Source organism: Pelmatolapia mariae, linkage group LG16_19 (assembly GCF_036321145.2).
Source record: "Pelmatolapia mariae isolate MD_Pm_ZW linkage group LG16_19, Pm_UMD_F_2, whole genome shotgun sequence".
Taxonomy (NCBI): domain Eukaryota; kingdom Metazoa; phylum Chordata; class Actinopteri; order Cichliformes; family Cichlidae; genus Pelmatolapia; species Pelmatolapia mariae.
This window is the reverse complement of record NC_086241.1, coordinates 23,819,229-23,890,429: the sequence shown is the minus strand read 5'-3', so window position 1 is coordinate 23,890,429 and position 71,201 is coordinate 23,819,229. Positions and strand designations below refer to the sequence as shown.

Below are 71,201 nucleotides of genomic sequence, written 5' to 3'. Positions count from 1 at the left end.
ATCCATCCACGCTGACGTCTGCCCTGATTAGACTCTAAAATAATAGCTTCTGAAAAGCTTTAGCCGCTTGAATGTAAACATATGTTGTTTTAATGGCACTTGCTGAAATGACTGATGCTGCCATTATTCTTTTGAGGACAGTTTCTGACTTGTGATATGCAATGTCATAACTGGTTTGCTGTGGTTGTAGCAAAGTACAATTTCCAACAACAGGACTGTCATTTGTGATCGATGTTTTCAGTTCTATTTCCTTTTTGGCGATGTTAAGTGAAAGCATAGCGGACGCACTAAGAGGCGATTTTTTTTGCTTTTCTCAAAAGCAAACCACTGTACTGGTCAGTCATATTGATTAAAGATGCAAGTTGAAAAACATATCAAATGCCGCTACAACATCATAAAAACCTCTCAGTAGGCATCTTAAGACTGTCTGTTACTCACTGGAGCTTTTTCCCTGAAAAACTGCCTAACTAATGGAAAACTCTGGGCACAAATTCCAGACATCATTATGTTACAGACGATAACTTCACAACATGTCGCACAATAATCAAAACAAGGGCCAATTTAATCTCCATATACTGGATGATTCCAATCTTCCCTTTCATAGTAGACAGTCTAAACTCAATATACTCAATCCATGCAGCTCTGCAAACCCCTAATAAGGCAAGTTTAAACCCCGAGCTTGCAACTGGCATGAAGTCACCAGAGAGCAATTACGCTTTAGCTTGAAAGTTAGCGAAGGACCAGAGGAATGTCTTTTTCCCCCTGTAATGCCAGGACTTTGGAGACTAATCTAATTGAGAGTCTTTTTTGTGTGTGATTATTTATGATTAGAAAGTGTTAGTGGAAAATCTGGAGGAGATATCTGGAAATGGGGAGTGTTTGATGCAGATCAGTGTCGTGCTGCTCTTCCTGATTAATTATGTCCGGAACATCTAATGGCTGCCTCCGCTACGGACGGGTTGCTTTTCACAAGACAAAAGCCCCCAAACTTTTTAAGGATTCTTTGAACTCAAAATGGGTTTTTTTCTTTTTCTTTTCTTTTCTGTTTTTTTTTTCTTTTTTATTTTTTTAGCCAGAGCTGAGTGAAAGTAATTCCTGGATGGAAATTTGGAGCTCTTCATGTCTGGTTCAGACAAACTGATTTATGTCAACAAAAGAAAGAAAGAAAGAATGAAAGAAAGAAAGAATGTATTTCTTTGGCAGCTGCCCTGTTTTCTATTAGCGATCCACTGAATATTATCAGTGCATTCTTTTGTTTCACATATGCTCTTGGTGTTCAGTGTATCTGTGGCCCTCCATGTGACTCAGTGTCCTGTCTCCTTACCAGTGCCCCCTGAAGCCCTCATTTCCTGTTGGAAGTTGGCTGAATTGGATAAAGGACATGGCTAGGGGCCTCTTGGGGCCTGGATTAGGGCCTGCAAGAGCACACAGAGCCAGTCTGGACATATCTCCATCCATCAAAAATCAAACCGTCTCAATGACCTATTCAATCCCAGCAGTAGAGAGGAATAATTCCCCAGCAGCTGAAGCAGATGCTTTTCATTTTCCTTCAAGGAACATGAGAGGTGCCGTTGAACCAAAGGTACGGTTAAGGTAATGTTTTCAGCCATAAGAACATTTTCACCTAAAGCAGCGGAACAATGGCTCTCCTCCATCGTGTTTTAGGAAGTGCGGGTTAGAATCTCGGGGTAGGACTATGCCCAAGAGCTGACACAGAGACGACTGTGTGTGTGTTGGGAGAGGGCTCATTAAAAGGACCCATGTGTGTTTAACAGATACAGAGGGCTCTCTTTCTTCCAATAACAACTCATTAATGAAGGTTTGTGTGTGTAAGGGAATTAGGGTGGCTGTAGTCATGAATCATGAGACACATCAGTCTTTTATTATTGATCAGATCTCAAACACAGGCAAACATAGCAGCAGTATGAGAAGCAGCTGTCCATACATATAGTGCATATACATATATATATATATATATATATATATATATATATATATATATATATATATATATATATGTATACATATATATATATATATATATATATATGGTACAGAGAGTAGTTTGGGGGAATATTTTAAGCAAGTTAGTTACAGTGTAAGTGAGTGTTTATACCAACAGATCGGTAAAATAAAGCACACAGTGGTCATAATAGAGATTTAATATCACCATCATTATAGTTCAATAGCAACATAATGAATCCAAGAAACACTGTTATTAATATCATCCTGTCCTGAGTGATGGTCAACTTATTTACTATATTAACAACAGGATAAAGCAACACATAACAGTAAGAGGAAAAAATGTTTCATAATATACAAACCCAAATAAGCACAATTTCCCTAAATTATATTGGCGGCTAATTATTACTTTATAAATAAACAGGACAAGTAAAAAGTGCACATGTTCTGATTTCACTTTAAATAAAAGAGAACATTTTTAAATACCACCCATATTAACTTATAATACTTTTCTTTTAAAAAATGAAAAACCGAAAAAACATTTCAATGCAACTGCTTGTTTACAAACCAAACACTGAAGTCTCATGCCACGCACGTTCCCGTATTTCAGCCCTACCGCAGCATTCTGGGCGTGGGACGGGGGAGTGTCAGATAAACTGAGCGGTGGAGAACAAAAATAAGAGCGGAGCGAGAGGAAGAGGAGCTGAGAGTAATCAGTTATCACTGCTGTGATTTATGGCCCGTTTTCCCATTAAGCGTGTTAGCTGTACAATGACAACAGCCCAGTTTATTGCAAAATACCTGCCTGCTTACAATAAAGAAGTGTTCCATTTTTTCCACTTCAAAGAATTTGGTCTGCTGCAGGGAAGGAAATGCAATTATAGAACAATAATAACATCGAAATGTAAAAAAGGGGGACGAATGTGGGTTGTTGTGAGGGGGGGAAGGGGTGGTTAATGGGCACGCGGCTTGGTATTCCTGTCTGTGGGATTCGGTGCCCAGTCGATTACAGAGCTGTCCAACTCATCTTGGAGCTTTCTGTGTGTTATTGCCTATCAAAAAGTGCTCACAGTCTCTCTTTTTTTATGAAGTTCTTTAGAAAGCCTTGGACTGAAAGAAAAAGTGGTTTAACGGCTTGCTAAGTCGAGGCACGGACCCGCAAGATTCCACTACTTCTCTGAGAATGCAAATGGGAAACACATGTGCTTTGATGGCATCAATTCTTTTTTTTATTATTAGTTTGTTTTGAATTAGTCTTGTGATTGCTGGATCCTGGGAGGCTTTCACTATCCATTAAAATGTTGATTTGACAGAATAGACCACATTTTGGAGAGGTGCCTTCGAAAACTTTTAAAGGGTAGCATTGTTAATGATCATACTGAACTAATGCGAACATTGAAGGAGGCATAATTATGTAAATTTAGTGTAACTTAAAAAAATGTCGCAACCTTAGTACCTATTTCTGATGTTAATATATGCCAGGGTTTCTGAACAAAACTGAGTTAAATGCTATAATTTAGTAAAACTGACTAAATTATATAATTTTTCTTTGTGACTCAAATGCTTAGAGATCTTACAGGTGGAATTTATATAAATCAACCGGAGTTGGACACCTTTTGGTCAGCCGGGCAGATTATGGGAATGCTTGAGCTAATGTGCACTAAAGCAGGTAGCCATTCAAAGTGGCAGCATGGTCACAACCAATAAGCCAATGGTGATTGGGCCTCTTCAGGCTGGATTTATTTTAATTCACTAATCCTGTAATGGCGAAGCTGTGTATCCCTGACTGTGGGGCTCCTTAAAGGATTGACAGAGCCGAGCAATGGCCAGCCTTTCTCACTGCTTCAACAGAAAACTCACAGAGCCACTAAATGGTATTTGACTCCTTAAGCTCCTAAAGGACTAAGGTTAGGGCTGACGGGGGTGCAGGGATTGAGGAAGGATGCGGGGCTATTTCTCGGTGTGTTGATGGTAGTGGTGGTGTCGAGGCCAGGAGGAGGGAGTGGTGTGGCAGGGACCGAACAGACGAAACATTCACCCAAAAAGTGCATCGCCTGGACTAATGGGGAAATTATTTATGAACTATTTGCAGTGCACCTGAAAATACCTCCAGTGAAATTATGTTTGGCAACCTGAACTGCTTTGAAGTCAATGGAGTGGCAATAAAAATTAGGCCTTCATTAGAGAGCTGGGCCTTTCAAACTGAATTGGCCCAGTCTCGGCGGGTCAGGGGCATTTAGACAGTGCCTTGCTTCCTTTAGCTCTGGCAGCCACAGACACATGGAAGCAATTTGGCCGATTCTCTGCTGTTTTTATGATTTTCCCCTTTAATTTTTTTTCTCACCGCACTGCGCTCCTTTTATGTTGCATTTAGGAAATTAACACTAACCGATAAATTACTTTGTAAATAAAAAAAAAAGAAAAGGTAGAGCTTAAGAATGTTGAAATCACGGGTAGCCCAAGGGCCGCTATTCTCCCAGCAACAAAGAAATCCTTGATAACTGTTTAGATATATCATCTAACAGCCAGCCTTTATTTTATCAAGTGTATATAATTTTTCAGTTGAAATAAATGCAAGGCATTCATCTCCCTTGTGTGCAGTGCTTGTGCTGCGTGGCCACTTGGAAAATAGCGCACTTAAGAAAAAAACAAATGACTCGAAGGAATTCGAGGGTCATTTTCAAACTGCTTTATGCTTTGGTCAAGTACAGATCTCATTCACAAAAATGAAGGCAGTCGGTTGAAGTGAAATTGTGTAATCTTCAGAAAACCAGACGCACTAAAGTCCAGAGGACTGTAATCTTCAGAGATGTGAGCTAATTACTTAATCGCTTACATTTGTAAATCTTATTATTGTAAAAGAAATTGCTGTAGTGATTAAATTACTGATATTTATCTCCTAATAGCGCTGATTAGGAGGTGATGCTAATCTGTCATTCTGAGAGGCCGATATTAACGGCATCAATCTAACAAAACAATAAACACTTAATATGAAAGAGAGGTTTTGTGCACTAGGGGGACCAGATGGCCCGGCTGCTTTAGTCTGGAATGTGCAATTCACTGGCTTGCTTAGCTACACCGCTAATGATGGGAACCACAAACTGTTGACTTATTTAATTGAGTTGTTTTGCCCCATTAACCTGTTGTCTGACACAGCGGACACATGATTTGGGAATAAGAAGGCTTTTTCTTTAATGCTAAGCAAAAATTCTCTTAGACTTCTTTTCCTCTGTGCAAGTTTTTGAGTTTATTTTTATTTTTTTTCATTTTGACTCAGAGATCTAATTTGTTATGTTGAAAAAACCTTGGCGGTTTATCATAACATAATTGATGTGCAATAGAAACACATATTTCATAACTGAAATGCTATTGCAATGACCCGAACAGATGAACGGCATTAATGCTTTTCCTAAACACACCACTTTCTCTTTTTTTTTGTTATCCCTGCCCTGATTTTGCCTTATTTTGCGCACCATTTCTAAACGCTTTGAAAAATCCCACACTGTGGTAGTGTGTGAAGTAATTCTCCAGTGCTTGCTCTAATGCTACAGAAGTAGCCATAAATTATGCATCAGGAATATGTATATGTATTGACTTTAATAAGTGCTATTTCCTACATCCCAGCTTTTGTACCTGCTGAAGAATCACTGGGGTGCTTCCTAACACTAGACACGCATGCTTGTTCTCTCACTCACGCGCTCCTCTACCGGCTTTCGGCAGGGGAAAAATGAAACAAAAAAGCGCATAATTAAAACAATAACAGAGACTCCTCTTGTTTGGGGGTTCTGCTGCAGGTTTCACAGTTGCACTTGACAACGTTGGAAGAATTTGCTGGAACTGTCGGGGAGCGTTAGAGTAAATAAGTAAACTCTGTTTTGTTATATTGCGACTCCTAATAAAGTCAGCACTGACAGGAGTTCTCTTGCTCTGTCTTTACCTCTGTTTTCCTCAGGTTTTTTTTTATTCCTGCGCATCCCTGACTTGATGTTCCATCGAGTGTTAGTGCTGAATACCTGATGACACAGAAAAACAACAACGCAACTCATTTAACAAAGCACTGGCCACGCCGCGCACACTCAGACGCATTCAGAAACGGATGTTGCTCTGCTCTACTCGTCCACATTCCCAGTTTTCCGGCCCCTTCGTCCCTCTGTCCTGACCCTGAATGAGGTTTAATGCGCTGCGCATGTCATTTGTCGACTTCTCCTTCCATTCCTCAACTAGTTGGCCTCTAGTGCTTAGAGCCTGTGAATGCTAACATGTCTTACCTTGCCCTGGGCGAGAAAGAAAGCGAGTATACCTGGTGTTTGGCCATTCTGCTCCGCTAGTCTCTCCGGAAACCTCAGACAATAACATTCATGGACTCTCCCGAACACACATACAAACACACGCGCGGCCTGACAGTGAAGCTAAGGTCTTCCTGGCACTTGTCAAAAATCGAAATAAATGCTTGTCCTTTCCGCGTGTGAGTCGGCCATGCGGTGCCCTTCACACTGAGAAGGAGGCTAAAATGGCTGTTGACACAAGTAGACAGCAAAGTCTCTGCTCCGACGCGGACGCTCATTCCCTGGTGCTGTTATAACACAATTCGCCGCACAATCAACATTCCAAATACAAGTGGTAAAAAGAAAAGGAGGGGTGGCGGGTCAATCAGCAGCCTTAACTGTGAAAACCACAAAGAAGATGTCATCAAACAAAAATGCTTAGGTACACATGCTGAAAGATGGGTGCTAAACAGAGGGGGCAGGGCCCTGTTAAAATGACATCGGGGACAACCACTCAACAGCTGCATGAGAGTGCTGTCTGTTATAAAAGATGGAAAATGGAGGGCAATATAAGGGAACACTGATAGAATAACAGCAACAAGGGGAAGGGAGTCATCACCAGTATAAGCATGTGCTGATTGAGCCTGGCTCTTTTTAACCAGCAGGCCTTTGGAGACCTGCTAGTTGGCAGCGGGGTCACAAGAGTACCCGTTAAGACACAGCGCTTCAAAAAGCTCCCCGTGCTTTATCGAGCAACTGCGTCTTATGTGGAATGCGTCACGCTGAGACTCACTTAGTCGTGGTGGGACCTGTTCTGATTGAGGTAACAGCTGGGATATGACATCAGCGGGCCAGAGTGTTGGCCATGTTTTCACTCACTGCAGCAATTCTGGTCTTAAAAGGTTCCATCAGTACCACTCTAGTGAGTTGCAGAGAGTTGCTTTTCATCTCTTTGGCTGTGCAATTCACCAGCTGGTCAGAGTGCCCCTCGGTGAGAGGGATGGAGACGCCAGAGTGCTGTACTCATAAGTGGCTCATTGTCTTTACACCGCAAAGAAGGGAACAAGTGAGATATATTAAAACACATGCACGCAAGGACATATATTAATAATATATATTCATATAATGTACTGTAACCATCAGGAGATACTTTTTTTCCATTTATGTGTGCTTTTATAACTCAAACCAAATGGCACCTATCTCTCTCACCCATGACAAAAAATGGCTTTCACGTGTGGGAGATGTTTTGGCAACACTCCCCAAACTTCAGTTTGACCTCTGCACAGGTACTTGTGAATGAATTTTCATGAGTGGTGCTGAGCTGCAGTGAGTTTTGGATTCAGCCTCCAGTCACAGTTTCCAACGGGGGCCTCTTAAAAATACTAAACTCAGCCTCCTCAAAGCACACACTGTGATTTAGCACTTGAATATTTGTAACATAAAAATCCCTTTTCGCCCTGCGTTCTGTCCAAGTATCTTTCCACTGTGTCACACCGAGGGACCAATTGAGACAGAAATCTATTTGCACTGCTCTGTGGTGTGTACAAGTCTACGTCGAACAAAAAGCACACATCGCCTGGAGTGAGTAAATCACCAGGGTGGAAGAAAAGAATGGTGAAAAAAAAATAACTGGCAAAATGCAGCTACAAAGCAGCTTATCACATTTAGCATGTGCTTATTAGGCCTCGTGCCTCTGCGCCGGCTGCTGAGAGATTGAGTTTAGCTATTTGAACTGGTTCAGACTGATGGTGAGTCTGGGGTATTCTGATGAAATGCAGTGACATAGTCAAACTCACCAGGAGGCCTGCTGTTTGGCTTTTCTCTCGGGTAAAAGGGAGACAAAAAATATACACCTCAGATAGACGCTCTAAGTTATATTTGTATAGCAAACTTAGTGTGTGACTTTAAGTTTACATGAACTGTTTAGCAGATAGGACTTTTACATTTGTGTGATCATGCCCCCTGTTAGCCCTTACTGTACATGAGCTTGTTCTGCACATGTACATAAAAGACCTACATTTGTAAAAACCTGGAAAAAAAACAGGCCTGCAGCACTTATTTGCTTCATATGTATAAAAAAATCACACACACGTTAATTCTGTGAATCTTTTCATGTTCGTTATACCACTGTGTATAGTGAGTGGCAAAAGTGGCAGCTCATAAACACCAAATGAGGAATAATGGAATTATGGTTCTGCTTTGAAAACTACTTATTCATGGTATGGGACAAAGTAATCAGTAACAGGCACAATTAGATCAGTATTTGATGAACATTCATTTACAAAACATTCCAGTTACCCCGAAGTGTACACACAGTGTCAACAATGTACGAGTAACGTACACGTGATTTTGCAGGTCTTTTTGAGATCAGCTTCTAAACGTAAAAAATATAAGGATTTTAGTTTAATTAAAAATAATTCCCTAAAAGCTATACAGATTTTGATAACTCTGGCACCCTAGGCAGTTTATATATCAAGTTTTATGCAGATTGATTAACATGTTGAGTTAAAAGTATAGACATACATCTACTACGATCATTATAGGAAAGAATTTAGTATAAAACATTCAGGTTAAATTAATTAATTCATTACATTTGGAAAAGGGGTGTTAAGAAATTACAAGTTTGACATTAAGTCAGGGAAACAGGCTTTTATGTTCATGTTATGTTTTATGATATATACGAAAATTCTAACGTTAACGTTAGTCCTTACTTGCCTTGTGTCATGCCGACACCTTATATTTTGCCTGAAGAAACAGACCTTTAAAGAACAATTATGTACTGACAACACATGCTGTTCCTAGTAAGAAAAAACCCCTGCAAACATTGACTTTGAATGTAAGTATGATTATCAGAAAATGGATCCAATGCAAAGAAATTTTGAGTTTTTACACTGTTAAAAAAATAGTTACAAAAACTTAAAGACAGTATATTTCAATACATTTTTAAGATTCATCCAGTTGTGACTGTTGTTGTTGACTTTAAAAAAATTCTGGCACCATGAATTTTTTGTTCACCCAATTATAATATTCCTGTGAGGTTAACCTTAAATTTAACTATTTAACCAGGGTTTGGACTAGCAGCGGGAGAACACTAGCTTGTTACTTTTCTGCCTGAGGTTTTTGTGTTAGCATATCATATCTACATTTTCAAACTATTGTTTGACTATAATTTTATCTAAGGAATGCTGAATACTTAAAATTAAGAGGACACAACTGCACGTTAGCTTAAATGTGTATTCCCATAATATAGCAGTTAGCTCTCACCTCACAAGCAGAAGATCCCTGGTATGCTAATGTGAGGAAATACAAAGACACCAGAAGTTTTTTGTTTACTTAGCCATAATTTCTGTGATTTTTTTAAACATAGTTCAATTCAATTTAATTTTTACCACACCAAATCATGAGAACGGTCACCTCCAGTCGTTTCAATAGGCATGCATGCCATTAAAGCTAGAATATAGGAATTGGGTGAACGAGAATATTTGAATTCTTGTAAAGTGAACAACGACAGTCAGGTTGAGAAACCTAAGAAAAACTGAGGGGGAGGCTAACATTACTGGCACTATTGTAATTTGATGCATTTTGTTTATATTTAAAAAGATATATAATTTTCAATTTCCAGTAATATTTTTAATTCTTGATAGCAAAGCACATTGACAGTGAAAATGCACAGGACCCACCATTTTCCCTAACACATCTCGTCCTTAGTATTATTATTTTAAGCATTTATATTCACAACCTATAGATTCTTTTGACTCCCAATGTTACTGTTGAATGTGCTGCACACCAATTCTGGCCCATCAGTTTCAAAAAGATGTGGCAGGTTCTCACAACATGCTACCTGTCCTCTTAAGTGTAAAGTGTAATCAGCAGCATTGTGACTGTCTGGCTATCCTAAGCTTCTCTTTGTTTCCTTGCCAAAGTAGGGCTCATAGAGCGGTTGCATGTTACAAGCCCATTCTCACATCATTGCCTTGTCATACAGAATAAAGTCCTTCAATCACAGTTACAGAGCTGTAGAAAGGTACGAGAGAGAGTGACAGAGAGAGCAAACCTGTCTGGGGGTAAGAAATAATTTCTGCTTTGTTTCTGGGCTTTTATATAGTTGCAACTATATTTGTTTGTGTTAACTAATGGTTTTATGTTAGTCACAATGTTTTTACAAGACACACACAAGCAGGCATATTAATTTCCACCATATTTAAACCTAGAAGCTGCATTTTGGACTGCTGAAAAAATCTCAAAATGCCCAGTTTCTTCTCCACTTTGATCTGTGGAAAGTTTTGCAAATTCTGTGTGCTGAGAGCACCCCTCAGCCTGCCCCCCATCCTCACTCCAACCAGCCTTCATCAGCCCCCTGGTTCATTAGTCAACCTTTAGCCACCGAACAACAATTAGGCCTGTCGTTTGCTTACTGGCTTGACTCTGCCGAATACGCAGTGAGGAATAGTCCCTGACTAATGATTGGCTAAAGAGACCTGACAGCATGTTAGAGCCACAGCTGTAATTGAATACAAGCTCTAACAAGCCTTTGAACAGGAGGGAGAAATATTTCATAAGCTTGATGCAATTTGGTGGGTGCTGTAATGAAAATAATGAATGTGATTCCCTCACATTTTAAACCTAAAATTTGTGTTTTTCAGGATTTTTTTTGAGGTTGGCATCATAAAAATGATTGAGACAGACAGTGTGTGTTTTTTCTTTTCTTTTTTTTTAAAGATTTTGATGCCGTTTCCCTTTCAATGGGGGAAAAAATATTTCCTTGGCATTTTGTAGCTGTTTACATACCAATTTGTTCTGTTTTCAGAATTTATAACAAGGCTGATGTTTTGCTCTTAAAAATAGCCACTGATACGTCAAACATGCGCTGGTTGAAAAGCAGCTTATTATTTCATGTACCGTTCACATCGCAGGCTCAGTCCTCCACATGTCATTAGCTGTCGCGAGGCATGTTTTTGGGCAACGCTGCCATTTTTGATGCCACTGAGAAATTGGGCTGCTTGCAGCATTTCCTGCCCAGCCAAAAGCTTAAGAGTTTTACAAGCATAGTATCTCAGCAGTTCCCAAAACACGCACTAATCAGAACACACTAAAAACAAATATTTTGATTATCTAGCTATGCCCACATGATAATTATCTAAATGATTTCTGAATAATTTATCCGTGTGGTTTGCAGGGCAGAGCAAATATGCTCTCTGCACAATTTGCGAAAGTTGGATTGCAGCAAGGGGAAAGTTTTCCGCACTGGCTGTGGCCAAAATTGGGACAAGAAAACGAAATTGGACATAAAAGGCTAACTTGATATCAGAGTCCGGTAATCAGGACATCCACATTAGACGAATGTCACCAAGTGAGCAATTGAAAGGCCCAAATGATGAATTGGACCAAATTGCGCAGAAAAAAAATCAATCAAATATTAAAAGAGGGCATACCACTTTTCTCCTCTGACATCAAGGGTACACAGCAAGTAATCACACGACCGAAATGTTCATCATTGCCTCCATTTAGTGTAAGAGTAATAAAAGACATGTCAGAGCTGGGAGAAGAATCCCAGCCTGGCCTCTCATTACCCACGGGGGACAGAGAGACTTTTGGGCCTAATAAGGACATGATTTAAGCAAATCAGGTCGTTATGATAATGGCTCTGCTGATAATAAGGCAGTTTTGCTCTTGTTTGTTTTCTTATTTTGCCAGCATATTTACGTACCCTACATCGCCACTGAGGGAAAAGGGTGTATCTGATTGGTTCTTTTCTTTGATTTTAATTCTCTGAGCAGTGCGCACTTGATGTGTGCTTTGAATTCACCAGGGATAAATCAAGACTGGGTCTGCATTTTTAAACAAGGTCCTCTTTTCAGTGTATTTTATAGGATTCTCACAGTCTTTGTGTGGGGGGAAGTCTAACCTGTGAGAATATAAGTTTTCTAAACTAGGTTAATGGGCGAAAGTTGAAGACGCTCTCTAAAAGTAAAAATGGTTTGGCATAGCAGGTGATGCGTTTGACATCTTTGTGTATTTAGTCCAATAAAGGAAAACTGACACTACGCTGCTGCAGTGCTGGTACTATGGAAGCTATCGACTACAAATCCCTCTTTGATTCCCTTTGTCTTCCGCAAAATGTTCGGTAATGGGATTATTGTGGGTATGTTTAAACTTAGGTTCAGTCGGCTGACTCATGTGGAGCAGATTTAATTATGCAAGTCAAGAATGTGGCAGGTTGCTATGTGGCATCTAGGTAGGCTAAGACCTTGTCAATCCCTTCAAGCATACACCAGGCTCAGCACAGTGTACTCTGGAGAGACTACAAGTGAATGCTGGGGTAGAGTTGGAGTTTATTAAAAGCTACAGTATATGAATAGCAATATCAGCAAAGCATCAGATGCAGAAAGTGTTTGTTGCAGAATCTGCAAATCAGCCAAAAACTAGAAGCAGAAGAAAGACAAAGAGTGGGCAGAATACTGACAACTTCAGTAGCACAGCTCGCTGCAGTGGATTTGCAAAATACATGCTGCAGCAAGTAGAGTATTGTATATGAAGCAGCAATTACAATATACACAATTTTAATTCTTTTAAGACCTTAAAGATGATGGTTCCATTCAAAGAAAAAGACTTTGAGTGAGGATGCCGTTCTTCCAGATGTTTGCAAAGAGTTTCTGGCCTGGGTGCAGTTTGCACTTTATCATTACGTTCTTTTCTTTTCATTCAGTGAACCTGAAAGTAATGCTCGTAGATAGTTCAACTATTTTTCTTTTCTCCCCACATGAACTAAAATCACATCCAAAGAAAAGAAAATGTTTGATTTTTCGAATTTTTTTTTATTGCGCAGATAACTGCAGAACTGTAATCTAACAGTTTCATTGTTAATTGTAATGTAAAGTAGTTAAGCAACTGGACCATAAAAGGATTTTGGCTGTAGTACAGATAATAAAGGTCAGCCAACTGATATATTACCACTTACTGGTTTATCTTAAGATGACGTCTTAAAAATAATAAAGGCAGTTTATTTGTCACATTAGGTAAAATCATCATCTCTGTTCAGCACACTGATCTATGAGTATATACAGGTGCCATTGAATCCTCCAGCAAGAATCTATGGACGAAGGGTGTTTCTACACATTATACTAATTCATATCAGAGCTGGCTTTTCTTCTGCCAGAAAAGCTGTTATGCTGTTTGACCAAAGACATTCAGTTTCTTGGCTAACGTAACTCAGTCAGCCCATTATTAAACATCAGAGCTACTTCTGATTTTTCACTTCTTGTCGTAATGTAGGCTGTACCAGCTGGGGATCAATGAATTACAGTTCATCTTTGTTCACATGCAGTACAATGACTGGTAATGGTGAACAGCTCAAGGTAAAATTAGTTTTATAAGCAGCATTAAATCACAACATTTTCCTAAGTAACTCCCGATGCATCTTTCAGTATATATAGAATACTATTATGAAATTTTGAAGGTAAGAAATATTACACACTACTCAACCCTAATTCATTCAAAATATCCCTTAATCACATCCCAGGAAGATGAACATTTACTATAATAGCCCGATGGCTTTTAATCTAGCATTAACTTTAGGTCACAGTCCGGATTTTTCATTTTTATATTCTTTGCTTAAAACAGCAAACAGTCTAAAATAACAAAACACTACTTTGTTCTTTCATTAATAGAAAGTTATTATTATTATTATGAACATATTTTGTGGTCTAGAGGGGGCTTTAGACTTCTAGTCTTTGCACAAAACATTCAGAGACATGGAAGAAGAAACAGAGAGAGACAAAGACAAAATAACATGGAGCCACTACAGCCAATTTGCCATATACAAAGGCAGATGGGAGAGAAAACAGAATTAATTTGACAGTGAATAAGTGACAGTCATTCTCATCCTTTAGTGCTGCACTTTCTTCTCTTCTCCTATAGCATCCCAAGTCACTCTGCTCACTAATTGCACAGTGGACATCTCTGAACACATTGGGGAATTTCACCCACGATCTGGCACAGATTAACAGTCCCACTATGCTTTGTTGCTGCTTTATTTGCATGATAATTAGTTGGTGGCAGTGAGTGCTCTAATTTATTTATTATTTCACAAATATAGGTACACAGGGAGCCGGCAAGAGTGAGCTAGAGAAAGCGCGAGAGAGGAAAATAGAACAATGTGCATTAATTAAAGCGATTAAAGGATTGACTGAACTTTGCCTTGATGTGTTTATTCAATTAATAAGCAAAGTGGCAGATGACTGTTTGACTTTTATAACAATTAACTGTATCGTTTTTGTTAATTTAGGCTCATTCATCTTACACTCGTCCTCTTTAGCCATCAGAGATCAATCTTAACCCATTTCCCAGAAGAAAATTTCCTGTCTTCACTTCCAAAACAGAGTGTTGCTAAAAATCTATGCATGAGTCTAACATTTTAGTCTTAAAAAAGCTAATTAGTTTAAAAAAAATTTTTTTGATTGATGCAGATCTTGTCTTCTAAAATGAGTTAGAAATGCAATGCTAACACTTTATATTAAAGTTCTCATTAGAAGCATTAGTTCCTGGGTAATAAAGCTGTATAAGATTATACATAAAGGTTTTTTTTAATAGTTTTTACTTATTTTATAGTAAATGCATAAAGCATGTGCTAATCTTAATAAAGAAACAATAAAGATCAGTGAAGGTTTAACAATGACTTAACAGGCATCTCATGAAACTATAGAGGGGCTTTATTAGCTAATAATTAGTGTTAATATAATAAAGTATTTCTATTTGTAATAGTATTTCCTCGTATCAACTGCCTTCATGAAGTCATCAAAGTAAAGAAAAGCAAAAGAAAAAAAAGACATTTCTGACATTATTTATAAAAGTCCAACGGCATGTTTCAAGTTACAAGTTAATAAATAAATGCAACATCATCCATATTAGAAGGGTAGTGGGGGCCTTTGTAAGCCATCACTAAATGTGCTAAAAGGTTTATGGGCACTCATTAAAGTCTGTCCCGGTTTCATTTGTTTTCTTCAACTTCTTGTTGTCTTGTCAAGGGGACACTGGCCAGTGCCATGTCCCTCCTCTTCTTCAACACCTTCTAAAGGCCTCTCTTAGGATTGGTCGGACATTGGGGAGATGGAGCAGTTTGAGTTGAGTGCTTGCTAAATCAAAAACCCCTCTTTATTCTGTGCCTCTGTATCCACCCTATTCCCACTGCATTGTCCAGAGGTACAAAGGGAACCATCTATTTCTCTGATAGAAGCCAATAGTCGGTAAGAGGTTTGATTTGAGTGTTGAGGATGCTATTTGCCTAGAGAAAGCCCGAGGATGAGGGCTGATCGCACTGGCAATAGAATCGGGCTGTCAGCTGGCATCTAGCGATAATTGCTTCCCATGGCAGGACCCCGTCGGCCGGGAGAAGAAGAGCACAGTGTGGGGAGTCAACGCGGGAATCCATTTCACCACAGCCCTGTCCTAATTGTTTTGCAAGCGTGAGGATACTTGTTGCCAGTCTGCGTGAGGGCCAAGCTCTGATTGACACCCACTGACCAGAGAGACCGGGGGATGTAGGGAGAGAGGAAGAGGGGTTTGGAAGGCCTTGAGTATCGCCACGATTGTCACTCAAAGATGCGAAGAAGAGAGGGGGTGACGGAGAGGTGAAGGCGAAAGTAGAGGGTTGAAGAGTGGGGCGGGGGCGAGGGAGGGCATTCATTACTGTATCATTGTTTTCTGATTGTTTCCTTTTTCATTATTTATCCTTTCATAATCCAGCCTTCTCCCAGGTGCACGATCATTTACACAAGTCAATAAAGCAGTAACCCTGAAAACAGGCCGCAGTGCCGAATGTAACGATTTTTTTCGTTTATAATCTACAGGGGCAAATGTATATTTCATCTGCTTTAAGCTGCAAGAGGGTTATTGATTAGTAATTGATAAAATCATCTCTTAGCGTACACACCACTGCTTGTCTGCTTCATCAAAGACTTCCTTAGCACTGGCTGTAATTACCATACCCTCTATAGCTCAATTTGAGCTTGCGGGTGACTTGATGTGGGAAAACGGTTCCTGTGTGAGACAGCTTATATCTATGTGGCGAATGCACCCACAGAACTTATCACTCACCTGTCCAAAGCTAATACCGCCCCATGTCAAGCACAAAATTGGATTTAAGGACAGGAAAGTTACGTAGGTCCGCCTGCTGTCAGCAGGTCCCAGTGCCCCTCTTGCGTGTCACTTCAGCGCTCGGTGAACATGCTAAATTCTAAAGAGGCTAAAGCACCATCACAGGCTATATGTAGCCACGGGCAAATCTCTAATGACACTTTCTATTCCCCATATACCCCACAACTTTGGGCAAAGAGGTCTGAATATATCTAAGCAGAAGCAGCATGTTGTATCAGGAACAGGAAGTCAGTGGAAATCCCGACCCTGTCACAGTGATGTCCTATTATCTGTCAGGCAGAAAGGGCAGTCTGAATAGGACATATGCGCCCTCAATGATAAACAACAACAAAAAAAGAGCTGACATTAATGCTTTTTTATTTTTTAAATACAGACCCTTCAAGTAAGAAGGTCATAGTGATAAACACAGCTTTATATTTTCAGCGGCATCACTATGGTGCGTTTAGTGGAAGTCGCGGTTCTGTTCATCGGACATGTAATTGGTGCTGTAACGGTGCTGTTTAGAGACTGGTCAGGGTCAAGGGTGAGAGATTACCCTGAAATATTTTTCCCGAGTAGGAATGGCTGCCTCAGTTGTCAGCCATAGCCGGCTCACTGCTTAGCCTTGAGGCATTCAAATTGACAGGTCTCATTATGTCTGAACTCCCAATATTCCCCTTCGTATTCCACGGCCTGTCAGTCTCCACCTGCCTGTCCATCTTGCCGCTGCATCACCTAAGCACCCACTCACTGACAACCACGATCTCCTCCCAAGGTTTTAGACTAGGAACAAGCAGGGGAGAGGTAGTGTGTGTGTGTGTCCAGGGGAGGAGTGTGTGTAAGAGTGTGTGTGTGTAGGCAGTGGCAGGATTTCTAGAAAGGGCCCAGCTTTCTGCTGACAATCTGACAGGGGTCCTGTTGTAAACAAACTGCAGCAACCAGCGTGATCTAACCTATAGCATTGTGCTGCAAATTAGAAGGGGACTCACACCACGCATGCAAGCACACATACAAGCCCCTACACAGGTGCATACACATATAAGCACACATACACACACACACGTGCACCCAAGCATGATGGCACCTTAGTAGAATCTTAAGTACCTTATGCAAGCTGTATGTTTGTTGGGGAGGCACAGGCAGAGTACTGATGAGTGGCTCATTATGGCAACACCCAGCTACACACTGGGTATCGCATAATCAAAGCCTGGGGGTACGTATTAATTATCCTTTTGAATAGTGATGAAATTTTAAAAAGCTTCTCCTTAAGGCTCACATCACGGATAGATGAAACAAAGCGCAGCACAGCTTGCGCGCTGAGGCTCACATGTGTTTTTACATCTGTTCAGGATATTTCAATTTGATGCTCAACAAGCTGAGACTGAGATTAAAGGATAATAATGTGTCATCCTCCACACAAGCAACTCTTCCAAAGCGAGTAATAGCACATCAGCAGCCAGCCAGGCAAGCAGGCAGCTCAGCTCAGCTTCTGGAGGAAAGCTAGCTAACAGCCATCACAGGCGAAGTCGATCCAGACACGCATGTGTCTCCTGCTTGTCTCCAGTCAAGGTTACTGAGGCGCTGTCTCCCTCTTTCCCCTCACACATACCAGTTGACTGGGAAAATAGAATACCCTATTAAAGCAGAAAGGGGCGGGGTGGGAGAGATGTATTGAGATTTGCTTGAAAGAAATATTTATGAGCTGATTTTTTTTTTAAACACAGTGTTGTCTTTAATGAACATGTTTAAAGACTTTTTTTTCCATCATCTATAATGTATATTGATGGGATTTATCAAGGAAAAGGGGCTAGTTACAGTTTGTACGTGCGAATCCCGGATAATGACGGTAAAGCGCATTCTGAACATGAGCTTTGCCGGAGAGGTGTGACTGCTCGACACGGCTGTTGACTCGTGATGTGGAGGTGCTGTGAGCATGGGCGATATTTTTCAGTTATGTTTGGTTTTGTTTAGCATTTTTTTGCAGATTCTCTTTGTGTCTGTGGCAACTATCAGATAGATACAACCACAGCAGAAAAGACATTTAAGTTATGGGGAAACAATATATAAAACAGAAAATTGCTTCACCACTACATCACCAACAATCCAAATTTGCTGCTAAGTTGTGTGAGAAGCAGCTGATTGATACACGCTGGACAAAGGAAACAGGGATTGGAAGGTATGTGGTTATTAAGTCCTTAAACTGTAACAGAGGAGAAGAAGGGCTGATAGGAAGGACCGTGATTCAGTTTAACCCTCGCTGTAATAATCTATCTTTATGTCTGGTAAATGAATTTGATATCATTTTGAGGGGATAGATTTTTAACACTGACAGCTAATATCACAGCATTTATATAACCAACATATTTGAGTGATTTAGTACTGCGCTCTCTGATGACATCATCATTTTTTTGTTTTTTTTTCTTCTCCACACATTACAAAGCTCCTTCACAGCCGCAGGAGATATTATTCAGCTGTCTTCATCATCTAAGGGCTTCTCTAAGTGTCCAGTTGATTACAGTCTTAATTCAATTCCCAACCAGGGGCCTAGCCCTACAGTACATGTACCCCAGGGGTATTACTGCAGTTTCCAGGGGCTCTATGTGAAGACTGCAGAGTAGCTCAAATATTTCCCTTTTTTCAAATTGAAATTAGGGATTAAAAAATTTATACATCAACATATGCACAGTATTACGGAAAAATAAGATGAGTAAACACTTTAGAAAGTTAGCCAAAAGCTAACTTAAATAGATACATTTATGAAAGTGTAAACAGTAATGGGCAAGCAGCTGAAATAATCCGTGAAAGGAGTAACAGACTAAATAGATGGATGGATAACTTGCTTAATTAAACAAACAAACAAACAAAAAAATTGACAAATTCTTAAAAGATTTGGCAAATGTAAACTTAATACATGGTTGAAATATGTGTGAATATTAATGGATAAACTCCTGAAACTGAAAGCTTCAGGGACTTTGCATGCAGCTTACATTAGAGCAACACAAACAGTGATTCAGTTATATGACAAACGCATGTATGACTAATCCTGTTAAATCAATTCAGTTAACGCATTTGGAACATGGCAGGTTAATTGCATTTGTCTGTCTATACTGTGACGACATTACCCACCTGTTTTGTGCTAAAAGTCTGCCTGCTTTTGTTAGCTTTTTAGAGAAAGTTGGGGTTTTTTTCCCCTAGAAGATGAAATATGGAACTGCTTTTGCAGATGAGGAGCATCTAAAGTCGAAGAGCCAGTTTTCATGACAACACGCATCAGACTTTCTTTGGTTCAGCAGTGCAGCGTTTGTCTGGATGTCTCCTTCTATGACCAGAGTGGATGATCTAATAGCCTGCTGCTGCAGATACACCCTCGGTGACGACAGCATGGGTGAGCAGGTGAGGTCAAAGCCAATTGTCACTAATAGGAGCGAGATCAGCCGAGGCACTAGCAACTGTGCAGAAACTCTAACCTTATTATTTACAAAGCTGTATCTCGAACCTTATCAGTCTCAAACGGAGGTTTGCCTTCAGCGCGCACGGCTCAGCAGATTATCACAGTCGAAAAAAAAAAAAAACAGAAGAAGAGAAGAGAAAACAAGCTATACTGTAGCTGTCAAAATTTTCATCCTGTCTGAGTTTCTCCTTTACAAGTGCCTCACTATATGTAAACACAAGCACACACCCACACAAAGACACACATCGAAATAAACAACTGCAAAAAAAGTGCACGCCTACTTGCGCACACGCACTCCATTTTTTTTTCCAGTCAAGGATGTTGGAAAACCTGTCAGCCTCTCACAAAGAAAAGCAAATTTATTTATTTATTTGAGTTCAGAGTAATTACCGGCATTACCGCCGTGCTTGGCTGTGACATCTCTTTATAAAATCAGGTGTCAGAGTGCGCCAAGTAGAGACGTGCCAGGGAGGAAATGTGACTCTTTTCCTCTTCTAATCTCTAATCAAATTAAATAGGTGAACACTTTTTCCTCCTCTCTCTCTCTATCTCCCACTCTCTCTCTCTCTCCCTCCTCCTCCCATCACATGAGATGGGAGCAGATAAGCTTTGCCTGTAACTGCCAAGTGTACATCTAGATACTATGAAAAATTCTACTTGTCAGCACTTCCATAATTTTTTGGTCCTGAGGAATTTTTCAATATGACTGCATGAGTACACATAGCAGCAGCTCAAGGAAAACACCAGAGCCAAGAATCCAATTGAAGGTATTTGTTTCCATTTCCGGCTATTTGGCAAAGATGAGACTAGATAAATATGTTATTCATTCCCGCCGAACACAGTGGCTTCTGAGGAAATATGTTACTCCTGCCTCTTTTCTTTGACTCTAAATAATTGAACAGAGAGAAAGGAAGGCCTCTGCAGGGTTCATATTGAGTTTTTTTTTTTTTGCTCACTTTCCCCACATCTGTTCCTACTAGCTCTCTTCCTTTAACGCATGCACACAGACAACCAAAGCTTCGCACACATACAGATCAGATGCCTTACACGGCTGTCTGAAACTCACTGCTTTGAGCTTTTGACAAAAATAAGCAGGATAAAGCCGAGTGCAGGTACAATATGGTCAGACTCCGCTGGGTTTGCAGATGCTTACGCTCCTCCTTTAGCATGAGCACACCACCAGGCGCCCCAGGGCCCTGACAGAAAAGATATGACACATTTGAAAAAAACTAGAAGAGGGGAATGAAAACAACTTCCCCCATGAAGAAGAAGAAGAAGAAGGCAAAAACCAAAAAAGCTTGTGTTTTACATCTCTCTCACAACGACAGCTTCAGGGACAGTTTATGTGCAAGAGACAAAGACACTTTGACACTGTCAGCTTCTGTCACTGAAGCTACCAACGGTTGCTGGCGAGGAGCTGCTGCAGCAAAGCAGCAGCTCCTCGCCTTGTGTTGATCAGCGGGCGTGTGTGAGAGGCTGGGAGATGGCTGGGTCTTTTGTGTGTGACTTGATGTCTAGAGGCCTTTATGATAATGAATGTTAGGTCTTCCCCCACTAAAACATATCAATAAATAAAACATAGGAACTCCTCCATTGTGGCTGATTCACACACGGAAGGAGGCACAGGCCTCTTTTTAGCTTACTGCCACTTTAAGGGAGTGTAGCTTAGCTGTGATACAAATACACCATCATAAACACTTAAGATGAACAATCCACCTGAGACTAAGAAAGCAGCCCTTTAAACCACGTTGAAGGAGAACTATACATAATTAAGAGAGGAAAGTGTAAAGATGTAATTGGTACGTTGTTGATAATCTTGATTACCATTATTAAGTAGTTTTTAAAGATACATGACTCTGAGCCATATTTAGAGGACCTAACTTATTAATCAGGCAGCTGTTTGCAGTAGCTCTTCAGAGAAATGCAGAAGAGATACAGTAATTACTGCGAGTGTCTATGAAGAGAAAATGTATTGTCGTTTTATGCTAAGTTAAAAACCTATAAAGGAAACCGAGCCGATATGGTCAGCATTTAAACAAAACATTTAAGAGAATCTAAAAATATGACCGGTGCAGACAGCAAGAATTAGCGCAGTCAAACCACTTTTTAAATCACTCGCTACATGAAACAAAAGTACGAAATGACAGTAACGCAATGGTGCAAACAAAGGGCCAGGCCAGTTCCCCTTTGTGTCTTTGGTTTTTGTGTTTTTCTGCTCTGACTGCAGAGGTCATGTTGCAGGTCTTACCCTCAGGTTTGAGGTTCCCTCACAAGTGCCGTCTGCCATCTAGGCCTAGCTCACCCCCAGCCATTCCCAGGCTCTTGTGGGTTCTTCAAACACTTCTTGGGGAAAAAAAACTCCACTCGAATGAAAAAAAATTAAACATTGATTAGCTAGCAAACATCAGTAGAAATTTATTTTCAGAGGCTGAACAGGTGTGAAAGGTTAAAAAAAGGGGGGGTGCGGAAAACAAGAGAGAAAGTGCTTGAAATTGATTGATTGAAATGGGATGCTTTTATTTTTAAAAAACAAACAACATATTAGAGAACAAATGACTGTCATAATTTGTATTTGAGTCTTACTGGTCAATCAACATTATAAATAGAAAATTAGATTGGTAGTGAAAATTTGTAACTCTGGTGTGTGTCAGATCAGAGAACAGATGGCTCTTTATAAAACTGAAGGGAAACAGCATTTGAAGTAATAGACTTAACTAATACCAGGAGTATCATAGAAAAGGAAGGCATGTTTTCTTTTGAGCGAGAACATACAAAATGTTTACAGTGTAAACGTGTTAGAGTGCCACATGTGAATGGATGAAGACACACAGTGCAGTTCATGTATCACACACTATATACCCCCACAAACCAGGGCCTCACTGTGTGGAACAGAACCTATGTGGTATCCAGCTTTTGTGATAATGCTTGTTATCATAGTCATACTGCCCTCCATTGGTTAAAGCTCATATTACAAAAACCATGCAGAGGGTAAAGTCGGTGGGGAAATTTCAACTTCAGAACAGTTCAGGGTTGTTATTTTATCATTTAAAATTGATCACAATCTTGAAAGAGTTCATCAGCAGTTTCTCAAGATCAGCTATGATTTTAGAGTCATTTTAGACTCTTTTTTGAAATGGAACTGAAGGCAAAGGAAGGAAGGCGGAAGCACATGATGGAGGCACTACTGGAGGTGCGCTCCATCCGAGATATTGTCATCTTATTTATCATTTTATACAATCACGGTTCAGTAATGCTGCAGTATAAGTTAGTTAGCATGAGACGCTGAAGATTTGGCTTCATAAATCATGCATAGCTGAATGCAGTTTTCACTAAAAACTTTACTTCCGAGTGTATTCAAGCACTTTTGCTGTTCTTTTCCATTTCACAATGTATTTTGCATAGTGAGGGGAAAAGGAGAACAGAGAAAAAGTGGTTGCGCATACATTGGATATTTTTAAATTTGTTACTTAAAAAAACCTTAAAAGACAAAGCAAATTTACTTACCAAAGCAAATTTTGAAATCATTTTAAATGCCCTACGCCCACAGAGTATTTGGAGAGATGTATTTTCCCCATTGCTCCCCATTAGTATCACAAATTCTTAGACTTATGTTGCACTCGCAGCCGAGGAGCTACTGCAGTGTCATGCAAGTGCTTCCCATAACACTGCACAGCAAGATGAGTGAATTCACAAAGTGATTCAGTGATTCTGCTGAATGGACGATTCTTGTTGGCTTTTAGGGGGATATATTTGGGTTCGATTTAGCGTGCTACAGATGTGACTGAGCAGTTTCATAAACTAGAGAACAAGAAGCTCAGTGTCTTAAAAGGTCCTGCACACCCATGGTGCTCTAACGCACTATCTGACTGGACCCGCCGTTGCTTTGTTGCCCCTGTTTAGCGTCTTTATCATTCCACTTGGTGCATGTGGTCATAGACTGATGACTTACCAGCTTTCCCAGCCCAACACTGTACACCTTCAGCCTGAGCAGAAGTGAAAACAGCGTTTAAAGTCTGTGTGACAAGTAACAGAAGGCGTGAAACCAAATTTACTTTACAAAACTGCAAAGAAAAATGATTTCATTCGTGCTTAACTAATTCTGTTTAAGTTTAAAAATGGCTCAAGTTTTCTTAAAGCTCCTCACATGTGAAAACAGGCTCATAGCATTTAGTAGTGGCGTTTATAGGAAATGTGGTGCTGATTTAATAGCACATCTGGCACGAGGCAGACGAAGGCAGCATTATATACCATACAGTAGTTTAATTTGTTAATAGCTCATATGGCAAACACTTAACTTTTAAATGATAACCTCACGTTTAAAAGGTGCTGGAGCTGTTTAATGTCTTTAACTCACCACATGCACGTGAAGTACATTACAACTAAACAATAGATTAAAATTTGGTTCGACACACACTGATGATGCCTCACTTTCTTGCTCTGGCATATTTATAGGTGACCTTATAATGCGACTACCGACTCACATAATGTGTGATCATGATATGCTGTTTATGACCCACATATTTAGTACCCAGCTGTTGCTTAAAAGGCACGCTTAATACTTATTGTAATTGTAATATTGTAACTATTAGTCCGTGTAGATCTCTGAATTTTCTTTTGAATTACAAGGAGAAATATGAAGAATGACTCTCATGGTGGTTGTAATAAAAAGTCAGATCATCATGAGATTTATTACCAGATTATTCTGCATCATATTCAGATCGCATACAGTATACACATGATTTAAGGCGATCAGCAAATACTGCTAAATCGTAATAAACAGTAGACTGCTACAAACCACATTATAACCCTGAACACAGCTCTTATGAAGCGACGATGAAATGAACGAGTGAACTGTTAACTTCAGCATGAGGTTTACTGGTGAAAAAGTTTGACTTTGTGTAGCTGTCAGAGGCCTGACTAGAATAATGAGTACCTAACGTCTGGGAGGCAGGCCGAAGGTAGCTGATTTAAGAAACTGGTCATGTTTAGGATATTGCCATGATTGAAACCAGATGGTACTGAGAAAACACACACTTTTCATTTTTCATTACGCACTCGATTGGGTGAAAGTCCTGAAGATATTATGTCGTCTCTTTTGAAGATGAGTCATAAAACCATGTCACACTGGCTGCGATGAGTTCCTCAGTGGATTCTGTAAGAACAGTTTCAGGACTGAGGTTTCTGCAAGTTATCTAAAGCTCTGTCAACAAACTAATAGACCCTGATGAAAAAGAATGCTCACTGAATCCGGCTAAAGCTCACTATCCTCATTCACTGACTTGCCAAAGAACTTACAGTTGAAAATATATCGGGGGGGAAAAAGGGGGCTAAAACCATCTACACCCATGCAATGTTTTATGCCTGTGCACATACAGCCACAGTCCCCGAGGGCCCGGAAGATGGTTTGGCAGGGGATCACGAAGAACAGGTCAACATAAAGAGCGAGGGAAGGCGAGGCAAGGCAGACGGAAGAGTCAAAAGAAAGCCGGCGAAGTCTTTGAATCCAGTGGAATTCCTCTCCTCCTCCGTGGCTCCTCTGGGAGGCGTCAGGAGCCTGTGGAGAGAGCGAGGTAAGACGGGGCCTGTCAGGAACAAAGCTCCAAATTCACATGATATGTTTAGCTAAAAGGGTGAAAGAGAAATGAATCAAAGCTTGGCGGGATCAAAGAAACGCAACAATAAAGTCAAGGCGGTTGCCATGGGACCAGCAGGAGATGCATATCATTTATAAGTTGTTCTTCGGCTCTGTCAGATGTGGAGGGAATTGATTGTTATTGTTTGGAGGATGAACTGCTGCTGGAGGGGGTTAAGAGCAAGGGTCATCATCACACAGCGAGAGGAATATATCTTCTCACTTGTTTTAAACAGCAGCCGCCTGTGATCAGTGTCAGAGGCCAGCGCAGAAGCACCTTCAACTTGTGATGAGACAGACACAAAGACAACTTTGTCAACCCCATAAATATCTTATCGCCACAAACCATTGATAGGCTAAACATTTGTTTTGCATCTTACTCTGTCAGAGGTTATAATCACTGTTAGTGTTTGAATTGGAAATCAAATAGACTTAAGCTGTTAACTGGAGACTTTCATTTTTATGCATGCATTACTGTCCTTTTCAAACAAAGAATGCTAATCCTTTAAAACTTTGTAAAGGAATATGGAGCCCCCCTACCCCCACGCCAGATTTGAGAGTTTTTAGGGGATAATTTACCTTAATTACAAAAACAAGATTCTCTAGCAACACCAACATATTGATGAGTGATTCAGTTTTGTATCCTAAACTTAAATTATTTAAAGTGTACAGTCGATGCGGTGCTTCCTATATGAGTTTTGACACTAACTATAAACCAAAGGACTCTGGTTTCAGTCTAGGAACCTTCATTGAATCTTGACAATCTGTAATAAAGACATAAGGGAAAAAAAATCCAGAAACTACAATATGATCTGTTAGTACAAAAAATGTATAATTTATTGAACTGAAATTATTTACGGCCTATTTAGTTGATCATCAAAATCAAAATATGTCAAAACCATGGCAGATTTTTTAAAAGAGAAACTAAACGGGCTGTATACCTCTAGAGATAAGAGAGGGAAATTCTGTTTGTTCTTGTTATTTGGTTGGGTCTAAAGCCTCGAAGACAAAGGCAACGTAAAATAACTCGGGTCTACCTGAGAACCCGAGAGCACAAAACAAAACTTATAAAAGAAAAACAAATCAAAGAGTTTCACTATTGCAAGGGATAAACAATGAAGGGTGAAAATGGATAGAGAAAAGTTAGACATAATAATGTTAAAAAAATCACCTAATAAATCTGTATTGCTGTATTGTTGGAGTCAAGTTGTTATTAAGTATAAATAATATGAATTTCACAACAAGCAGCTTATTTATGTACTTATGTTAATTCCTATATTATCCAAAATGAGCTTTTCCACACAAACCAGTTAGTGACATAAATATTCCGCTTATGCCTTAATTACACACAATTAATGGATTTTCCCAAAAGAAAATCCGATAATATGACTGACATGACAGTGAGACATGATGATTTTGTATATGCAGGTGCCTGTTAGTGTGCATTTGTGTGTGTGTGTGTGTGTGTGTGTGTGTGTGTGTGTGTGTGTGTGTGTGTGTGTGTGTGTGTGTGTGTGTGCATGCCCAAGCAATGATGAGACCCAGTCTCTTGTCTGCTCTCTCAGATTGCGCCCATGAGAGATCCAAAAATAACAACAAAGAGCCCTCGGTGGGTGGGATGAAAGCTCTGTCACCAACCATTTCAGCACATAGAGTCTCCTCCCCTACTGTATCACTGAGTGACACCTCACACATCACATGGAGACACGAGAGGGAGGCGGACGCTCTCATTTGACCGCAACAAATATTTCCATATGTTAATAAGATTGCTGTTGGATTTAGTGGGGGCCAAATGGGTTCTGATTCGGAAGTGAAAGGTTGCATGTTACTGTGTAATTGCTGATGTTGACATTTATCATGTGTGGTTAAAAACTGGCTTTGAGGAATCATTTAACACTGAGCTTTTTTGCAAAAATGTAATTTTAAGTTAGATGAGAAGTGACACTCATGTACCCTAAATATTAGGATAAAACCACAAGGTCATTGACTTACCTAAAGACTAGCTTGGCTTTTTCCAGAGTTCACAGCTACATGTTAAAAACACGTCTTATAAGACTAGATTAGTGAGTGAAAAGTGAGTCCCTCCCCATAGACTGTATAACAAAGATGGCTTCCTGCTCTGTAAACGTGAAGGTAATAGAGAAGTACCTTAAGCTTGCAACTCTTAAAATTGCTCCGTCAATCTGGAGTAATAATAGAATGGCAACAAAAAATGGTGGTTGCCAGGTGATTTCATGCAATTTTTTTTTCATTTTGTAAATGAAAAAGTAGTTGCAGCAACCAACTGGTTGCCTAAAGTTTTAGCATGAAACAACCTCAATGTCTGAGTCATCACTTTTGATCACAAGGCAGTTGCACAGGTCACCTGGTGGGAGGCAACCTGTCTCTAAACAACTGCACTCTGAGTTACAAGTTGCACAAATTACAAATTTACATCACTACAGGCATTTCTCAGTCAAAGTGGCGAAGCTTTGCAAATATTTGCTGTCTAACTATAAACAAACCACCAAGAGATTGCAATCAGTCTGAATCACCATAAGCTTATGAGTGCAACACTTCTATGACACATCTTTTTGTAGTAGGGAACTCGACTTACTGTGCTGCCAAACAGTTGTATTCTGACAAAATTTTAATTTAAAAGCAAAGTTGTCGAGCAGCTATGGGATTGTCTGTAACTATGTCACTATGTGTCGTCGAATTCCTGAATTGTTGTTTCAAATTTGAGGTTCTGGCTTGAATATAATGTTAAACAGAATTTCTATGTGTGTAGATATTTGCAACAGAATGCAACAGATTTGCAATTTTCTCGGATTCATCAGGTTTAATTAAATGAAAAAATGTTTAATGGTGTTTAATCACTATATCATCACAAGCAGACTGGTCCCTGCCGTCGAAGCAACTATTTTAAAAGGTAATGAGATCGCAAGGTCATTGCACATGGTCATGCCACATCCTCCAACCACTCCTAGCATGACAATAACTTAATAGTCAGCAGGAGCAGATGTCTTAAATAATGTATTTACTAGTTACTAGTTGTTTTTTTTGTATATATTCAAATTATGTTTTTTTAAAATTATGATCGCTATAAAAGTGTGCTTTAGGTTGTGCCTATATATATATATGACAAATCACTTTGAGCATGCCACTTCTTATACATAGATTTAGCATACCAAGATGGTGATAGCCAACACACTGTTTTCAAGGCTTTACAACAAGACTTCATTAACTACTGGGGGATTGTGGCTACATGCATCTTTAATTTGTATTTGCTTTGCTAGCTTAAAAATAACACTTCACAAACAAATGATTCTGTCTTCTTTATACAGTCTACAGGTTTCCCCTTGCTTCCAGGCTTTGTGCTAAGCTAAGCTAGTCTTTCTTGCCTTCAACTTAGTGCCCAGGCATGAGAGTGGTATTGATTTTCCATTACAACTCTCAGGAAGAAAAAATTAAATTAGCAAACATACCAAAGTTAAACTATTATTAAAGTTACCAAATTAAGAAAAGCAAAAAAAAAAAAAAAAGTCATGAAAGCACTAAAGAGAAAATTAGACATGAATCAATTCAAAATCTCTGCAGAATCACTGAAACACTGGAGTAAAGTGACTGTAAAAATCTACTGATCTGATACAATAAAAAACCCCCAAAGTAGTGTTTTACAGAGTCCCTGCTAGTCGTTAAATTCACAGTGAAAATCCCTCCATGTTCTACCACTGATGTCAGGCCAACAAAACTACAAACAGCAATGAAGGACTCCATTGTTATTTCTAACTGGTAGAAGCCCTGAGGTTATTTTTCCTCTGCCTTGAAACAAATCAATGAAGCACAACTCACTTTGAACAATTGCACATTTGCTGAAATCAGATGTGGGTTGAGGAGCCAACCATCATCGCACTTATTCTGTTTGTTGACAGAGGAGGACTTTGATAAACAAGCCTGTTCTTTGAAACAGGTGCCCGAGCATGAGTTCAGTTTTGAGAGGCAATTCAGAAAACTGACTGATTAGAGGATGTTTGTTTTTCTGCATGCAGCCATTCGGATTCTGCGTATCCTTCTCGAAGTCGCAGAAAGGCTTTCGGTATAAACAGTGATGCTATTTATTTTTCAGCTAAGATAACACAAAGGTTTGACATAGATATTTGCCAATTTTCAAATACCCAAGCAGTCAGAATGACTGTCTTCTCCCATCACTTTGATAAAAGCATCAACAAGCAGTAGAACTTGATAAAAATTCTTCCTCTTTCATGGAGGTTTCTTTTAGCCAACGTTGCCCCCATGTGGTTACAAACTGCATGACGTACAAGTTTACATTAGAAGTGAACATCCTAAATCTTATGAAAGTTTCCTGGCGTTATTCTTTAACCTGCTTTGATTGCATCATTCATGTAAAATGTAAAGTCTGCCTTCTCAACTGAAAGACTGAAAAACTAAAGTTATGGCTTAGCTGTGGTGTGTTTTTCCTGGCTGTTCTACTACAGTAAACACAACACGCAGCCCGGCCGGTTCACAAACTCAGCTTATCCTCACTATCAACATATGGAAGTGTTTTGAAATTGCTATCTACTAGCAGCAAATGGTCTTAAATCAGTCATTTTAATATCAAAGCACTTAACACTAGAATGATGATTACTTGCAGGTGGACAGCCATGCTGCTTGTCAGGACTGCATTTGAAGAAAATGACTGAGCTCTTATCCGACACGTACAGTACAGCCAGTGTTCAATAGGCAAGATCGAATTACAGAAGATTACTTTGGAGTTTCAGCAATTTTCCCAAATTACACTGGCCTTTGGTCTCTGGTAAACTTGATTGACTTGAATGGTTTTCATTAGAAAGCCTAGCAGAGTCTTAGCTGTTGATACCGGTACACAAAAGTTGAGGCATTTGAGGGTGAGCGGGTGCAGCTGGGACACTGGAAGCGAACGGGTATGCAAATCCTTTCATGGAAATGCTTCATCATGTTTTAAGGCAACACAGGCTAGCAGACTATGTGCTTTGATTTGTGAAACTCATCTGTGTTTCACAAGCCTGACATTCTCCTACTACACAGCCATTTGGTCTCACTTAGTTGTCTTTCAAAGGATCTCCTCGGGAAAGCAATATAAGTTCTGGAGTTATTAAATCAACACAGGCTTTCATAATCAATATGGAAGAAAAGTATTGTAAGTATATAGTGCATTTGGTGGGCATTCACAATAAAACCTCATGTGATTTACACTCCGTGTCATATTTGAACTCGAGTCCACCCTCCCTCTGTCTCTCCCCATCCAAAGAACTAAATCTGAGTAATGGAAATCAGTTAGATGTCACAAAGAGCCTGAGCCCAGACTGACAAGAAAATAGCCATGAATAACATGACCACCCTTATTACCCTCCTAGGAAAATACTTAGAGTGGGTTCCAAAATGAAGAGTAATGCGGAGACACTTTCTGTGTCACAAAGAATAAGAGCTATTTATCATGGCCAGAGATATTCCCACATATTCCCCCTCAGCTGTCTGGTTGCCTCAACTGCTGCCAAAAAACTGAAATTCAAGAGGTAAATCTGCAAGGAGTTAAGGGTTGGTGTTATAGCTTCTTTTGATTAAGACACTATACCAGCCAACCCGATGCATAAAAGTCGAATCAAGTTCCCAAACTTAGCAAAATCAGGTGTGATTCTCATAGTTAGCTGTCATTTAATGATGCCTATAAACCTGCATCTGCATCTGCATGTGCTGCTGGAAAGAACAACCAAACAGGGAAATCTGTAGTGTGTGTGCGTGAGAGTGTGTGGCCACATTTCTAGAAGGGTTCTTCAGGTTTTTGATGCCATCTTGAGGAGATTTACGGCTACAGCAGGAAACTAAACCACAGCGCTCATTTCAACTGCAAGATAAATATTTGGGTTACGTTTCCACGATATCCAGTGTCACTTAGCGTTTAAGATAGTCTATTTAGAGATTAATGTCAGAGGATGAAAGTGTAGTCATTATTTTTTTAGAGGGCAATTATAGTCTAAACCACCAAATGTTGTGTTTAACTTGTGAGAGCTTTGATGTATTTGTCTGTTCATTAGCGTGATTTAAATTCCAAGCAAAAGCGCTTTAGGAAAGAGAGGAACAGATTGAAGTTTGAATTCCACTTAGTCAGGGGGGTGTAGCAGTTTTTCGGGGTAAGAGAATGAGGGTCGTGTAATGGATCCATCGAGCAGGACCGTTAATAAATAAATAAAGAAAACATAACTGATGCTTTTCAGAGTCTTTGAGTGAATGCGAACATTAAGTCATGGCCGCTGGGGGAAATCCATCTGTTTACGAAAATTACATCCCACTTAGACATTATCGTTTCTTCTTTAATCATCTCCCAACCATTTTATCCAGACATCATCAGGATATGACACTTCAGAGGTCAGATGCACACGCTCCACCCGCAGCCATCATCCAGCTGACAACACCCCAAGTTTTTTTTTTGGTATGGCAGCTCCACACCGAACGCTCCAAGACAATGAAGACCATTCACGCGGATTTCAGTCCAAGCAAGATGATATGAGGTGGTGCTGATTTTTTTCCTTTCACAGCAACAAAAAAACACATAAGTAGGCAGCGCTACAGACTATTTTCCTCATTATAAAGAAAATAAGCTGCAGACTGGCGCAGGCTTCTAATGACATTTGACCTGAGTGGCTACTCCCTGCCAACATTTCAAACCAGTGGGTGCGCCACCAGAAGGCCAGTTAAAAAAGACTGCCCAAGCCTTGAAGCATGGATGAAACTGGCAAACACAAAAAATGGCTTGTTTTAGGATTAACTTGTACTGCCTGTCAGATCTGATGTCTGCTGGCTTGCTGGACCTTGTGATTGGGGTGTGGTTTTACAGAATAACTGCCACCAAAAAGACACTTATTTTTTAAGGGTTTGCAAAGGATACCTTTATTTTAGTAGTAATTTATAAGGGCTCTAATGCATTATACCAAAGAAGTAGCAGGCTCAAACTGGCAGCCACGGTTTCTCTACTCCACACAATAGCATAAAATATATTTTATAACACAACAAATCCTGTTGTATTCAACATACTCTGAATTAGCTCCACCCTAACCAGATTAAAAAAATTAAATACTTAAATACTTTTTTAAACCCATGTTTAAAGCTTGACATTTTCATGAACTGGACATTGTTTTTTTGTTTTTTTTAATGTGGTATCACCATTTCTACATGCCAGTGCTTCTTCAAGCAAACAAACACGAACAAAGCCCCCGTGTATTGTGGTAAAATGATTGAAAGCCACAATGATTTATTTGCAAAGTTTAAATGCATTTTAATGGTTATGAAAGCTTTAGGGTCACACAGACCTCCGTGTTTGCTCAACAATTCAGCGATCTTACAGGTGAGAATTTAAAACACATTCAGGATTATGTGTGTAAAGAGCACACATGAAACACTTTAAAACAAAGACGTCTTTTATTGGTTATCAGCTAACTGTTTTAAAGAACCACAAAAGAACAGTCCTGACTCTCAGTCCTGATGTTGGCAACGGTTACCTACAGCATACACCTAAATGTATACTGTGCATGTAGTGTTAAGCTTTGATGCACAGCATGGCATCCAGGAGGTTGTCTGTATGTTTGATATGCGCTGTGACGAAACCGTGGCTCTTCAAAAGCAGCCTATATTCAGTTGCGCTCCTCTGTTTCCCCTCGCTCATGCTAAGGGCCTGCAGCAGCCCACGACTGGGGCCCCTTCTGTCTTCATCCAGGAAGATCTCGCTTAGCAGGAGTCCACAGCCTAGTAACATGATACATTAGCAGACACAGAACATCAGATAACAGATTTGTACTCTCTTTTTGCTCTTTACATTATAATGTTTCCACAAAAAAAGTATTGCATAAGCAAGGCAGCACTCTGACTTGGCTTTAAGCTTTCGTCTTTTTCAACATTGAGCTCTTTGTAACAGCGGTTCAGAACAAAGACATTGTTAAACCCAAACTAACCAGCATCTATCGTTTTACCACAGCATGAGAATCAATCGGTCAAATCAGTTTCAAGCATCTGCAGAAAAAGTGCTTGTGAAGAATGAGAATATTATACTCAGCATAACCAATACGCTTTCTGTTTTAAGCGATGTTGGCATTCACTGTTCAGTAAAGATAAGAACTCAAATGAGTGAATATAGCTTTACAAACCTGCTGTGCATGCATCTGCGATTTTACTCAGCAGTATATGCACTTTCTCATCAGGCAGGTCATGAAGAATCCTCGCCAGGATATACAAGTCTGCTTTGGGTAATTCGTCTTTTAAAAAGTCTCCTGATCATAAAGAGAATGAAAAAAGCCCTCAAATTAATCACAGACTGAGTGGAATTTGTTGGCATATTTGTCACTCTGTCTAATATGATCCAACAATCATTCAGTGTCACAAAACAACTGACCTGCTACAAGTGATACCCTGTTGTCTGGGTGCTGTGGACGGAAAAATTCATTCAACTCGACAACAGCAGGTAAGTCAAACACTGTTACAGACAATCCAGGATGAGCTTCGGCGAACTCATAAGCCAAGGCACCGGTGCACCCTGAGACAGCGAATTAAGACAAAAGATGTAGAACAGTGGTTTCATATTCAGTGACAAGCTGTAACGTTTTGCATTCTTTTCTTACCTCCGAGATCACAGGCTGACTTATAGGTGGAGAGGTCAAATGCTGTTGCTATGGTTCTCCCTGTAATTTTTGCAATATTGTGCATGGCCTTCATGAATCTCAGTTTGCCTTCCCGACTGCTGGAGGAAGTATCCTTTAAAGAGAGAAGGTGAGTTTGAAAATGCTCTCACCAGCACCGCAGATATATGACACAGAAATCAGAGATAGCCACCTGAAGCATGTGCTTGCTAAAGGCCTTCTCACGCTGGCTGGTGCCCTCCTGCACAGCACTCTCAAGGTGGGAGAAAAGTGGCCACATGGTTTCGTTACAGTGCTGGAGGTAGCCGTGCAGTGAAAACGGGGCATTTGACCTCAAAAAATCTGTGGCCAGATCTGCGTTCTCATACACTGGCTTTTGGCATGCTAACAACAGAGTGACAGCAAGATATTTCCAAATTAAGTATTAAATGCCTGCTGCTGAAGGGAAAAATATCATGATGCAATTAATAAGAGAGCTGGCTAACCTTTCTCTATACTCTTCAACAATCCCAGAGATACACAGGCTTCCAGCAGACATTCGGTCCCCTTTGCAGATGCTTTGATCTCCTGGGCCACCTGTGCTGCATCCAGCCCAGGCCGGCTATGTAGCAGGTCAAACAAACACAACTTGGATGCTGTAAAAAGTGCCTGCAATGTTTTTGGAAAAGTAGAAGAGAGTGCAGAAACAAAGTTAGCTTTTTTTCCCTTTTATGTTGATGTGAGATTGTTGTTAAGATAACGAAAAGCATATGCTTCCTGGTTCTTCAAATAGTAACACAAACATTTCTATTCATAGCAAAGTGCATCATTTACTGTATTCCACTACAGCTGCATACCAGTGAGCTACCATCTCAACTAAAAACTATTGTTCTCTAGTTCATTATTTACTTTTTTTCTTTAGAGACAAACAACAAGATCAGCAACAATCTGTGTGCTAAATGTAAAAAAAGTAAACAGATATTGCTGATGTGTCCCACATCCAGCTCATAGTTATGGATGAATGAACTGGATTTCTACCACGCATTAAATAACACATTATGATTGCCTGTAAAGGTTTGATAAGCATCACTTTTTCTATTTTTTCACATTTTACCACAATCATTCAGAATATTCAGAACTTTGAAAGCCTCGCTTGATTTGACAGGCATAAGCCAAAGCAGTTCAGGACCTGAGAGGAACTTCTCCTTTCTACTGACAATGACTTTCAGAAATAGATTTAGCAAACACAGCAGTAATCTTCTACTGTACAGTGCCACCTTCTCAAAGTGGAAACTTGTGAACTTTAGTCGGACAGTCTCGTAAGCAAGTAAAGCAAAATCTGGGTAAGACAGTCATTTGAAAAGCTGGAGTATTCAAACTGAGATTTTTGACAGCAACCACCACATGTTTATCTGGAAGAAACTAAAATAAGCAGCATTTAATGGAAGAAGAGCAACTTGCCAGCTGTTAAATACAAATACGTGGGTGGAAAGACTGAGATTTAGTGATGTGTGGGAACTGGTACCACAGGAAACACTATGCACATGTGAATGTATTGCACTACATATCAAACTTTAAATGCAATTATTCCAGTTTTGTTTACCAAAAGGTTTTTAATTCCCTTCTTTTAACGTCGAAAACCCAGAAATGTGTTGTAGCTCAATATTTTGCACAAACCTGTATTTATTATTTGCTTAAATCTCTGTCCTCAAGATTTGTGGTCACCTTAAGCTTCACAGGCAACTTGCAGGGTACACAGGAAGTCACATAAACGTATCAAGAAATATGTCAGCACATATCTCCGTGCAAAACCACCGCAGATTGGTTTCACTGATTTGCTTGTATAGAGTGGAAGTTTTATTGTGCAAAAATAGTGAGCTTTAGATGCAGTTAACTCAAGACAACTCAAGGTTTTAAGCTGAGCTACGTTACTCATTACATCTTGTGGAAGCCAACTACACAAATAACAAACACATAAAGTTGACATTTTTTCTGTAAGAGGTCTTTTACAGAAAGGACTTTTTATACAATGGCACTTATTACCTTTGAGGCTTTGAATCCATCCATCAGTTCACAGATTCGCTCCAAGTCTCCTCTTAGAGGTTCAATCGCCTGCCCTCTCCTTGTTATCGATGGTAATGTTGCATTGTCATGAAGCTTGACCTTCCTGTTGTCTGTATGTTTAGACGTGCTATTGACCAATGTCTGTGAACTTTCACTTTCATTGTCTTCTCTTTTTACCTATGGGAAGATTTTCTATAAATAGTGTCAAAAGGCGACAGATTTTCGTTATAGAGTTATAAAAACAAACCTTATGGGCAGGACTGTCTGTGGGGGTGATCTGGGTGTGGAATCTTTGACTGTCACAGGGGCTGCTTGGTCTGGGAACGGATGAGTTGTGGCTGGGCAGAGCCTGTGAGCTGGAGGGGGGCTGGGTGGGTACTGAGGTGGGGAGACTGTCGCTGCGGCTTGGAAGGGCAGACGTGCTTTTCAAAGAGGAAGTACAAAAATTGTAAATAAGGTCTAGCTGTTTGCAGAAGTGGTTGAGGGGGAAACCCACAACATTGAGAAAGTCTCCATGGACATACTCGACCAGCATGCCACCCAGAGCCTGAATACCATAGCCACCAGCCTTGTCCCTGAGACACACACACAAAGATTTCACTTGTACAAACACATGTAGGCAAAGATCAATAAACACATACTATAAATGATCAGCTGTTTACTGGATGCATTCTGCAACAGTTTCACACTATTTCTGAACTGAGCAGAATTGTCATAGTTTGCTGACTCGTGTCAAATGGGACAAGGCAAACACAGCTGGAACAAAATCAGGCATCAAAGTCCAAAAAGCAACAAGTTCATGAAACTCACAAGCAGTTAAATGACCTCCATTGATCGAATACTTAGAAAGAGTCATCAATAACTGTTACAAATGTGAAAAGTTAAAAAGATCACACTTACATGGGCTCACCACTATCAATGTACTCCCACAGCATATCTTCTGAGAGATCAGCAAACTTCACTTTAGTTTCTTCGTAGAAATCTACCAGCTGGTAATCGACTTCTTCATCTTGAAGGCAGCATTGAAGAAATGAAAAAAGAGTCGCAAGACAGAATTGCCCAGTAACTTCTACATATTTATGGCAGAAATGTTTCTCTTACTATTTTTGCTTAAAAACATCTGTGCTAGGGATCTGTAATAGGGAACTGCTTCTTTCTGAATTTCTTTCATTTTACAGAAAAATAAAGTACAAGCGTGACAGTTTCTGAGTCTGTACTTACTTTCTCTTTCATGGCAGAGGACAATAGCTACACCAGTGAACACACTGTGCTCTTTACCACTCAAACTGGAAGAGAAAGACAAAATCACCATGATATTTTTTTCCATTTTATGTTTTTTTAATGTTAACTCTGAATGTTTCCCATTGACACAGACCTTGACAGCATCCTATAAGCATCATGTTTGTCCACTGGTTTTTCCAGAATCATGCCATCTACAGTCTGTGAAATAAACAGTTGGCTAGAGTGAATAAAGAAAATCTTACATAAAACTTTTTACAGTAGCCATTAAGAAAATGCATTTGCTTTTGTGCTTTTTTCTGTCTTACCACAATTGTGTCAGCCCCAATAACTATATCTGGAGTCTTCAGGTGTTTCTAAAGCAAATCAAGACAAAATGTTCTCAGTGATGACACCTGACTGGATACATTCTATTATTTGTCATAAAAAAGTAGCTTATCTTACAAAGGGCATCCTCCTGGCTACCTCCAGGGCCTTCTGTCTGGCTGTCTCAACAGCATACTCATAAGGTGCTTTGAAAAGCCCTTTATCGAGGGTTTCCTTAAACCAGGACGGCACAACCTCGAAACGTAAACCCTGACAGATAAAAGAGGACAAAGCAAAAACAAAACACTTGTTATATTTAATAGGACTTACACCACTCTTATCAGATTTACCAACCTATGAAAAATCCAGTCAGTGTGGGGTTTCTTAAATCAATAATCCTTTAAATTAAGTGTAAAGTAGTTCCTTCACTGAACTAGCTATACACATTTTTATTTGACATGGCTTTTCTAGCTGTGTCAAATAAATAAAGACCTTCAATTTGTACCCAATGATTGATTTGAACTCTGTTATTTTTTCTAAATTTTGCTCTGTAAATCTGCTCTCTTAATGTGGATTTGTCTGCTTTTTATACTTTAATACAACTGCTAATTTTTAACCAACACCATAAAACTGCCATGTTTTAAAGAACTTAAAAATCAAATGTCTTCTCCCTTTTTCCTTGTAGTTCACCCATTATAATGAACCAGACTACATGCCAGGGATGATGATGAGATGATTTCTTACCTACTGGTTTTACACATTTACACTGAGTCCTATTGTGCAAACTCAAACTACATTATGTGAATATACGGAATAATCAGGAAAACGCATACTGCACTGCGGAGAATCTCAAGTCTTCTAGGAGAAGCGCTGGCCAGCACAACCAGTTTACCAGCAAGCTTGGAAATGACTGGGTTCAGCACCATGGTGGCCTTTAGGTCGAACTGCCAATAAGGTGAACAGAGTTAAACATTACAGATGTGTCCTCTGCGGCTCCCTAATCAGAGCTAATGTTATCATAACATGAAATTAGCTCTGATATTTAAAAAAAATATTTATGTATTTTACAGGATCCAAGTTATGTTTGTAAACTGTATTTTAAGATTTAAAGAAAGAACAATTCTCGCCTCTGAGCATATATAACACGAGGATGTATTGCGTTCACGCACAATTAACAATGATCTTAAAGAATACAGTGAGCATTGTAGAGAAATCCCCACTCAGTTGCATAACACCTTAGCAAATAATTTATTGCATAAAGTCAGCAAATAAAGACAACTTCACATTTCAGAAAGCAGCGGGCGTAAGTAGCGTAGCATTACACAACACGTATATTTTACACAAGACATTGACAGCGTTATGAAACTCGACGAAGACAGTTCACAACACTAAAGATCTGCTTTAATTACCCTGCTGTTAGCAACACTAATTCATTTGAGCTAACTTGTGCTAGTTTGTGGCTAGTTTAAAGCTGCGGAGCGAGAAGAAAGAGGAAAAAAATAAACAACGAGTGAACAAAATGTTACTGCAACGTTTGGCGACCGAGTTCACCCCAAAGTGACACGGTTAAAATCTCTCATGTGTTCACTATTATACTATAGTACATGGATATAGCAGCTGTCCCTCTTACCTGTACAACTCAGGAAACTGACAGCAGGACCCGCCTGCTGCGACGACCCAGCGTCACGACGCATGCGTGATGACGTATATAAAGTAGGCGTCTCCAAGAAACGCACACCAGTTCCACCAGTAAACTACTGCAACTACTTACTACTACTACTACTCAGGGCTGGACTGGGACAAAAAATCAGCCCGGGCATTTTGACTAGTGACCGGCCCACCATGGTATTATAGGAAAAGCCATAAAGCCTTTATAATAAACTTAAACCTACACCATCTTCCCTATCCTGGTATTCTAAACAATACTTAGCAAAAAATATAAAACAATCTAATTTATAATTACATATACCTAACTAATAGGGTTGCCAACTCCCAGCAAAAAAAGAAAAGAAAAAAAATAGGTTACCACTCCCCCACCCTCTGCCTGAAGATGCTTAATTGACAAAACCGATTTTAATTTAATGCACGTATAAAACAAATGCACAGAAATCTATTATTTTTCTCCAGTAATTAAATAGATTCAACATCTTTCTTCAACAGAATTGCAGACTGCACAGATGGTACCTTCCCAAAGGAAAGAATACTATAGGGCTTTGGAGTTGACGTAATGCCGCAATGCATTGTGGGAGCGCGGCGCCATTTGAGAAGGCCACGAATCAAAACAAACACACTGTGTTGGAAGGACGACTGCCCAAACCATGCTTAAAATCAGCTCAAAAGTCAAAGGACTGTATCGAGACCGATTGCGCCCGGACGCCAAGAGACGGTACTTGGAAAAAATAGCGTGCATTGGTAATGTGGACCCGTATGAAATACGGCAGTGGAGTAGAAACCCTGAAGACCTACCGCCATTGTCCTACCCTGATACCTTCTCGTACCTTGTCTGTGGAGTCAGCGCATACACGGCGAATCATTTTCGGAATTATAAATCCCTGGAGGCGCACATCTAATTCACAAACGGTTGGGTACAAGATTTGGCCGCTTTTAAGCCTCCACGTTGTGAGTACGTTGATCATATGACCAACATACAGCCAGAGGTTGCACATAACATTGACTTCTCCTCAGCAGCTGCTCCAAAAATTGCTCTAGATGAAAACATAAACACACCGTCCGCAAAAAAAGGCAAATTCCACTCATTACTCTGGAGAAGTTGTCACCGATAAGCTACTCCATAAACAGAACAAAGTTCTGCTGCATCACACATTAGGATGTTTGTTCTAATTTTCTATGACCTCAGTGCATTGAAAATGAAACTAAAAGCCTATAAAGAGCTACATGAATTTCTTTAGAACTTACCGGAATGAAAATGTCGGGAGCACACCAACAAAAAATGATGGCAGGGAACTCGATATCAGCTCGTGTCACCGCTGCTATCCAAGCCTGATGTCCACGTTTGGTAACATCAGATACATGAGATCCCTCATGTTGCTTCCAGGAGGGGAAATGATAAAAAGAGAGCCCATTTTCCATTTTATTCCCTTCCCGATCGTGAAATCTAACATTGTAACCGACAACACAGCAAGTATGAGCCATAGCTGATGTTTCCGTGTGCTTTCGCTCCTGTAGCCATTTGTTTGGCCTACTAAGGTGGCGGCTCGACCAAAAATCGTGGCCACGCCCCCTCCCGTGACATCATGCTCCAAAGCCCTATAACTTACTAGGGTATATACTAACCTTAATACTTACTGAATACAATAATGGATTTCTATACATTTTAAATCAGATGCAAACTTTGGTTGTAAAATTCAGATAAATATTTAATATAAGCTAGACATTTTAAATAAGAATGAGAAAGAAAAGTATTTCTTTGTGCCCCCCCCCCCCCCCCCCCGCTCCCTTCCCTGTTAATGCCCTACCTGGCCCCCTGGCAAAACTTTGCTAGACCCGCCCCTGTACAGTTACCAGCTGTCAGCTACTTAGAAAAGGATCCTGGTGTTATTTGTCTCTCAGCAACAGTTCATAACTTCCCTTCAACTCATTCATGTCACCTAAAAGGTAAACCTGTTTCTCTATCACCTGTTTAGCTCTGATGATTCAGTAAGGACATCTCCTGGTTTCATTTTCATGTTTCCCTCTCACCACATATCCAAACTGACATCATGACCAGCAGCTTTTACAGCTGTGGCTCCAGCAAACATCAGCTAATACTAGAAATTAATATTAAATAAATGCTAACAACAGCTGATCAAGCTTCAACGTGCTGCTGTTGTTTAGCGCGACCTCCGCTGGATTCCTCTTTCTGGCGCAGAGAGAAAAGCTGATCAGCTGATCACTGATCAGTTTCATGATTGAATTAGTAACTTTCTAGCTGAAGTAGTGCAGGACAAATCGCGTTCCTTTTCACCTCAACTTTAAAGTGCGACCTCCTCGGCTGTAATTGGTCCAGCCCAGAGTCGATCATGACCAACTGGCCAATCCACCACCATTCATTTATATTGTTAAAAAAAGAAAAGAAATAAAACCCCATCGGCCCATAAAAACGAAAAATCACAAGCGGCCAGTCCAGCCTTGCTACTACTAATAATAAAATAAGTAATAATAATAATAATAACAATTTTATTTATATAATGGAAGAAACTGACACACACACACACATATATATATATACATACACAGTACAGAGAAAAGGTATTTAAAAAAATAATGAGATACATTGTTACAAAGTCAAAAACAGTGCGGCTCATACAACATATTTGATTTATGCTACATAATTGCACATGCGACATAAATTCTAAAAACAACTGTTATATGGATGTTTGTTAAAATATAGATATATACATATAAGCTACATCATTAAAACTACCTGCATAAGATTGTGTAGGTCCCTATCAGTCAGCCAAACCATTTCTGGTGCAGTGGCGCAAGGACAAGGGACCCCCGGGGTGTCCTGTGGCTTGTGGCACCAGGCTTTTGCCAGTAACTCTTTGTGCCCAAGTGATTGTGGGGGTCTGTCTTTTGTGGATTGGGATTATTCCAGCTCATGATCAGATTTCTGTCTGGCTTGGAAAATCCACTTAACAAGGGGAAACAGGGTTTTCCACCTATGACAAATGTGCTTTGTAATGAGGTGATAGATTCTTTAAAATAAATAGAAAGCTAATGCAGGGATGATAACTAGTTACCCAAGACACACAGCTGCTCTTCATGTTCATTTATTCTGTTATACACACACACACACAAACAAAAAAACAAACAAAAAAACCCAACTGGCACAAATGATTTTGAGATTTGACTCAAGACAAAGAGCTTCTCTGACTCAGAGTAACCCGCTCTGACTTCCTTTCTCAAGTCTTTCTTCCCCTTTGACCCATTCTTGCTCTATGCTGTGGTGATTGTGGTTTCAAAAACACCTTTCTCTGTGCTCATTCTTGACCTCACTGCGCAGAGTACAAAGTCTCTTTATTTTCCATCTTCATTGAATCTCCACTGCTCAAACTCTGCAGATTTATTATCTCTCTCAGCTTTTGTCTGAAGTCCTTACATGCAAAGTAGTAAATGAATGGGTCGAGGCAGCTATTTAGACAGCTGAAGCACAGAGACAGCTTGTAGGCTGTGTAGATAGACTTCTTATAGTAGAGTCTCAGCACGCTATGTATCAGCAGGAGGATGTTATTTGGACCAAAGCACAATGTGAAGACTAAGAGAACAATGACTGCCAGACGGATTGCTCTCTTTTTCTGGGATGTCTTTGAATCACTGGCCAGCTTGCGTATGACACTGATGTAGCAGAATGATGTCACACAGAACGGAAAGAGAAAGAGAACGAAGACCATGCTGAAGAGGAAGGCTGCCCAGGCCGCCATGGATGGAAGCATTTCTGTCTTCAGTATATCAAAACAGGTTGTAATGTTAAGCTGAGGAACGCGATAGGTCAGGTCTGTCGTCATCAGTGGATACAGAGTGCTCAGGACCAAACCCCACATGACGAAGCAGCTGATAAAAGCAATCAGTCTCTTCTTCCTGATCCGCCTGAACAGCATGGGCCTGACAATGCCCAGATAGCGGTCGATACCGATGGCCATCATTGTCAGGATGGAGCAGTACATATTGGAGTAGAAAACGAGGGTCACAAAACTGTAAATGGGAATAAAGAAGAAATGTTTTATGTTTAATTGCTGGCTGAAGTAAAAAATAATCAGTAACAGGTTCAGGAAAATGAAGTGAATCTTGACTACACTTTCGTATATTTTCTTTTTAAAGATGTGACTACTTTCACTGTCATAGCATCAAGACTGTCACGCTCTGTCTCACTTGAAATATCTGTATAAAATCAGTGTAAGTGTAATAGAAGAAAAGCTGTGGCACATGTATATACCTTGATATATCTATATAACTTTGTTGTCTTCAACGCAAGTTTTTTCTGCAGATTAATCAATAATCTACCTGTCACATTAATGTCCGAGCTTAATAAAAAGTACCTGCACATGTTTGGTCCCAGATTCCATTGATATCCTTGGAGCTGGTAGGAGATCTGAAAGGGCAGAGCAGCACCGAGAGCCATGTCGGTAAGGGTGAGATTTATCATGAAGATGATGGAGGGAGACTTGGGAGAGGTACGGAAGAGGAGAAGCCACATGGACAAGCCATTTCCCACCAAGTTAATGCCGGTGATGAATATGTACAAAATAGAGATAGAGATGGCGGCGCCAGAATTCTGCAGAAAGTTTATCGTGGCGTTGTCTAGTTTGCTGGAATTCACCGTCATGTTTGAAAGCGAGCGGTCTCTCGTCACCTGTGTGCAAGGGTTCAGAAAAGCCTTGTGAGGTTCACAGAAGACAAGTCAATTTTTCACAATATATGTACCCGGCCAAAGTAACCAAGCTTAATTAATGACTCCATTTCACCATTCCTTAGTGCTGTACCCTGTTTGGTTACATGATAACAGCTTTTTGTTAACATCTGAACAGCAGCCATGGATGAGCACACCGAATGGATAAACACCGACACTGCTCTCGCCCACACAAGCATTGGAAACCACATCACTTGTTCCCAACAATGAAAGTGTAAACACAATCTTAACTCAAATGAAAATCACAGCACAACTAAAAAAAGAGAAAAGAGATAAATCAGTGCAGAACTGTCCTGGTGACCAAAGTGTCAAAATCAACTAAACTTAGCACTAGTATGAATAAAGTTGCATACACAATTTAAAGTACAGTTGGAGGGATTGTTTGCACTGACAGCTTGCAGCACATCTTGATGTCCTGCATTTCTCATACATCAAAATAAATGACTGAGGGAAGAAAAAAACCCTCTCATCCTGTCTGAAGTGCTGTTACAAACAGTATTTTGCTGCAGAAAGACGAATGATTGATCTCAAGGTGTGAAACAAATACCTTTGCCCTTATTCCAGGAATCTATTTCTGTGTTGATGTTCGCGTGCGAGCAGCACATGTGTCGGGTGGAGTTTTCACACAGGAAAAAGGTATGCATGATTTGTGGTGCAGAGTGCCAACTGTTGCTATGGCTTATTTTTTTCAATCTTGTGAAATGCTCTGGGGAGCTGATTTGTAACTTGTAGCAAACAATATCCTTAAAAGGCGTAAAACCGTAAACTGAAACGGCGAGACGATGAACACTACAGCAAAAGCAGTGAATACAAGCACTTTTTCCTCACACGCCATGGCCCGCATGGCAATCGTGGTGAACAAAGTTACCACATTACAAAGAAAGGTGAAATCTACAGACCACCAACTTTGAGTCATTGAAAGTTTCTTTCAGTTTTAAGCAATGGGAATTACGTTATTACTTCATCGCTGTTACTGTTAGTGACGACAACACCATTTTGGTAACTTACCCTTTTAAAAAAAAAATTTTCATTTCCTGAAAACTATTTCTCATACCACTATAAAGGCACATTTTTACTACTATGTTCTTCAGAATTATATTTTAACGTTACACAAACTCACTCACATTGCCTCTCATGAAATTTGTTCAAACTGTTGTCGCGTCAACGCTATCGTAATCGTTTCTTTTTTTTTAAACTTTTAACTAAAGCACATGTATTTAAAAAAAAAAACATCATGTTGAATCTACTATTAGTGAAAAGGTAAAAATGAATACAAACCATCTAAAATAATAACAATAACAATTGGGCTTGTTTTTATTCAGTAACACACTAGGAAATAATGCGTACTGTATACAAGAGCTGAGAACTCACCTTTGCGAACACACGCTGAAGCCGCAAGTTGGCATGTGAGTGTCAGTTATAGATGGGTTACAGATATTGTGACTAAGGAAGGCTGCTAAGGAAATGGGGGTTTGAACTTATGGTGCCAGAATCGCAGGAAATGGATCATGTGACAATCTTTATCCTACCAACTGCACTAACGGCCACCCATTAGATTCAGTCTTGGAAATGACTTGCAACAAGGCAGACATGTGTGACTCACCTCAAGCTTACGAGCACACGTTTACTTGCCATGCTCCCCCACATGCTCGTCTTATTCCTTCCCATGTTCGCCATAATAACTTCAGCTAAGACGCTCCTGTGTAATCAGTTATTTAGTAAAACATTGTGTGACCGAACTCTACTGAGAGCTTCTACGAAATGAGACTGGAAATGTAAAAACCCACTATGTTTGTGTACAGATTTATAGTAAACTTCTGAAAGTCTTTGGGAGTTCCCAGCATGTCATAGTGTCTCTTTCGCTTTTGCTCATTAAGTAAGATTATAAAGAAGAGAGAAGGCATAAACTAAAACCTGTGACATGTATGCCAGTGTGTGGCGAGGAGGAGGGGGGGATAAATTTGCATCTGAACAAAAACTGAGCAAAAATAACAAAGTTTAAGGACTAAAGACTATAAAGAGGGATCGTGAGAGAGTTTTTAGGTCTGAGTAAATACCAACTGCCACCTTCAACACCTACATGAAAGTGTGAACATATACATATACATATACCCAAGAATGTGATATTACAGTTGTTAAGAGTCTTGTGAGTGAGAATGCATGTTTTCTGCACGTTCATGAGAATTACAGTGTGTACATGTGTGCTCTTATTCTGCTGGTTTCCTGTTGATTATGATACTTCTGCTTTATCTGGGGGAAAGATGACAAACTGTGTGTGTGAGGGTATTCTGAAGAAAGAGCAAAAACAAAATGCATGAGCAACTTTTCTTCAATGTCACTTGCGACCCAGCCTTCAACAGTCTCACTTCACCAACTTTACTCTTCCTGCAACGACTGAACACCAACTATATTCATATGCAAACAGTAATGACTCATAACTAGCAACTGTTAATGCATATTATGCACAGGTAAATCTGGCTTCACCCAAACTGTTAGACAACCACACTAACAGAAAAAATTAACGGTTTAGTCTTTTTATTTTCTCACACTTATGGAAAATTAAAGCAACAACAAAATGATCCAAGAGGTATTACATGTTGAAACATTGTCAGTTTCCATGTTGGGACACATGCAAAAACAAAAATATAAGGCTTTTTAAATGAATATTTGTAGCTTCACCATTACATTTAGTTGATGGCTTTATTAGAAAACCACGCAAAGAGCATAAAAAATTAATAGTGGTCACCCATTGGTGCCATACTTTGCAATTTTACATAATTTATTTCTAGGAAATACTTTATAGAAATGTAGAGAATGTGTTCTTCCTGGCTCCTGGGTGATCAAGTACAAAGCTTGGCTCACACGCAAAAACAGGATCTCTGTTGTAGACAGAGACGCCTGAAAAATAGGATGGACCAAATTTAAGACACGCAAGTAAAATGGAACATTTCCCCTCATTCGCTCGCTTTTACACACTACAACACACAAAATTTCCTGCCTGGCATTGTCTACATCCATTGTCTGTACGTTCTAGTTGCAATATTCTTAGTTTACATAAAATCTATTGGAGCATTATAAAATATACATGATCTGAGAACTATAGAGGATGCAGGATGAGGCAATGGTCTCACAAGTAAACTACTGATGGATGCTGCCAATTAGCTGCCTCCCACAGGGATCACACTTCAATATTATCACTACACAGAATGACACATAACTGGCTCAAGTGCTGATGAAGTTGAAAGTAGCTAGCAGAGCAGTTTCAGTAGCAGTTTTAGCGCCAATCTCTGAATGAGAACTCAGGAAGAGCAGGGTATAAAACAAAAAAAGATTTGTTTCACTGTTGTGCTATCATTCTGGTATTCTTTCATCCAAGTCTTCATGCTCGAGCAGGCAAAAAAACCCCAAAACAGAATCCTGACCAACCCCAAATCTCTGAATCACACCTAACACACAGAAAAATTACTACTAGGCTGCTTTTGAAGTGCTTTTTCTTTCTCAGCGGGGTATATTCATCTTGAAAGCTCAGTGATAACCAGTCGAATCTGTCACCATCAACTTAGGTGAAGGATGAATAATTAACTCATTTTTTCCCCTTAAAGCGTCCACACTGCTCACTGCTCATCTTTACTTTTCTCAAAACCTTTCTCCAGCCCCGTTGCCATGGTCGCAACCTCATAACAGTGCTCCGTCCTGGATTCAGGCGAGTGGCCCACAGGGATGCAGTCGTAGCCTTTGCCTGCCGAGCTCATGCGCTTCCGGTTGCGTGCGCCTGGCTGATAGAGCTGCATGGCTGGACGGTCCTGCAGGGAGAAAAGAGCGCAGGGACATGGGAGAGACAGGTAGCATACAGTATGAATACACAATGGTATAGAATATATCTGCGCTTGTTCCTTTCCTTTGTCTTATAATGTTTATAGGTTACATACATAGAGTCCATTTGAACATTTTTTTGCCATCACCAAAACCTTGTTCTTTTTTAAAAATCTGAATGTGAAGAAGGAAGTGTAGTTTTGACTGAGAAACTGAAGTACACGCTAAATAGTAGCAACTTGATAACCACAAGATAGCCATGCCTAAGCCACTTTATTATCATTGTTTTACTCTACTACTGTGCACGGGACCATGATTTACACAGTTAACATCATGCTGTATTAAAAAGGATTTGAAGGACCAGTGGAGACTAGGAATTCATTAGGAAAGTTCAGTCATAAATTCAGGTGGGGCATATGTCATTTTTAAAATGGATTTCTTAACAATCAAAATTCTTCTTTCCACAAGAGGAGTCACCCTCTGCTGGCCACGAAAAAGAATGATGGTTAAAGGCATTAACTTCTCACAGACCAGCAAGCTACAGCCATCGTTACAGACACCCCAGACTAGACTTTCAGGAAAGAATGAAATTAGCAGAGAAAGTGCAACAGTGTTTACACTGAGCCTACCTATTATGTCTGGTTACTTGCAATTTGTGATTACAATAGTGCACACTATGGGTGATTGTAGTAACTATCTCCAAGGTTAACCCTCTCAAGGCAGGCGTTGCAGATTTGCAACAGTTAAGAACTAACAACCTGATTACCCCACATACATATTTTACGAGTTTTTTTTACTCAGAAGTACCACTGCAGGACTTGGTTGTGCATTAGCAACTAAAACTTAATTTGAGCCTGAGAGGGTTAAATACCATTCATCATTCAATTTCTAAAAGGGATCTGCTTATTCATACACAACAAAGCAGGTTTGCAGTTCTTTTGGGTGAAACTGCTGCATATAAAGCTCTACTGAAGTATTTTGTGATTCCAGTGGGAGTTGCACAGAATCTGGTAAACTGCTTCAAATAATAGGGTATTAAAAATTGTTTGGGGGTTGAAAACCGTGTGGCTGAAAAAGAACAAAAGCAAACAAAAATAAGTAGTGAATTTACAGCTGCTGGCATCATCTCTGCTTGAAGCCTGAGGCTACACTAACTGACACCTAGTGCTAAACACAAATGAAGCTGTGAAACTGACAGGCTTCAAACAACAATGTGGGTTTCACAGGTCTGAGAGTCAGGCAGGAGCAAAAAAAAAAGTTGAAAAACCCACTGATGATATCTTTGTTTATTATGCATTTAATAGTGTTTTCACAAGCTTGCTTGGAAGAAACATGAGCTGGCCTACTATCAGATGGAGACAGTCACACATAAATCAATATCTGAAACAAGTCTACACCGTGACAGATGAACAAATTAGTGATGAAACAATCAGCGATCGCCTTCTCCCCATTCTCATGCTCACCTTCTCGCTCACCTTGTTTCGGAGGCGTTCCTTCCTGTTACCCAGGTCCTCTCTCTCCTCCTTTCCTATCTTGTCTCCACTGTCAGGACAGTAGGAATAGCCATGATGGTGTCCTTCTTTCTTTGCTCGGTCCTGGCAGTAGCCCTTCCCCCATTTGGTCTCATCCTTCCGCCGCATGAACTTGTCAAACTCATAGTGATGCCTCTGTCGTTTCCTCTCTTCATCTTTCCCACGGTGATCCTTATCTCTCTGCCTGCGCCCATGCTGTTCTCGCTGCTCCTTGTCACTCTCAGGCTGACCTCTAGTGGTCAGAATATAGATTGCAGAAACACCAGGTTAGACACCAGAATGCTAGTTACAAAGGATTTGCATTATAAGACATCATGGAAGCTTTTTAAAATTATTTTTTTGTTTTTCTGCAATACAATTTGTAATTATTAACTGTATATTAATGCTACAAAGATCAATGATTGTCCTTTAGAATACATAAAATATTGTGGATAATATGTTATGGTAAATTTATGATTTATTTATGATTTATGCTTTGGTACATATATATGTCTGAAAACTGTCCATAGGGGTGGCGTATTTTAGCTAGTAGTGATCTAATTCTGTCAGCCAAAATCAAAACCAGTCAACATGACTGAATGATTTCACAGTCCTTACTTGTCTTTGGGGTCCTTTGACTTTATTTGTCCTCCACTTTTCTCCCATTTGCCTCTGTCTGCCTCTCCAGTGTCACTCTTGTCCTTCATTCGGTCTGAATCCACATCATCATCCCGGTCACTTTTCTTAAGGAGCTGAACGAGCACAAATAATACAGAAAAAAAACTCCATATCTATACGCCACTGCATGATCTAAACAACAAGGGTTATTTAATGAGATTTTTATGCTGACTGGCTACCTTAATTTTAATGTCTTTGTCAGACAATTTCTTCTGCTTCTCTGCCTCTTTTCTCTTGCGTCTCTCCTCCTCCCGCCGCTTTCTTTTTTCCTCCTCCCTTTGCCGCTTCTTTTCAAGCTCTCTTCTTCTTCTCTCCTCTCTCTTCTCCTCTCTTATTCTCTGTCGAGGAAGATGGGACAGCTTGAAATTGATGTTTGCATTTTAAAAACACTTAGCTTAGCCTTCCTACCTGTTTCTCAATTTTCTTATTTTTGATGTACTCCAGCAGCGGTGTTGTCCGTTTGGCTAAAATCAAGAAACAAAAGAATCAATTAATCAATATATAAAAATCTGTGGTATGCTAGGAGTAGGCAGATGGACAGATGAAAAAAAAACTAATGCAGATATTTTACTGTACCTATGAGCTCTTTGGTCTTGGCCTCTATCTCTCCTAGCAGTGTCTCAGGGTTGGCCATAGACTTCTCCTCATCACAGGAGTAATTCTCCAAGAACCGCTTATATTCTGGATCTGACCCAGAATGGCACAGATACTAAATTAACAACTTCGGACATAAATGTGTCCTATTTAAACACTTTTGATTCTCTGAACATCCTAAACCCATGTAAGAATGACAAACTGTATTTAGGACAGCTTTAGAGCAGGACATACTCTAATGTATTTTACCTTCTTCAATGCTCCCAGCTTTGGCATCTTTTTTCTTTAGCTTCTTCTTGGAAATCTTTTGAAAGGGAGCAAACTCTACAACTGCAGGATACTCTTGGCCTGAATAAATATTGAAACAGAAAGATGCCCATCACTGACAGACTAGCTATCAGATAGTAACAATGGCAACAAAAGTTTTAAAGCGACCTCTTTGCCCATAAAGATTATCCTGTAACCGTAAAGCAAACATGCTTTTATTTGCATTTAATATAGCAGAATAATGTGGCCCTGTGTGCCAACAGTGACGCAGTGGCAATAAAGTTAAAATGTTTTAAAAAGCAGGCAAGAAGTACCTTTGTTGTCTATGAAGACATAGCCATCAAATCGGTCCCTAAACAGCAGGATATCCTCAGGGTTTTTAAAATTGATATACGCTCTGGAGAACAGGTGAGGGTACAGACTGTGAAGAGAAAACGGCACCCCAAAATTTCATAAATACATTTGTAAGAAAACAGAACTTTTAATCACCTAGTTCAGAAAATATTCATACCTTTGATCTGCTGGGAAAAACTCAAAGTAGTCATAAGATGGGAGTGGACTCAATTGCTCTTCTAGCTGCTCCTTTGACAGGTTGGGTGGGAGCCTTCGAATCACCACCTATAAGCATGTTTGTATGTTTGTTATTTTTATTTAACATTTGTTTTACACAGAAATACAGTAATATAAATAAATCCATCAACTTTACAGAGGCACAACATATACATACCCCAAAGACCCCCTCCATATAAACTCATGTTGTTCAAAACTTGCCACCAAAGATCTACTTGAGGCAAATGCGCAGTCATTGAAACTATGAAATTATTAACTCAACAAAGAATTTAAACAGGATCAAACACGATATAGCGAGGTAATAAAACATTAGCAGTGATGGGAGTCAACACACTAAACAATTACTGAGTGTCTGCTGCAGCAATTCTTACATTCAAAGAACACGGGAATGATAATAAGGCCTAAAAGTGGGGTTACTGGGCATGCATGCTGAAAACAAGAAGTGTATCGGAGGCAGTTTTGAGAATCGCCAGCAGTCGTATTCTGCATTCCGTTGAACGTTACATGGGAATGTCATCATAAAATACCAACGTGAAGAGTCGTTACATGAAATGAAATCAGACTTAAACGTGACATGTAAGCTGAGAGGAGGCTGTAAGTGGGTGAATCCACGGGATCGTCGTGAATCCACTGCCTCAAACTGTCGTCGCTGTCCGCGGTGCTGAAACGATCCCTCCGCGTCTCCTCCATGACGGCCCCCCAAGCAGCGTAAAGAATGCGACACGGCTCAAAAGCTCGGCTACCCACCTTTGTAAACACCTCTTTCTTCTCTTCTTTCTGCTTCGGGTTGCCGGAAGTGTTTTCCTGCTCTCTTGGGATGTCCCTAAACTGTATTTCGACGACGCTTTTCTCCTTGCCCGCGGTCATCTGGTCCTTTTCAGACCTCATCTCTCTCCATCTCCCTTCTCTTCGCCCGCTTTAAGCCACCGAGTGCTCGCGAGAATACAGTGATGTCGCGAGCGGACAGAGGCTCGAAAAGACAGCTTTGATATCCCGAAGGCCGAAAGAACAGGCACCGAACAGTTTAATCAACAAACATTGTTATCGCTTTTATAGCCTTTTTATAGTCTCTCTCTCTCTCTCTCTCTCTCTCTCTCTCTGTTTTTAAGCGGTTTTATGGTCGGACATGAAGTTTACGTAGTTTCCCTGTATGGAACTGTTGTTCTAGCTTGGTCAACAACTGAAAGAAAAGGAAAGGAAATTTAAAAACTAAAATAAAAAAAGCAAAACAACTAAAATAATAGAAATAAACAATTTTATAAATGAACAAGGGAAACTATCCACTTGGCTGAAAAACGCATTTATTTAGTTTAAGCATCCATAACGGTCTGTAATCAGTACCGAAAAGTACGTCCTCCGTTTGATTTTTCGCATAAAAACGGTTAGCAAAGAAACAGTTCTTGCAATAATTACACACTCCCACTCATGCAGTGTGTATGTAACTCTATAAGACAGGCTCTTTCGGTGTCACTGTGAGGATCCTGAGGTGGGCTTCATGCCGCACTGACTCGCAGACGATGAGCTGCCCGCAAAACTCCACGATTCATGGCAGGAAGACTGGCTCGCTGACCGCCCGTGGATGTCTCGACAAGGAACTGCAAAAAGGTCAACAAAGCCATCTCTTCACATTGGACTCGGCATGGATGTGCACACGGCAAACTTGTCCACAGTGGAATAAACCTCACACTTTTTCAGACCTATTCAACAAACAAGTACTTTTATTCTTTCCAAGTACAAACAAGTTTTTTTCTTTAAGTCAGCACTGAACTTCAACCTATTTTAGGTTGCCAGCACACTCACTACTTAGGAAGGTTTCCTTGCTGCTTCTGGTCTCTGCACACAGCCGAGGTCCCTCTGGTGTCGACTCTGAGCTCTTCATGCTGGGGACAAAAGTGGAGCAGGTGTCCAAGTCCCGGCAGACATTATCGTGGGTGTAAATGCCGGTTGACTTAGTTGGAGTGCAGCCCATCTCTCCACGCTCTCCATTGAACACAAGGACCCCGCAGTAAATAGCACAACCCTATCTGTCCTGTGGCTCTCAGAGAAGTGATGGAGACAAGTTCGGTGTTTTCACTCGAGCTCAGAGATCCCACCCCTCTCCTTAACTGGAATAAGACACGTGAGAGGCTGCTCAATGCTGCAGGTTAGTTCATCCTACTGATCTGCAGCGGATTCCCACCTTTCCAAGCAGCTTTTTAAAAGTTTTAAACACTTCTCACCCACAATGGTTTTTGTTTTTTTTATTCCACAGAGCTAAATATATATATCATCTGACTTTACTTGTTCTGATGGAGAAAACAAAAGCTGTTGCTTTTTAGAGAAGTTACTAGAAAAACAAGACAAATGTTTCCTACTTCTAATTTTGTGATACCAGGTTTAATTTTGTCCTTCCTGTTTGCAAACACCACCATTCTCACCTGTGAATGACAAGGTGTCAAAAACCACACAGTAAAATGAGTTTTGTTCTTTCAAATCTGTTTAGTGGTTCAGTTGAACACATTTATGAGCACACAATATTCCGTGTTAAGTTGCAAAGAACTCTCCTTTCAGCCACCAAACGTATAATCTACATTTCAGCTTTGACAACTTAGTAAACAAATGTGTAGAAAAAGAAAAATATTTGAAAACTTTCCATTATTATTCACCGAACCAACTGTGTTCAGCAGATTTTGGAAATCAATCACTAGTAATGATTAAAAAAAAAAGAAGAAAGGATTAGGTGTTATTCAACATTTCTTTATTTCAAGATAAATGCATTGTTTCTTGAAAGAATAATCAAAACTGTTTCCCCACCAAAAACTGCTTGTAGTTAGCTGGCTCTTTATTCAAGTTGAAAATCCACAGGTTAAGCATTGGGGGTGGGGGCGCTGCCACAGGAACTGTAGTCTTTAATTTATGACGTGAGGTGTGTGGCTTCTTTCCCCTGTTCATTCAAGTGTCATAGGAACACATGATCCCAGTGTCTTAACCCAAGGTACTGTGCCTTTTCTAGGCCAAGTACTAAGCACCTTAACCAAGGCATTCCCCTTTTAAAGTGCATTCATGCAAACGTAATATGCAATGGTGCCGTATCAGACTTAATCTATACTTACTCATGTTAATAATGTTCACAACTGCATCTTCTGTGTTTTGCTGCTTAGAGAAACAACCATACAATGCACAAGAAGGGGAAACCTCAGGAAACATTTGGTAAAGAGCAGGTGCTAAGGTTTTGTGTTGTCCTTGGGCATGGATATGTGAACCTATGCCACCCTATTGCCACGACAGTTCCACCTCGTGGCAGAGATCACGTGCTGGTGTCTGACAGGGTGTCTAACATCACGTCGCTCTCGTACATGTCACACTCCAGGGTTAACGAGAGCCGAAGCGGCGTCTCCAGCATCATCTTGTCCTGATTTGGGAGAGGCGTTTCCAAAGACATGATGCTAGTGTCTTCCAATCTCGGAGTGGCTAGAAGGTCATCGGGCTCTGAGGTGTTCAGCATCTTCATCAGCGCTGGAGTGTTCAAGTTGCCTCGCACCTTGTCGTTGATGTCTGTGCCTTAGCAGAAACAAACAGGAAGACTTCATTTTCTGAGGCAGATATCACTCATGTAATTACAATTACGCAGACTTAAAAGGACAGTTAAAGCCCAAATCTATTTTTTTATAATTACCCCTTTAGTCTATAGTGCTATTAATATATTGCTGCAGATAGCTTTGGATTTGACTGCTGAGCATTGAGCATTCACATTAGTGAGTCAGTGGAGAATATTAGAGAAGATTATGCTTTTCCTGAGAAAGTCTTTTTGCAACCACAGCTATCGCCTCCAGACCTTTTTACTGTCTATGGTGGCAACACAAATACCAGGTTCCTAAGAAGGTAATCTCACACAAAGGAATTGCCCTTTTAGATAATAAAAAAAAGGCGACTATGAATATTTTTTACAGCTAAATTCTTTAACAATTTACTTTATATAAGACATGAGAAATGTGAAAATATTTTCCAAAATTGAAACCAACCTATATATGCATCTGTGTCACCGATGTACATCTCGATACAGTGGCCAAGCATCGTCACAGAGAAAGTGTCATCCCTTTTCAGTCCCAGTGCCTGCCAAAGAAAGACAAAAACCCCCAACAAATTACTTTAACCCTTTTTTAAATGATAACAACAGATTGCTTTGACTATGTTTTATGTGCTCATAATACAATTAAGTGATTTTAATGGCTGCTAGTATTCTGGACAGCACCCTCAACAACGAATAAAAAATTAAAATGGACATTTTCAAGCGCTAAAATAAGAATTAAAACCAAACATTGATCAAAGTCATGCATTATATCTGTGGCTTAAAAAAACCAAAAAAAAGTCATTGCTAAATCAAAAATACCCCTCTGCATCGGGCAATATTATATTTTTTAAGATGCAACTATAATATAGCTACTTTATCTTATTAACTTGTGATAGAAGTTAAATTTTTGGAGCCAAGTCATTTTTAGTGTTAGTCATTTTATATTTTAAGGGAACCTGTACGATATCTAGACGGTGCATAGTTTATGTCAGATTATTCTTGTGTACTTTTTTTGGTGTACGTGTTTGGTTAACCAAAAAAAAAAAAAAAATCTCATAGGCTATACATTTTTTTCCCCTCTTTCCTACTAAAAATACTCCCTAAAATACCAGTAACACAGTAATCTTATGAGAGATTCATTTTAGTAACTTTGTTTCAGACTGTTAAGAACCCACAGGAACTCCAACTCCCTGTAAGTACCTCTTACTAAAAGACAAACAAGGAACAAAACCAACGGATCCCTTTAAAGTTTACCGTGTGGAAGTAGTCAATAGCACTTTCAAAGTCACCCATGAGGCTGTGCACGTATCCTATCGCAGCATAGGTGGAGGCGTGCTGAGGGATCAACACCAGAGCTTGACGGTGGTACTCCAGAGCCTGGTCGTACTTTCTAAGGAAACAAACACAGCAACATGCAAAGCTGTTACTCACCGAGTGAGCCAAACATCATCAGCAGGCTTTACATGTCATAAAGAGTGCATTTAAAATGATTACAAAACTTTCCATTTCTATGTTTGCTGATGGAATAACAACAGCTATATCATTTTCCAATTTATATGTAGCGAAATTAATCAGTAACTATAAAATCAACTTTGAGCGTATCATGTACCATGGCAATGAGACATAATACAGTCTGCAAATACAGTCTTGATGTAATTAAGTAGTACTTACTTCAGTTTCCGACATACATGACCTAAGTTGTTTAACAGAGGCTCCCACTTGTCCACAGTAACCTTTAATTAAAAAAACAAAATTGCGAAGATATTGCAAAGACACGTTTTCAAGACATGGATCACATTGATGGTATCAGTTAAAACAATCAGCTGTTACCTCATTCCCTATGGCTTTGATCTTCTCCAGTGCATCAAGAAACAACTTCTCTGCTGTCTTCCAGCTGAAACAGCAAAAATGTTCTTAGAAAGCAACTAAATAACTGTCTGCAATCTGTGCACTAATACATGACAACAGTGCACTCTATACATTAGGATTTACTCAAATTTGCAACATCTCTTACAAGGTTCCCATACTGTACTTAAATACCAAGACTGTATAAAAACCAAGATCACATAAATGCAAACACACGTTATGCAACGACTTCCTCAAATGGCTACTTGAGGCTGGTTCCAAAATTGTGTTAGGGTCCAGTGATTTCCAACATTACAGCTGAAACTCGCATGTTTACAGAACAAAAGGTCACAAAAAGCAATTTGTCCATAAAGTCCCCCTTCATGACAACTGTATATGATTTAGACAATTTAGTTGCTTAAATGAACTAAAGCTTGAAATAATGCATAATTAAATGATATCTGTGTATGTGTGTACGTGTACACTTGGGTGCTCACAAAGGCAGCAAAACTTGGTAACTAGCTGCTAAATTTACCTAATTTAATTATCCGCTTGTTAAGTGACGTACCAAACCTGCTTACGGGCCCAAGCTCCTACTCTGTTCATTAAGGCTGTCGTCCTTTAAATGTGCTGTAATGCTTTATATCTTAGTTTTATTTAATATAAACACCCCCTAAAAATAAGCTATGATCATTGTCGGCTATTCATGTGGATCACATTTTTAGGCTCTGTTTGAATGGGTAGATTAAGCTGAGGTTTAGCAATTTTCCAAAGGAAGTAATGCAAAACACGCACAAAAATGTTGATGACTAACCTCGTGCTGTGGATGGATCATTACAGATGTTCTGTTGACTGGAGTTTGTTTTAAGCGTCTTTACCTGCCCTATGATTGCATTTTCTTTGCCCATCGGGAAACCTCCCATTAAATTTTATTGAGGGAGAAAAACTTAATGTTCATCCTCCATCATTACTTTGCTAATGTGTTTTTAATATCCTAATTAGCTACATAGCTTTGTAGCTAGCTACCGCCTAGCTCAACTTCAATATACAAACATTGCTGTTGTTTAGTTTTCTGTCTTCAGTCAAGTCTGAAGTGATACCAGAGCAGCACATTTTAGCTTTTTAGAAATCACTCAATCAGAACATGGTATAATCATCTTCAGGTGGAAACTACTGAGCTAATTTTTTAACTGTTAAACTTCTTAAATCCTCTTTTTCATAGATGCTTGGGGGTTAAGCTCTACTGTAACACCCAGAAGAGCAGCCACACTGATCATTTTATTTAAGATGAAAGAATTTGGGCCATTTTTAACTCTCGTTCATACCACAGTGTTTGTTTGAATTTGGGAACCGAAGCAGAGCTTGGACCCAGAAATGGCTAAAGACATCAGACTTAAGAGGCCTATACACTGATACTTCTACATCATGTTTATGATGACATTTATGACATTTTATACTATTTAATTGTAGTAATGAACCATCAGTGAGCTCTGCTTACGTTTTTCTGTGAGCTAAATTCTAGTAGTCTTCTGTTTTTATGCTGCCACCAGTTAGCACATATCTGTGTCTGTGTGATGCACCCATTAAAAAATGCAAACCAAACTAAACCAAAATAAATAAATAAAGGCAAAGATTGTGGCCAGAACGCCAAACTCCAGACCAACAGGAGATATGAGCGTAGTTACATCCATCCATTCTATACAGTTTATGATACCAGTATCCATTTGCTGACGATAACATTTATCCCAAATGTGTCCAACAAAAAGTTTAAGGGTGTTTGTGCCGTCATACTCACTCTCCATTTTGAAATGCAACCACTGCCACTTCATGAATGACGAATGGGTCCTCTGGAGCAATGCTAAGAGCCTGGCTGAAAAAACGTTCCGCTAACTTGGAGTTGTTGGTTAATCCATACTCCAGCCCAATGTAGAGCATGGGCAAGTGACACCTGTGTAACAGAGTACAGGAAACATGAAAGCTGAATCTATCCTTGTGTTTTACAAGCACGTCAATCTAATCCACGCACAGAATACTCAACAATAACATGACCTGACTTTTACATGTGACAGTATGTTGTGTTTCATGGTCACCATTACAGTCTAGAAAGATTCAAGGAGTCAAAATAAAACAAAGCATGCACTTAAGCATGAATGTCACAATGACCCAAAAACAACACAACAAACACACAAATAAAAGGTTGTAAAAATGGCTGCAGACATTTAAGCCAATATTTTTTTCTTGTCAATAGCAGGAAACGCTTTTATACCTGTGGCTCTCAGCATGTAATCTGGCAAAAATACAGCAAAAATATATGTATGATCAAAAAAACCTGGATGGTATTATGCTTGGATACTGCTGAGGTTTTTAAAGGACATGATAGAAACATTTGACTCTTTTGTAATTAAGGTTTTAACAAAATTCCTTACCAACTGCAGCTATTAAAAGACAAACATTTACATGCGTATGGATCATTCTCTGACACATCAATCATCAACCTACCCTTTCATCAGCTGAGCAGCAGTGAAGTAGGCAGCCATGGCTTGGTCATGCTCACTCTCCACCGCAAAGGAATGCCCATAGGCAATCCAAGCAGGACCGTAAGTCCTTTCCAAGGTGGTGGCTTTGCTAAAGGAGATGTACAACAGCAAATATGTTTGAGTGAACCAAACACAAACTGTCAGTAACTTTTTTTGGTTGTAAAAAAAAGGATGGATTTCTCTTTAAGAGGGAACATAAATACCTGAGGTATCGTCGAGCATGTTCGTTTTTATGGCCAACCATGAGATAGTAGCACCCCACAGCAAACCAAGACACCTGGTAAAAAGATTTTATTGAGTTATTAGCACAATAATTGGGAAAAAAATGTATAACAGATCAAATAATGAAAAAAAAAACTTACTGGGTTGTTGGGATACAAGTCTACAAGTTTGTGTGAGAGGTAAAACAACTCTGCACGGACAAAAACAAAACAAAAACATCAAACTGATCTTCAGGGCAACCAAACTAAACATGCTGTATGAATAAAACAGTGTATATATTTTACCATTTGCTTTTCCAAGCTCCACCAGTGTTCCTATGTGGACTGGCAAACAGCTGGCGTGGAAGGGGTCTTTAACCATTACCCTGTAATCAAAACAGGTGTACTTCAGGTACATCACCAAAATCAGACATCATAAAAAATGTATTTGCAAGTCATTCATAAATCTAAATGTATACAAATATAATCTAGTGTAGTTAAAGAGCAAAATCTACAGCTAGATTTAATTTTCTTAGATTCTACAGTGGCAGTAAGTCTGCTACTACTAAATGAAAACCCTGGGACACCTACATTGATGTGAGTTTGTAACACATCTTGAAATCACAGTTATAATAATGCCTTTCAGCAAGAGACACGACTACATCCAAGTTGTCCTGAAGACCATTGACCATCTCTGGCACCACTAAATCACTGGGCTTGTTATACTGCAGAGGAAAGCAGAGAGAGCATGTGTCAAATTCATGTCTGTGAAAGCACATAGCAAGGTTAAAATGTGAGATGGTGTGAAAACAGACAAAACCACCACACAGCAACAACAGACAACAGTCACTCTACACACTCATGCTTATAATAACTGCATACAGATCATTTTTCTATAATTTGTTATCAGCAATGGCAAACCAGTGAGCTGATATCACAAAAAATATCCTTAATCATAAATTCACTGTTAGCGTTGGGCCTTTGGTTGCAATCCTTGAGAAGAGGAAAAAAATCCCCCAACTTTATAAATTCACAGTTAAAATCCAGTTGTTAAACTAAATGCATAACCCCTTACCTTCTTTAATTTATTCTCAAAAAGGAAGTGTAACAGCTCCTCTTCCTCCTCAGTACACTGTTGACTCAGAGGAAGGGAGTCGAGGAACTCCTTCTCTGTTGAAAGATGAAAACGTACAGCGTTGTTATAAACTACTGGAATTATTATGGCATTTATGTGCACAAAATGAAATTCTTAGTGCACACGCTGGCGACAGAGTCTCACCTTCCTGTGCCGTCAACATGTGGTGGGACGTTAAAAGGTCAAAGGCTTCAAAGCAGTACACATCCAGTTTCAAGGCCTCTTTGTAGCTGGAGGTGGCCAGTGGCCTGTTATCCATGGCATCATAGATCTTACCCCGCAGGAGGCAGATGGAGCTGCTGATCTGAAACATTTCATTGGGAGCAAAGATGAATAGAAAGAAAGGTAGAGTCCATGACACTGCACATAAATGTGTTAATACTCCATACATAACGACACTGGGCAGCATTTTGAGATCATTCTCACATCCTGAAAGAAAGGGCAATTTATGCCATTTCTCTGCAAACAGAATTTGTGTGGATTGCACAGAGACATAACTCACTGGTAGAAAGGATCCTTCATGCCTCAATACGTGTTTGAAGACCTTGATAATTCTTAATTTGTTTGAAGTGTGGGTGCTCACCAATTGTTGAGAAATTATTGAGGAACTTGAGCATAGATAACTGGTTTTTAAAATAGATTATAGAATTCACTAATCTCAAGTCCAAAGGAAGAGAGTTACCGAGTCTGGCGGACATAATGACCATTGTTTGTGTTACCATGGTTCAACCCTTCCCGAACGCTTCTTTCATTGCACATGAAAATGGTTCTCGCTAAAGGTGGAAACAGAAAATGTGTTTCACAAAAGGTACAAATATACAATAAGTATAACCAAGCTGTGTAGACATAAGAGAAGATACTATCAGCTGGTGATGTGCAAACCAAAAGTGAGCAAATGACTCAACTGAGCACCGCTCGCTGCACTCACTAGTCGTACTCAATAACACAGGAAGAGCAAACGATGAATGGAAATTTCTGACATGTTTACATGGTCGGAAAGAAGAGCAACCCAAGATACAACATCGCAGATAGAAAATATTTCTCAGTTTCAGTTCCTGGAGAGTTACAAGGCCCGATTATGTTTGCTAAATTAAATTGTTAAGCAGTTATTTCACTTTTACTTAAACTGGATATGAAACTCTACATGTAGTAAGGTAATTTCCACCATGGAGCCCTGCTCTAATTGACTGTCACAAATCTAACACTGTCTGTGAAGCTGGAATTACAAAAAATAAGTGTTTTAAGTTAAAAGTGACTGTTTTTAGAGCATGTCTAGCACCATCTCATCCAGTACAGACTGTGACTTCACTAGTTTGATTGCTGCTAACATTAGTTCATATTAGCTGAATAGTGACAGAAACAATATCTCAGTGGAAAACAAAGCTAAAACTAAAAAGCAGTTTTAGGGTGTCATTTTTATATGGCCCCTGGCTGAAACAATTAGTTTTATGTTAAAAAACCAAAGCTATACTGCCTACTGTCACTCTGTGTCTCTTAAGCATCAAGCGGTTTCTCGCTGTTGGCTAGTTGTTAAATACTTTTGTAAATGATGTCTGTGCGAAGGAGAGCGTGCTTCAGGTGCTCCAGCAGTTCAACATACTGACAAGCTGAAGTTGACGCTGTCTCCTCTGCATTCGATTTTCCCTCGTAAGGTCAGGTGAAAAGACCTCGCCACGCAATCAGCTGGCAGAGCATGTCCACAGAATGCAATCAGCACTATTTTATACAATATTAAGGTGTAATCTAACACTCAGTTATCTGAAAGTTAAGTTTCTTTTTCCAAGAATACCCAAACAGTTTACAATATAACTGGTTACTACATATGATCAGGCCACAAACATAACACTAAGTCAGTATTGTACAATATCGCCCACAACTAAAAAGTAGGGGGCTTTACAAAAATTACAAAGCTTAATATAGCTATAATTAAAGACCTCAACAAGATCAGCTATCTTCTTACTGTTATGTATGTTTGTATGCACCCCCATCTCCTCCCTAACAGGTGGGCCAATCTGAATGAAAGTTTGCAAGAACATCGTCACACATACAGCAATAAACTACACTGAGCGGTGCAAGACCAAAGCCAAGAAGATTATGAAGGATCGCTCCCATCCCAACAATGGACTCTTCTCACTGTTGAGGTCTGGGAAGCGCTTCTGCTCCCTTAAGGCCAAAACAGAGAGAATGAGGAGGAGCTATTCGGTCCCTGAACTAGGTGTAGGACTGGACTCTCTCTCTCTCTCACATTACTACACATTAGTAACTGTTTATTCCACTGTAAACTGATACTCTGCACACTGTTTGCTAACACACTCTCTACTTGCACACTGTTTGCTAACACACTCTCAACTTGCACACTGTTTATTTGCACACTTTTATAATTTCTTAAATTTGTTTATTTGCACATTCTATTATTGTTTTTTAATTTATATATATATATTTTTTTTACCTTCAATTTTATTGTAAATGTTTTAAATTTTACTCTGTAAATTATGTAAATTTCTTTACTAGTTTAGTTTTATGTTTGCACTTTTGCATTGGACAGTAACAAGTATTTCACTACATGTCGTACTATGTATGATTGTGTAGGTGACAAATAAAATTTGAATTTGACTAACTAAACTGTGAACTAATTAACATGTATATTTGAAAACCTTTTATTATAAATCCAAATTATTTTAATTTTCATATCTGTCTTCTCCCTGCGAATGTAATGTCATGTTCTCCATTTGTTTGTTTCGTGTGTCACATTCAGTGTACATCGCCTGTAAAAGTTGTAATCCACGATGGGATTTTTTTTGACTCACCAATAAATACAGAATAAAGAATTTTAAAAAAAGCACTGCAGCCCAATATCATAGTATGATGTAAACAGATGGCATATCCTCCAAAGCTACCATACAAGATGGTTTAATCATTTAAAAATATAACTCATTAAACATAAACACCACATGGCAACCCAGACTTACAGAAGCAGGGGACATGTCCCAATCCTTGGTTGATTCTGATGTCTCATTGTCTTCCTTTCCACTCCTGTCCAAAAGCTTTTTGCTTGCTGGCTCTTCTGCATCTAAGATATCCAAGGCCTGCTGGAACTCTTTGGCAGCATACTAGAAAAAGCAGAAGCAAATAAGAAGCATTAAAAATATCAGACAGATCTAATCGATTATCTGTAATTTAGAAGATCTCAGAAAAGGCTCTAACAATTGGCATGTTGTGCATCTTCCATTGACTTACATGACACCTTGCAGCAAGATACTGACAAGCTCCGTACAGCTGTTCAAGAGAAGACAAGAGATGTTTAAAACTGCGGAGTGACATTATGCTGCTGACTTTTTTGTGGCAAGCAGTTTAACTCTAACACACATCACTCCCGTACTAAACACGGTTATTAAGGCAATCACCCACTTTTCAACACTCACGCAACGCACCTTGTCAAGTTTACGTGAACGGAGGGCATGGGAGGCTCTGTGGTACTGTGAGGTCAGATAAAGGCACTGAGCAAGCCAGTAAATATCCTGGGGGTCTTCTGTATGTAAACAAAGTCGATAGGGTTATCAGTTTTTGAGGTTAGGAAGTAATCGCTGGCAGGTTTCACGCCACTGAAGCTGTGCTGGGATGCTAATCTGTTATTCGCCTGGACCGCTAGTAAAACTTTCTTTCAGCTGTAACGCCACAGGAAAACGTAACCACCTCCAATGAAGCACCACACACACCATCATTAGTTTTGCTGATAAAGATGACAGACTGACAGGTTAAGTAACGGTACTCTAATAGACAGGCTAGAACTACCGTAATTTGCTCACCGTGAGAGAGAGATGCTATCTTGTCGGCCCAAAACAGAGCACTCTGGTACTGTTGCTGTAAACAACACATAAAGGCACCGTATCAGTCTCCAAAATATATGTCAAGCTGCTCACTGGCTGTTATTTGTTAAAGAGGAAAACAGCAAGGGTTTGTTACCACTGACACCAAGCGTGCTAAAAAAAAGAAAAAAGAAGCTAGCGTGAGCTAGCAACACAGAAACTAATATTTTTCCTACCTGATCGATGTATTGCCGCACTCGCTTTCTGAGTCTGTCGAGGTTCATTTTGACTTTTTAAAAGTGGACTGTCAAAAGTTCTGACTATCAAAAGTGTATCATCCTAAGAAACAGAGGAAGCTATGCACTGAAACACTACGTGAGATCTCGCTAGCTGCGTAAAATCAAACCCGCGGCTTCTTTCTGCAATGAGTGCTCCGCTAAACCGTTCCGTAAGGAAATTACGTCGTGATAGAAAGTTCCACGTTGACGCTCCTGGCCCCCGGGCCGCCTAACGACAACAATTTAAATAATAATAATAATAATCATCATCATCATCATCATAATAATAATAATAATAATAATAATATGTTATTTCAGTGTATTTCTCCTGTTTTTATTTGTCATCACATTAACAACAGTGAAGACAGATACAACAGGAACACCTTTCATCTTATAGCAGTTAAATAAACACAATACATGCATAACAAATAGAATAAATCGGCAGAATGGTATATGGATAAAAGAGAAATACATTTTAAACACTAATGACTAAACAAATATCTTAATAATGTAAGAAGTATTCTGAAAGTAAAAATAAATGTAATAGTCAGAATAAAATGAAATACAAATAAAGTAACAATGTGAAAAAAGGAAAAAGAAAACTGCATTTAAAATTACTAAACACAGAATAACAAATACTGCACGGCATTAACATTTTTCCTGTTTTTATTTTTAGGTTTATTAGGAGTCCTTGGCATTTTAAATACATCAAAAACATGTGACTTTTCAATGGAATGCCTGCTTTTATTTATTTAGGACCTGGATTCTTGGGTGTATCTTGTGATTTCTTTCTTTCATTCCTTTTTTCATCTGGTAGTGCATTTGGTTTAAAGGTATCTGTGTTCCTGTATCCTCTTCCTTGTTGCTCGTTTTTGTTCTTTTGTTTTGCACCACATTTCCTGCTCACCTCGCTGCTTTTTCCTTGTCCCTAGCAGTGACACATAAGATCAGGTGTTCACATTTTTATCTGATTTGTACATATAGTGTGAAACAAAAGCATATAGAGCATAGAAGTTAAGGAATGCAATGCAGCTTTAATACACATAAGAAAGAACGAAAAGGACACCTTTTGCTGATTTGCTCTGTCACGAGGATAGTGACTAATTCTTTCCATCACTTCGGTAGTTTTGAGCCAATCCTCGTGCCAAGCCCTCACACTATAGAAAGGTTTGCACTGGCTCAGTTTAAGCTGGATCTTTTCATTCTCTCTGGCAATTCTGAGCTTTTCCAGCTGCTGCTTTTTGTTCCCAAAGCTATATTGAAGAGAAAGAAAGCACAATTAAGCCGCTTTATTTCTTTGAAAACCCTATTGTTTTGACACAGTTATTAGCAGTGTTGGGGAGTAACGGAATACATGTACCGCCGTTACGTATTTAGAATACAAAATATGAGTAACTGTATTCCGTTACAGTTACCGTTTAAAAAGGTGGTATTCAGAATACAGTTACTTTGTTGAAATAAATGGATTACACGGCGGTACTTTCCTGTTTCATATTGTCGCGGGTCAGGACTGTTTGGGTTTGTTTGACAGCTATGTTCTGTTGTTCCAGGCGGCAGCGTTACGGTTGCCATGGTTACAGGGTAACGCTCTCTCTCTCTGCGTGTTTCCTGGGTGAGAGAGCGCTTTTTTGTTGTTGTTGTTGTGCTAAGCTAAAAGGCAGAATGCTACAGGCATGGCCCTAAAGAATGTAGCCTCATGGGCAGTGTAGTCCGTGGTGCAGCGAGAATGGACTGCCATACACGTTATGTGTCTGTGAGCGAGGGAGGGAGAGAAAGGAAAAGTCCGAGCTGTCACGGAACAAAAACGGGAGCTGGAAGCATGTAAATATAATAATAACCACTGCAGCCAAGAAGAGTGCCTGACGAGCCCATTTGTAAGTAAGCTATTAAGACTCAACTGTACACTGTGTTCGTGTTTTCCTCCGGAAACAATAAGTTCCGTTGGAGCAGCCTTTCAACGCCTCTCTCTGTCTCTCGCTAGCAAAGTTGACCCAGACAACAAAGTCAAGCTATTTTTCAGCTACCAGCCCGACACGGAACCCACCGTAATAGCCAGATGTCCCTTTACTACGGTTCGGAGCCGCGGACCTTCAGTAACAGTAATAAATCACAGCAATAGTACATTCACGTAGTTGTAAACAGCATAATAATATATTAAGTAATCCAAAGTATTCAGAATACGTTACTGTCATTTAGTAACGTAACGGAATACGTTACAGAATACATTTTGGGGCATGTATTCTGTAATCTGTAATGGAATACATTTTAAAAGTAACCTTCCCAACACTGGTTATTAGAAAACTTAACTGACCTTTTCTTTTCATAGAAATTCCAGTTGTCGACTCTTCCAGGTGTGCTCATAATATATGAGATTTTCTCTCCAAGCCTATTGTTTTCTCTCTGAATCTCCAGCGTCCTCAGTGATTCAGTCTTAATTCAACAAAATGTGATTAGAAACAGTCACATTTACAGGAGGTTATTCTAACTACATGTGTGTAAAAACAGTGCTTTAGTCACTCTAAAACATTGTTATTACATTGGATCACTTTAGGCTTCACAATGCTTTATTCTACACTGACTGGAGGTAAAAAATAATTTTGTGTAATTCTAATTATTAATTTAAATTTCTTATGTTTTCGCACTCAAAGGACAACCTTGTGATTCTTCTGCTTGGGAGTGAGGTGACTATATGTCTTTGGTGGACCCGAGTTTACCACTGGTTTTGCTGTCATCACCTTGGGGGGAAAAAACACATATATGTCTGTCTGAGGTGGTAAACCATGATTATCCTGACTTTAAAACAACTGTATAAAACAAAAAGGTAGATTAGTTTGTGACAAAAAAAGCAACCTAAGGTCAAGACATTTAGAATATGGACAAACAGGGAAAACAATGACAAAAAATTGTTTAAAAATTGTAAAAATCAAAGACTTTTCTTCTAACTCTTTTTCTGTGCATGTCGTACACAGCCTCGTCCCATTTCTCCTGCAGGTATTTGCTTGCAGTGGGAAACAGGGGCACTGCTAAGGGATGCAGCGACAGCTTCCTGTAAAGAGAAAACAGAAAAAAAAAGCTGCAAAAAAACAAGCCCTTTACACTCAGCAGAAAACAAACAGGTTCACACATTTTAATGATACATTTTGAAAAAGAAGAAAACTATAACAAATAAAATCCACATGGGGATTGTTTTAAAATTGCTCAAGATTATTTAAAATATAACATCAGAATCAGAATACTTTATTAATCCCTAGAGAAATTATGTGGGTTACGGTTGCTCCAGTCCAGTAACATTAAGAAAAACAAAAGCAAAAACAAAAACAGACTAAACTATTAGCAATACAATATGTTAAGATATAAGGAATAGCACAATAAAAGTATGGGCAAATTATGCAAGAATAACAAGCTCTTGGATGCCCTGTCCAGATCAGGGGTGCTTCTTTTTTCCAGTACCTATAACTTGGCCATCTCCATGTCTCTTATACACCTGCTCTATGTGGCAGGTATGTGTTTCTGTTTCATGGACTGTATGTTTATTTATGAGTGCTTTAGATTAACTTATTTGTATTCGTTTACATGTATTCGTTTACATGTATTCAGCCATGTATTCAGCCATGTAAACGAAGTGAATCCCCCCAAAGGTTCATGGTCCCTGGAAAGTTTCTGCAGTGGAAAATAGGCTGGTGCAAAGAGGACAGCTTTGCTGAATAAAAATAAATAAATAAAGCAGTAGGGCCTATGTCTAGAGATGGGACTTTTTTTCTAAATTGTCCAGCATCTCTTAATCCAAATAAACGACGGACAGTTTGTTAACAGGCTGCGTTAACAGTTGGCGCATGCGCCAATAAATCAATTAGCGTAAATACTATGATTGCAAACTCGGTCCCTCCGGGCTCCCTGCCTCACCTTGCAGTCTGTGGTTGCCCTGCTTTCTTGATTTCTTTACTCATCTTTCCGAGAGTACGCTGAACCGTCCGCGCGGACTAAAGCTCAGAAAACTGCAGTGTGTTTTGTGCCAGTCATACACCGTTGCCATGACAGCAGAGCGAGAGAGCGGAGATGAATGGTTTCAAACGATGCGCCTGTTTGGTTTGTTCCACACAGAGAAACACATACAGCCACAGAGATAGGCTAATTAGCGAGCAGACTGTGGAGCGAGTGGCTGTAAAATGAGCCGCTGTGTGAAGACGCATTTACACGTAGTTCAAAGCTGAAAATGAGGAAAATGAAGATAAACTGCTTTTTTTTAAAGTTTAGTTTATCGACTTTTACAAAGTTAAACAAATAAATAAAGTCTGACACTTACTGTTTCTGGCTAAAAATTATAACCACTAATCACTTTGATCTCTTCATCTTTTAGAGCGTCAGTGGAATTAATTTAACCAAATGTAGAATGAATTTATAAGCTGCAAGGACACAGTATACATCTTTTGTATTTAAGTGCATACAGTCAATAACAGCCTTGTTGACATATAGTGGGAAACTTACACCAGTGCCACTTAAACTAACACTAGTGCAAACATAGTTTATACACAAAATAAGAAATGACATTATTAGATTTTGCCTGGTCATGAGGAAAAATGCCGGGAAAGTTAATTATTGTGAAACCTTTAACTTAAAATAGAAATACAAAGCATTACACTTCTATACTGTGGTATCACGTTGGATTATTTCATTGTGTTTATAAAGTATTATGTATATCATCCGGGAAATAAAACACAGAAAGAGCAAATCAGAGTTGTTGAATGAAACCTATTCTAGTGATTTGACTCTATGAATGAATATACATGCAACACTTCCCCCTACTGACAGGAACTGGCTACGATGACTTTTGATACAAATGGCATTTTTACTTTTAAGCATTCAAATTTCATGCAAGAAAGAATAAAAAAGGCAGTGATGAAAAAAATGGTCACATCACCATTTTTTCACACCCTTATAAGCTGTTATAAATTTGTCATTAAGCTAACAATTAGCCTGAAAAATAATCTCTAACCTTCACTTCACACATATCTCAAACCTGTAAATACTCATAAGCAAGATGTTCTTCAAGTACAGGTTTAATGGGAATATTACACAGTCACAAAGCTGTCTGAGACGTTAGCAGCTGATGTCGATCTGTCATGGCTACAGGCCTCATGTCTGGCATTTCCCCACAGATGCCCTCAGAGGTGAATTAATTGGCCCCCCTTCCATCTCCCAGCGTAGTCTTGCCTCAGTGCGTGGGAAGCACTCTCATGAATGAATTATATGCAATAAAACATTTCCAGTCCACTTTGTTATTTTGTTGTATAAGAGGAGACGTGTTGATGGGACAGACGGAGAATACCAAGATGGAAAAAATCATGTTACATGCCTCTAGATCTCTTCCATCCTATTTTTTTTTTTTAAAAATACTTTTGTGTTTTTTGTTGAACTGTTAAACTGAGATATCTGTATAATATTTCTAGGTCTTTGAATATGTGTGATTGTAGTATGGGCAAATTTTGAATTAATTTGAATACTAAGCCCTTCAGGACCGATGACGTTTTGAAGGCATTCTTGTGCAGTTTATTTATGAATTTATTGAAATGTTCTGACTAAAACCCAAATTACATTTCTCATGCAGACTGCAGGCGACATTTGGACATAAAACTCAGACCTTTCCAGGGACTGTTGCAGAAAAGCAACTTTACAAATAGAGTTTCTGCTGTTTCTGCTGCACAGTGTTTAACTTTGTCCAAATAAAAATTTGACATGTTATCAAAATGCTTAAACTTTGGTCTTATAAGAACATAGACCCTTCTACTTTCAGACTGTTGTGTAGACTTTCTGCCAAAGACTTTAACAGATTTTAATACTCTGTTTACATTCACTGGCTTGGTATGCTTATATTAGCATACCAAGCTATATGAATCTTATATTAAACTATAAGATTCATCAATTTGAAGAAAGCCCTCAAGTCCTAATAGGACATGGAGAAAAGGACAATGTTGTTGAGCTTTTGGTAGCTTAAACAGTGGCTTTTATGTGTAAACAGTTTTAGAAGATATGATTTTTAGGCTGCAGTTGTCAGATTTAAGGTTGGACTTTTGGATTTGACTGGAATATTCATTTGTATTTAATGAGTTGGGGATTTTTTTGCCAGAATTTTAAGTAGGTGGATCAAAGATGACTTTGATTAATTGCATTATTTCATATGATTAATCATTTATTAAAAAACAACCACAAAAGAACCCCAACAAAACAAAAGCAAGAGCCACTTTGAGAACATAAACTGCTGCCAAGGCAGCTCACTCTCTGGGGAGTATTTACTTACCATCCATCCATCCATCCATCCATCCATCCATCCATC

At 39.4% G+C, this 71,201-nt stretch overlaps 4 protein-coding genes across 5 annotated transcripts; all 4 read right to left on the bottom strand.

The window, feature by feature from the left end:
• Positions 1-32,404: 32,404 nt before the first annotated feature.
• On the bottom strand, positions 32,405-39,360 carry asmtl (acetylserotonin O-methyltransferase-like). Its single transcript, XM_063497989.1, has 15 exons — positions 39,308-39,360; positions 38,511-38,621; positions 37,816-37,947; positions 37,680-37,727; positions 37,508-37,572; positions 37,354-37,418; positions 37,033-37,141; positions 36,380-36,707; positions 36,112-36,309; positions 34,575-34,737; positions 34,283-34,473; positions 34,072-34,204; positions 33,846-33,986; positions 33,601-33,723; positions 32,405-33,202 (listed from the first exon to the last, which is right to left on the bottom strand). Exons 2-15 carry the CDS (start codon positions 38,601-38,603, stop codon positions 32,997-32,999), a joined length of 1,995 nt encoding a protein of 664 aa, XP_063354059.1. The 5' UTR covers positions 38,604-38,621; positions 39,308-39,360; the 3' UTR covers positions 32,405-32,996.
• Positions 39,361-41,877: 2,517 nt separating this feature from the next.
• p2ry8 (P2Y receptor family member 8) lies at positions 41,878-45,526 on the bottom strand. The gene is made up of 3 exons (XM_063499201.1): positions 45,458-45,526; positions 43,716-44,029; positions 41,878-43,371 (listed from the first exon to the last, which is right to left on the bottom strand). The coding sequence occupies exons 2-3, from the start codon at positions 44,000-44,002 to the stop codon at positions 42,672-42,674; spliced, it is 987 nt and encodes a 328-aa protein (XP_063355271.1). The 5' UTR covers positions 44,003-44,029; positions 45,458-45,526; the 3' UTR covers positions 41,878-42,671.
• Positions 45,527-46,604: 1,078 nt separating this feature from the next.
• upf3a (UPF3A regulator of nonsense mediated mRNA decay) lies at positions 46,605-52,484 on the bottom strand. 2 transcript variants are annotated; one of them, XM_063499530.1, is made up of 10 exons: positions 52,267-52,484; positions 51,461-51,567; positions 51,264-51,370; positions 50,932-51,030; positions 50,665-50,775; positions 50,497-50,552; positions 50,268-50,426; positions 50,029-50,162; positions 49,363-49,663; positions 46,605-47,889 (listed from the first exon to the last, which is right to left on the bottom strand). In XM_063499530.1, the coding sequence occupies exons 1-10, from the start codon at positions 52,405-52,407 to the stop codon at positions 47,701-47,703; spliced, it is 1,404 nt and encodes a 467-aa protein (XP_063355600.1). In that variant the 5' UTR covers positions 52,408-52,484; the 3' UTR covers positions 46,605-47,700. The 2 variants fall into 2 exon arrangements, with proteins under 2 accessions (XP_063355600.1, XP_063355602.1); XM_063499532.1 differs by having other exon boundaries at positions 49,375-49,663; positions 52,267-52,480.
• A 1,757-nt stretch (positions 52,485-54,241) lies between these two features.
• cdc16 (cell division cycle 16 homolog (S. cerevisiae)) lies at positions 54,242-65,021 on the bottom strand. The gene is made up of 18 exons (XM_063498133.1): positions 64,829-65,021; positions 64,593-64,647; positions 64,218-64,315; positions 64,024-64,062; positions 63,756-63,896; positions 60,931-61,090; positions 60,727-60,821; positions 60,243-60,376; positions 59,958-60,037; positions 59,814-59,863; positions 59,655-59,728; positions 59,414-59,539; positions 58,710-58,862; positions 56,900-56,963; positions 56,741-56,802; positions 56,324-56,459; positions 55,521-55,611; positions 54,242-55,059 (listed from the first exon to the last, which is right to left on the bottom strand). The coding sequence occupies exons 1-18, from the start codon at positions 64,874-64,876 to the stop codon at positions 54,806-54,808; spliced, it is 1,860 nt and encodes a 619-aa protein (XP_063354203.1). The 5' UTR covers positions 64,877-65,021; the 3' UTR covers positions 54,242-54,805.
• Positions 65,022-71,201: the final 6,180 nt, after the last annotated feature.

What these genes read in the sequence shown, in the direction of transcription:
- asmtl (XM_063497989.1), bottom strand. Translation starts at nt 38,603, where the DNA reads ATGGTGCTGAACCCAGTCATTTCCAAGCTTGCTGGTAAACTGGTTGTG. An exon ending in CCTCTGCCATGAAAGAGAAA is followed by an intron (nt 37,142 to 37,353) that starts GTAAGTACAGAC and finishes GCTGCCTTCAAG; the next exon opens with ATGAAGAAGTCGATTACCAG. An exon ending in CGCAGATGCATGCACAGCAG is followed by an intron (nt 33,203 to 33,600) that starts GTTTGTAAAGCT and finishes TCATGTTACTAG; the next exon opens with GCTGTGGACTCCTGCTAAGC.
- p2ry8 (XM_063499201.1), bottom strand. Translation starts at nt 44,002, where the DNA reads ATGACGGTGAATTCCAGCAAACTAGACAACGCCACGATAAACTTTCTG. An exon ending in CTGGGACCAAACATGTGCAG is followed by an intron (nt 43,372 to 43,715) that starts GTACTTTTTATT and finishes TCCCATTTACAG; the next exon opens with TTTTGTGACCCTCGTTTTCT.
- upf3a (XM_063499530.1), bottom strand. Translation starts at nt 52,407, where the DNA reads ATGAGGTCTGAAAAGGACCAGATGACCGCGGGCAAGGAGAAAAGCGTC. An exon ending in TTTTTCCCAGCAGATCAAAG is followed by an intron (nt 51,371 to 51,460) that starts GTATGAATATTT and finishes TTCTCTTCACAG; the next exon opens with TCTGTACCCTCACCTGTTCT. An exon ending in TCAAAGGACCCCAAAGACAA is followed by an intron (nt 49,664 to 50,028) that starts GTAAGGACTGTG and finishes TCTGACCACTAG; the next exon opens with AGGTCAGCCTGAGAGTGACA.
- cdc16 (XM_063498133.1), bottom strand. Translation starts at nt 64,876, where the DNA reads ATGAACCTCGACAGACTCAGAAAGCGAGTGCGGCAATACATCGATCAG. An exon ending in TTGAGAATAAATTAAAGAAG is followed by an intron (nt 60,377 to 60,726) that starts GTAAGGGGTTAT and finishes TTTCCTCTGCAG; the next exon opens with TATAACAAGCCCAGTGATTT. An exon ending in TCAAAGCCATAGGGAATGAG is followed by an intron (nt 56,803 to 56,899) that starts GTAACAGCTGAT and finishes TTTTAATTAAAG; the next exon opens with GTTACTGTGGACAAGTGGGA.